The following is a 72089-nucleotide window of genomic DNA, read 5'->3' as shown; positions in this document are numbered from 1 at the left end:
TATTAGGTAATTAAAAAGATGTGAAGAACAGCTAGCAAATCATTTTCAAAGAAATGTCCTCCACAAAAATGCATAAGTAAATATATAATTTATATGTTTTAAGTTTAAAAAATGCTTAATTTATATATGGTATTTAATGATACTCTCTTTTTAGTTTGTCAACCAGATACCTATACTTGCTTTGGATGGGTAGGATTCTGTCATATTACTCTCATTTTAGATGAGAAGCTGAAAGAGAGAGAACAAGCCAGTCATTCAGACTGTTTGAACAACTGAATGCAAAACATGGCTATCAGGCCAAATCATACAATTTAAACCAACAACATAAATGACAAAATTAAAAAGGAGAATTGGAGAGGTCCTTATATGCCATGTTTTCTCAGTTTGTCCATGTGGTACATATTGTGGCTTTAAAAACCATGAAGATGATGGGACAGGACTTGGTTGTGTTTAAGGAACTGGTTCATCCATGAATGAGATAGTTACAAGGATTTCCATTTTATGGCAAATCAAGGCAAATTCAGTATGCAAAACCAGATTCTGACATAGTATCAAAAAATATGCCACTTTGTTGACACAGAAAAGGAAAAAAAGCCAAAGCTATAGAACAGACGGCAACAACCACAAATGACAGGCCTGGTCAGAAATAAATTTAGCTAATGTCCAAGGAAATTCAAAACCAAATCTTTAGGTTCTTGATTATGCTCCAAATGATATGTTATTTTTTTAACTTTTTAAAAAAATTTTAGGTGGACACAATATCTTTATTTTATACTTATGTGGTGCTGAGGCTCAAACCCAGTGCCTCATGCATGCTAGGCGAGTACTCTACACTGAGCCCACAACCCCAGCCCCACAATATGTTATTCCTTCATAATTTACTGTCAGAGACTAATGAGGTGATGTTATCCATGCTGTTTAATCAGTTTCCTGGTTTCAAGGAAGTATGATTGGTACCTGGGAGACATGGTATTGATTTGTTGAATGTGAAAACGACAGGCAGCCTATAGCTGGATTTAAGATCATATTGTCCTGTGATATTAATTAGAACTTTGACAAGGAATACCATTTGGAGTAGTCATCTTTAAAAGACTTGGTATCATTTATAGCATTTGTGTGGGTGACATTGGTCAGGTTATTCTAATAGTTAAGGGTAGGAGAAGTGAGAGTGAAAAAAATACAGATATAACTTAGTAACTAGATGACATCTAGGACATGGTAAGCCTGAAATGAAGTCTGGGTGTGCTTGGCCATGGTTCAAAGTTCTGAGGAGGAAGACATGATTCCCAAATGCTCCCTCAACCCCTACAAAGACGCCTTTGATTACAATAAAATTAAAGATTTCTGTTCAGTCAAGACCGTTATGAAGAAAATTACTAGATGGGAAGTTGGGAGATGTTTGCAATGTTGAAGACCAATAAGAGTTCAATATCTAGAACATACAAGGAATTCCTAAAACCAAGAAGGAAAGAAAAAACTAATTCAAACATAAAAATCAAAAAAGTGTGCAACAGGCAATTGACAGAAAAGGAAGACTTAAACCTAATAAGTATTGACGAAATGATCAATAATTTTAGGAAGCAGAGAAAAGAAATGTAAAACAACTAAGAGATGCCATTCTGTACTCTGTAGGCCGGCATAGAGCAGCTGGATAATGCCCTGAACAGGCAGGGATCCAGGGTTCTCTCCATTTACTGCTGGTGAGAAGACAGCCACTCAGAGCATCTGTTCTTACTCTATGATTCAATAATTTCCCTTCTATGTGTACATTTCTAAGAAATCTTTGTTTTAGTCAGCTTTTTTGTTGTTGTTGTTGCTGTGACCAAAAAGCATGACAAGGACTACACAGGGGAGAAAGTTTATTTTGTTTCACAGTTTCAGAGGTTCAGTCCATGGTTGCCAATTGCGTAGCTCTTGTCTCAAGGTGAGGCCAAATATCATAGCAGAAGGATGTGGCGGAGGAAAGCCACTCAGGACATGACAACAAGGAAGCACATTGAGCTCAGCTCACCAGGGACAAAATATGAACCCCAAAGGCACACCCTCAGTGACCTGCTTCCTCCAGTCATACCCTGCCTGCCTACATTTACCACCCAGTTAATCCATATAAGTGGATTAATTCAACGCTCAGGTTAAATCTCTCATACCCTAATCATTTTACCTCAGAACATTCTTGTATGATCTCACACATGAGCTTTGGGGGACACCTCATATTTAAACCACAACATCTTTATACAATTTAGCAGAGGATATTGGTATAGTATTATGGGTTAGCATGGGTCTTCTTAGAAACAAATGCCAAGATATAAATTAAAGCAATTTAAATGTACAATGATTTTCTTAGTAGAAAGGACCTGTAAGCACAAACAGGGAGAGGGAGGAGACCTTATTCTACAGTGAAAGTCTAACCCCAAGTGAAAGAGAAATGAAAAAAAGATTGATGGATTTATTCTGAAGAAGTTCATTAGGATCCACCAGGAAATCCTCAAGTCAAAATTAACTGTGAGAGGAATCCTCTGTTTCCCAGGAATGGGCCTGTCTTAGTGTTCCTGCTATCTTTAGTCACTGACTGGGAGGAGTCCATGTTAAAGCCTAGCCTCAGGTAAAACCCAGAGATGGATTTCAGAGAAACATATTAGCTGGGGCCTTTAGTCAGTTGCAGTTGGAGGTCTCTGAGGCACGGTTTCATGGATGCCACACATTATCTGAGGTAACAAGGAGAAAGTGGCAATCTGTATATCAATCACAGGACCAGGGATAGGTAATGTAGGACACACCAGTGAACAGTTTGAAGCAAAGAATTAGATGTACACCTAACAGCAAGAATAGGTCTTAAAAGCAAAGTGCAGAGCAAAAACAAAAAAAAAAAAAAAGAAGAAACAGAATAAGATAGCCAATACAAAAATATTCACCAAATTCAAGATGTGTGTGTGTGTGTGTGTGTGTGTGTGTATCAGTAATTCAATATACAAGGGTTCACATGTCTACCAAAACTCTAATTATGCCCATTAGAATGGTTAGTAGTGTTAAATAAAGTAATTTAATTAATTAAAAAAATTAATTAAACAAAGAAAAGGAGTGTAAATATAGCTGGGCGTGGGGGTACACTCCTGTAATCCTAGAGGTTTGGGAGGCTGAGACAGGAGAATTGCGAGTTCAAACCCAGCCTCAGCAATGGGGAAGCTCTAAGCAACTCAGTGAGACCCTGTCTGTAAATAAAATACAAAATAGGATGGGGATGTGGCTCAGTGGCTGAGTATTCCTGAGTTGAATCCCTGGTACCAAGAAAAAAAAAAGAAAGAAAGAAAGAATAAAAGAAAAGAAATATAATTAATTAAAGAAAGAAAAAGCCCTTACCTAAGATCAAAGAAGAGAAGGTGTCTTGAACTGAGTATAAGTAACTCACTTTTCTGATTCTAAAGATCTAAACAACAAATCAATCCAACTCCTGCCTCCTCCTAAATCCTGAACACAGAACCAGCCTCTTTGGAATTCTTTCATAGCAACAACTATAGAAGCATTCTTGCTATAAAAACAGAAGCTGTCTACATAGGAATACACAGAGATACCTACCCAATCCCTGGCCTTTAAATTCTGCTGGGTCTATCTGTGTCTCATTCTGCGGCAAACACAGACCCAGCAACAGCAGCAGCACACAATACCTAGTCTAGGAACTGCTTCAAGCTACCTGCTTGTCTACTCTCTCTCTCTCTCTCAGCTTCTCCTTTCTGGCTAACTTCTGGGTTCTCCATTCCTGCCCTGTCTTTGTTCTTGTAATGGTTTTATTAAAATATAATTATCGGCATCTGATAGAAGAAAAAGTTGGTTATGATCTACATACTGTGGGAGCAGGCTCCAAATTCCTCAATAGGACACCCATAGCGCAAGAGTTAACAACTAGAATCAACAAATGGGACTTACTCAAACTAAAAAGTTTTTTCTCAGCAAAAGAAACAATAAGAGAGATAAACAGGGAGCCTACATCCTGGGAACAAATCTTTACTCCACACACTTCAGATAGAGCCCTAATAACCAGAATATATAAAGAACTCAAAAAATTAGACAATAAGACAACAAGTAACCCAATCAATAAATGGGCAAAGGACCTGAACAGACACTTCTCAGAAGAGGACATACAATCAATCAATAAGTACATGAAAAAATGCTCACCATCGCTAGCAGTCAGAGAAATGCAAATCAAAACTACCCTAAGATACCATCTCACTCCAGTAAGATTGGCAGCCATTAGGAAGTCAAACAACAATAAGTGCTGGAGAGGATGTGGGGAAAAGGGCACTCTTGTTCATTGCTGGTGGGACTGCAAATTGGTGCAGCCAATTTGGAAAGCAGTATGGAGATTTCTTGGAAAGCTGGGAATGGAACCACCATTTGACCCAGCTATTCCCCTTCTCGGTCTATTCCCTAAAGACCTAATAAGAGCATGCTACAGGGACACTGCTACATCGATGTTCATAGCAGCACAATTCACGATAGCAAGATTGTGGAATCAGCCTAGATGCCCTTCAATAGATGAATGGATTAAAAAAATGTGGCATTTATACACAATGGAGTATTACTCTGCATTTAAAAATGACAAAATCATAGAATTTGGAGGGAAATGGATGGCATTAGAGCAGATTATGCTAAGTGAAGCTAGTCAATCTTTAAAAAACAAATACCAAATGACTCCTCTGATATAAGGGGAGGAAACAAGGACAGGGTAGGGACGAAGAGCTTGAGACGAAGATTTTCATTAACAGGGTTGAGAGGTGGGAGGGAAAGGAAACGAGAAGGGGAATCGCATGGAAATGGAAGGCGATCCTCAGGGTTATACAAAATGACATATAAGAGGAAAGGAGGGGTAAGACAAGATAATTCAAATGGAAGAAGTGATTTACAGTAGAAGGGGTAGAGAGAGAAAAGGGGAGGGGAGGGGAGGGGAGGGGGGATAGTAGAGAATAATATAGACAGCAGAATACATCAGACACTAGAAAGGCAATATGTCAATCAATGGAAGGGTAACTGATGTGATGCAGCAATCTGTATACGGGATAAAATTGGGAGTTCATAACTCATTTGAATCAAACTGTGAAATATGATGTATGAGGAACTATGTAATGTTTTGAACGACCAACAATAAAAAAAAAATATATAATTATCATTCTATACAATTCGCTCATTTCAAGTGTATGATTCTATGACTTTACTAAAAAATTATTTAAAGTTGTAGACATGTGCAACATCAGCACTGTTAAATTTTGAATATTTCATTCATCTCAAAAAAGAAACCCTGTGCTCTTTATCTATCGGTGCCCAATCCCTCTATACCTGTCTCACCTCCAGCTCCAGGTAACCACTAACCTACCTGCTGTCTTAATAGGTTTGGCTCCTTTGAACATTTCACATAAGTGGAATTAACAATAAGTGATCCTTTGCGACTGATTTCTTTCATGTAGCATGACGTTTTCCCTATTTATCCATGGTGTAGCATGCATCGGTACTTCATTTTTAAAAATATAATTGAAAAGTGTTTTATATGAATATAACACATTTTCTTTACCCATTCTTTAGTTAGTGGACATTTATGTTGTTTTCACTTTGGGGCAAGTGTGAATAATGCTACTATGACATTTGCTTACAAGCTTTTGTGTAGGCATGCTTTTGTTTCTCTTGGGGGCATACCTAGTAGCGGAATTGCTGAGTCATATCATAAGTCTATATTCAACATTTTCAGGAACTACCAGACTGTTTTACTAAGCAACTGCATTATTTTACATTCCTACTATCATGATAAAAGGGTAACAATTTTTCCACATCCTTGCCAACATTGGTCATCATTTTTTGTTATAGTCCCCTGGTTCTTGCTATATTGGCTCCTTAGCCATTCTGCATCCATTTGTATGCTTCCTTGATTGTAGGGCTTAGCATGGTTAGCATGGGTCTTCTGTGAAAGGCATCCTTCTTAACATTAGCAGAGTTAGCTCTTGGCTTTCTCCATTGCAAAAAAGGGATTACAGTTGATGAGGTTCTCAGATTCTACCCCCAAAATAAAAGAGTAGAAAAAAAGGAAAATCAAATGTTATTGACTGTTATTTTAGACCTGGTGATGGTTAATTTTATATGCCCACTTGACTGGGCTATGGGATGCCTAGGTAACTGGGAAAACATCACTTCTGGATGTGTCTATGCAGGTGTTTCTGAAAGAGATTGGCACCTGAATCAACAGACTGAGGAAAGAAGATTGTTCTTCCCAATGTGGGTGGGCATTACACAATCTGTTGAGAACCTAAAAAAAAAAAAAAAAAAAAAAAAAAAGGTAGAAGAAGGGCAAATTTGCTGTCTCAAACTCCAAATATCTATCTTTTCCTGTCCTCAGACCCTGGAGCTCCTAATTCTCAGATCTTCAGGCTTAGAGTGAATCACACCACTGGTTTTCCTGAATCTCCACTTCTAAAATGCAAATCTCCCTATTAGCCAATTTGCATAACAAATCTTCTATCTACCTATCTCCCTCCTTCCCTCCTCTTGGCTCCATTTTTCTGGAGAATCCTGACTAATAAAACCCTTTTTTTTCTCTTTTGTTCCAGTTATTGGAATGACAGGTTAAAGGGTCCAGGAGGGACTGACCTGGGAACACAGCCATTATGGAATTCTAACATGAGAATGACAAGGATGACAGCATGGCCCAGCACAATTACCAGTTTTCAGGTGGATTCTCACTCATTTAAGTTTTCTAATTTTTCTGCAAATAAAAAGATAAGGAAGAGAATGGTCAGCGTTAGACATGGTAATAATAAATCCCAATTTTTATTGACAATAAAATTAATGACTTCTTATATATATTTTTAGTTGCTGATGGACCTTTATTTTATTCATTTATATGCGGTGCTGAGAATCAAACCCAGGGCCTCACATATGCTAGGCAAGTGCTCTACTACTGAGCCACAATCCCAGCTGGCTTATTCAGAAACAACTATTGGCAATTCTACCATTTCTATGCGTTCCAGACTGCAGAGTCATAGTTTAGGGTGAAACACATTTCACAATTATCACAGTTAAAGGAGAAGTTCTATCAACATAGAGGAAAAAAATCAGAAAAATCATGGACTGCATTTCTGAATAATCCTCCATAATGAGGCTAGGATCATTTAACTAGAGGTTTTTACCTTAAAAAATTGACTTGGGTCTGTATTTCTAAAGTGTTTTTGAATTTCACCCCAGGAAACTGTATTTAGTGAGTACACTCTCCTAAAGTAACTATTCTTTATACAATCCTTTACTTAACAACCATTTTAATTTAGGAATAGATTAAATATTTTTACGAGGTCAGTGTTTTAATTGCTAGCATTAGTTAAAACACAGTTAACCATACTTAAATGTATCTTAGACCTATTGTTGAAGTATTTTTATGAGTAGACATGATCAAGAAATACATTGCCACTCTATTTAGAATTTAAATATAAACTTTTAAACCATAAAACCTCTTTTTTTTTTTTTTTGGTACCAGAGATTGAATCCAGTGGTACCTAACCACTGAGCAACATTTCCAGCCCTATTTATTTATTTATTTTTTATTTTGAGATGGGGTCTCACTAAGTTGATTAAGGCCTTGCTACATTGCTGAGGTTGCCCTTGAATTTGCAATCCTCCTGTCTCAGACTCCCAAGTCACTGGGATTACAGGCATATACCACCATGCCCAGCTTAAAACATGAAACCCCTTGAAGTATCATTCACATACATTTAAGGGTATTTTTGTGTGTGTAGCACTAGGGATTGACCAAGGAGTGCTATACCACTAGTTATATCCACAGCCCTTCTTACTTTTGTATTTTGAGACAGGGTCTTGCTTAGTTGCCAAGGTGGTACAGTACCCCTTGGGTTCAAGTCTTACAACCCTCCAACACACAAAATCAATAAATATAATTCAACATCTAACTATAATGAAAAAACATATAATCATCTCAATTATGTAGAAAACATACATGACAAATTTATACCCATTAATGATAAATACTCTCAGCAAACTTGTAATGAAAGGGAACATCCTCAATACAATAAAGGACATCTATAGGAAACATGATACTTAGTGGCTGTATTGGTTATCTAAGTATTGCTGTGTAACAAAGTATCTCCAAAACTTAGCAACTTAAATAGTAAACATTTATCATCTCACAATTTCTGGGGGTTAGGAATTTGCAAGTAGCTTAACTGGGTATGTCTGGTTGAAGTTTTCTCATGAGAATACAGTGAAAATGTTGGCTAGGGCTACAGTCTTAAGAACATGGTTTGAACATGGCCTTTGGTAATTACACACCATCACTTCCACCAGAATCTATTCATTAGAATTCAGTCCCTAATTACAGCCCACATTCCAGGGGAGAGGAGAGGAATCTGGCTGCTTTTTTTTAGAGAAGAATATCACAGAAATTATGACTACATTTTGAAATGACCACAATGGCAAAAGATAGAATGCTTCCCCCCTAGGAATATCAAGAATAAAGAATAAACACTATGAACACTTTTATTCAGCATTGTCTTAAAGGTCATAGCCATTGCAATAAAGCAAGAAAAAAACGAAGATATATGGATTGGAAAGGCAGAAGTAAAACTGTCTTTATTTATAGATAATATGTTTGTAAATGTAGGAAATTCTAATTATTTTTTTTAAATCCCATTAAAAAAAGAAATAAGTTAAGTTGATCAAAGTTGTAGGATACAAAGTCAATATAAAAAATTTAACTGAACTTCTATTACTAACATCAAGCAATTGTATAATAAATTTTAATGACATTTAAAATACTGTCAAAAATAAGTATAATACTTAGGGATGTTTAACAAAAGATGTGCAAGACCTGTAGATTAAAAACTATAAAATATTAAGTCCAATTCCAAATAAGACTTAAATACATGGAGAAATATGTCATTTTAATGGATTAGAAGACTCACTACTATTCATAGTATAAGTTTTCTCCAACTTGATCTATAGGTTCTCACAATCTCAATCAAAAGATTGGCAGGAATTTTATAGAAACAGACAAGTGATTCCAAAATTCATATGGAATTAACAAAAAACATAGAATAACTAAAATAATTTTGTAGATGAATAAAGGAGAAAGGTTTATACCACCTGATTTCAAGTTTTATTATAGATCTATAGTAATCAAGTCAGTGTAGAATTGTCAAAAAGATAGATATATGAAACAATGAAACATAAAAAGGAAGTCAGAAATAGATGTTTGAGTGATTTTTGAAGAGGCTTTTTTAATATTTATTTTTTAGTTGTAGTTGGACACAATACTTTTATTTTATTTATTGTATGTGGTGCTGAGGATCGAACACAGGGCCTTCACGTGCTAGGTGAGCACTCTACCACTGAGCCACAACCCCAGCCTAAGAGGCTTTTTTTGTATGGAGAGTTTTTTTTTTTTTTTTTCAATAAATGGTGCTGGGATGATTGTATATTCATATGGGGAAAAAATGAACATGACTCTTAACTCACACCATACATAAAAATTGACTCAAAAACAGTCATAGACCTAAATGGCAAAATTGAAAATGAATGAAATAAATAAATAAGTAAATATAAATATATAAATATAAATACATAAAACATATCTTGAAGAAGATTGCATTAGTCAGGGTTCTGCAGAGAAACAGAATTGATAGGCAATAGATGATAGATAGATATAGATAGATAGATAGATAGATAGATAAACAGACCAAGGATTATTATGAGAAGTGGCTTAAAAGATTATGGAAAGTGTTAGGACCCATAATAGCTCACTTCAACCTGGAGAAACAAGGAAACCGGTGGATCAGTCCAATTCCAAAGCCCTTGGAACCTAGGGGCCACTGGTACAAGTCACAGAATCTCAGTACTAGGTAGCCTAGAGTTCTGATGTCCAATGGCAGGAAACGAAGTTCCAGAAGGAAGAATCTTTCTTTCCTTTGCCCTTTTGTTCTACATGGGCCCTCAACTGATTGGGTGATGCAGGTCCTTTCTCACATGGAATTGGGGGTTATCTTACACAGTCCACAGATTCAAAATGCCAATTGCTTAAAACAAACAAAGAAAAAAAGAACGCTCACAATTATACCCAGAAATAATGTTTTGTCAGCTATCTGGGCATCCTATAACCTAGTCAAGTTGACATCTAAAATTTGCCATCACAAAGTTATAAAAGAAAAATCTTTGAAATCTTGGAGTAGTCAGAAATCTTGGAGTAGGCAAAAACTACTTAGGCTACAGAAAGCACACCAACAATAAAAGGAAGAGATATCATCAGAAGAAAAGAGGACTTATCAAAACAAAAACATTTAGATTTGCAATCATAACTTTAACCAATAGAAGAAACGGGATCAAAACTGGAAGGTGTGCACACCAGGCCTTAAGACCCTTGTTGATGAAAGGCAGTGGCCAGGCAGTCAATAAATGACAATAACCACGATTGGAAGTATTATAGTGAATTATAGGATTCTCAAAGGATGGAAAATTTCTGACTTAGTGTCAGGGGAGTGAGTAGATAGATATATCTCATCTCCTGAACTGGGGTCTGTGCAATTTGAAATGAAGGGGTCCTGAGGCTATCAAAGAGAGAAGGCCAATTTTAATTAAGGCAGGTGGTAAAGGAAAATGCCCAAGGAAGGTGGAGACTGTAGACTGTGTATTGATCACAGAGTGTCTTTTTTGGGGGAGGGGATGCAGGGGGGTGCTGATATAAAATTGTTCTCACAACATGAAGACTGGAAAGTCTAAACTCAGGGTATCAGGGGATTCATTGTCCAGTGAGCTTTAAATGCCAACTTGACTGGTTGTAGAAAACCAGGTGAAAGTGGGAAGGAATTTCTTAGAGTCAGTCTCTCTCTCTCTCTCTCTCTCTCTCTCTCTCTCTCTCTCTCTCTCTCCTAGAGATTGAACCCAGGGCATTGCACATGTCAGACAACCTGTATAACACTGAGCTATATTCCCAGCCCTTTTTAAATATTGAAATGGGGTCTCAATAAGTTACCCAGGCTGTCCTTGAATTTACAATCCTCCTGCCTCAGCTTCCTCTGCATAGCTGGGATTATAGGTGTGCACCTGGGATGAATCTCATTCATGAAGTTTCAATCTTCATGATTCTAATGGCTTCCCAAAGAACTCTTACCACTCCAAATATCACCACTTTGAGGATTAAGTTCCTACATGTGCATTTGGGGTGGAACATGCACATTCAGTCTACATCACAGAATGTGATTTCCAAGGGCCTGTTGGAAGGATTTGGGAGGAAAGCAAGTCTTGTTGGCATAAAGCAGCCCTGAGGAGGGAGGACTGGAGAGACATATTTTGAACAAGGGGTTCATGAAAACAGGAATGTGAGGCCAGGAAGCAATGGTCCTCTCAGTCTTCTTAAGCAGTAGTCTTAGAACACTTTTGCTTGATTATTCCTCCAAAAAGGATTTTGAAAAATCCTCTCATTTAAAAAATTGAAATATAACTTAAATATAAGGTATGCAGATCTTAGGTGTAAGGCTCGGTGAGCTTAATGTTTCCTCTTACCCCTCCAAGATCTAGATGTAGAACATTTACAGTACCTTGGTAGGCTCCCTCATACTCTCTTCTTGTTGACACCTGCCCCTTCCTACTCACAGGTAATCACTATTCTGACCTCTATAGCACCTCTCACATTTTTGAGTGAACATGTATAATGTTCTATCATTAATCTAAACAATTTCAAAGTCATATTATATAGTGTCCCTTGGACCACAGGTTTATCCATTTTAGTTTATGGAAATGTCTGCCATATAATCTAATTGGCAAAGTCAGTCCTCATGGTCAAATCAATTACCCAAACTGACTTTTCAATAGGAGAAAGCCTGACTTCATTTATCAATTTCTGTAAGCATGTTCATATGTCTCCCTATGTTCAATGTTTCCTGCTTTTGGACTCTAAGACACATAGGAGGGTAGTAAAGTTCAGAGATTTGCTGGGATTCTGAGGCCTGAGTAAACAACGCTACCCATGTCAATGTTTTTCTAAGGTTCTTATTTATGCTTTGCCTTCAGAGAACTATCTTACAGTTCCTCTTCACACAAGAGAGCCACATATTCTTAACTTGTTCCTTGTTGGGCACCCTGCAGTTTTCATATTTGAAATTTCTATTTAAGGTTTGGAGGAAAGATCATTATGAAAAGGAGATGGGAAAGGAGAATTGGAAGACTATGGTAGACCAAATTTAGGAAAGAGTACAAATGGAAATTAAAGATAGATAAGGAGCTGGAGTCAAAATGTCAATCAACACAGTACTTCCTTTATTGAGAATGCTTTGCTATGAAAACATATCAACTGAAATTAGTGACTTCAATGCATAGTGACATGGTTTATTTGCATTCTGGTTCAAGCTCCTCAACTTGTCCCTGCAGCAGTCCACAATTTGAGTAGCTAGGGTGATAAGCAAAGAGGTCAAGAAATCAATTTTTGGAATTGCAAATCCTCAGTTAAAAAAATCTAAGAGAATAAATATCAGAGTATGAGCAACTTAGAGTAAGTACTGTTTTATGAAACTTTTGCTTTAGTATATACCTACTACATATACATGTACAAACAGCCACCCTATGTGTACTGGGTCACAATGTAGAAAATTATAAATTATATATTTATAATTTTGTCACTCTTTGAATGTGCATTTCTTTAATTTTTAGAAGCCATATGTTTCACATTAGAATACACATATCAATAAAGAATTTTTTATAGTTTTCCAAAATTCTATTATATCAGCCCCAAATTATAAACAAAATATATCAGTATTTTAAAAGTTAAACAAAATCCCTGAAATTACCAATGTGCTAGACTTTTTCCAAAATCAAATGAGCAGAGAGTATGAGTATTTTATGTTAAGTACAGTTTTGTAATATATATATATTTATCCTTTTTAAATTGTCAGTGACCTTTATTTACTAATTTATTTATATGTGGTGTTGAGAATTGAACCCAGTGTCTCACACATGCTAGGCAAGCATTCTACCACTGAGCCACAACCCCAGCCCTAAAATATATATTTTAATGGTGGATATTGTTCAGAAAAGTCTGAAAACAACTGTCCTAGAGAGACTTAAAAATACAGTTGTGCTGATTTAAGGCTGGATCGTGGCCCACTATGATTTCCAGATCTTTTTCAGCTATATGTCAGCAACAGGAACTGCCAATTATCAAGCCACATTCCTCTGTGTACCCTGGAGTCCTCTGCAGATGGCATGAGTATACACCTGGTTCTGTTATCTATCTGACCAAAGTTTTCTCTGGTTGAGACAGTGGGCTCAGCTCTCATGTTGTACTGGCCCAGGAGTTAATGCCAGGAGTTATCTTTGATGGAGATAAAAATTGGTAGCATCCTTGCCCCTTCAAAATACTTTACAATTGTGAAGTATGATACATCATTTCTAAGAGAATCCTTGGTGGGATTGAACCCCCGTTGCCTATAGAAGTAAATTCTCATCAATGTGCCTTTTATTGGCTTACTCCCTTCATGGACTCATTCCTTCCAGTGAGATCATCTTTCAAGTAATCTATTTCATCCAACTCTTTGCTTTTGGAAGGAGCAGACTAAGATAATTGGCTACTGGTCTCTATCTTGTTATTGTAAAAGCCCCCTTTTATTGATCATTTATTAGGTCCCAGGTAATATGTTAAGCCCTTTATGCAAATGAGCTCACATAACTCTTAAAACACAGTTTGGGAAAACTGAAGTTCAGATAAATAACTTATCCAAGGTCACATGGCCCAAATATAGGGAAGTCTTCTCTTTAAACTTGGGTCTTTTAAAATTTTTATTTCAATGCCATTGTGCTATAATTGTGTTATTTTTTTTCTCTAAATGGCCTATAAAATTATGAACCAGCTAGCATTTTCTCAAGGTTTTCTGGACCAGTTCTCAGCCTGTGGCATTAATTCCATTCCATACCTTCCTCTGTAGGAGAGGTGCCAAACCACTGCATTTCCAGTCTCCCAGGTCAGCTAGCTTCTTCCTGGTATGAAACACCAGCAGAAATTTAGGGGAAGAGAGAAGCCAGGATATGTCCCCCTTTCTATCTCCATTTGTATTTCTAGAAGAGTTCCATTTTCAGTTCCAGCAAGTTAGGAATCTTACAGTTCCTTCTTCCCCACTGACTGACCTCTGGGCTCTGCTAATGCCAAGTCCTCCTTTTCTTTCTCTAACTTAGGGGTAGTAACAATTTTCTTCTTTTACAGATATCTGGGTTGCTTCACTGTCCTCTGGCATCTCAGTCCTTTCATGACCCTTGTCACCAATTCATGAATTCGCACATTAAATTCCTTTGTTTTAATTCTTAGAATGTTTCTCTTTTTCTAGTTGGAGCTGACTGATAACGTTTTATAAACTTATATTGCATAAAGCATACTGATCATTCCTCTGAACTCAACCTATATAATGCAGGAGCCCATCATTGGTAAAATGATATTCAGTTCAGAATCAGTCCAAGTCTCCTTGTCGGTGTTTATCTCTAATTATCAGAGTCTCATTTTCCGGTTGGCAACTGTATCAGTATTCTATCCTGAGTTTCCTAGAAAACAGGGCCTGAGGCAAAGATTAAGTGATGATGTTGAATTTGGGCGTTCTGGGGTGACCCAAAGCCATGCAGGGAATGTAAGGGGAAAAGAAATGTTCTACAGGGGGAGATGGGAAGCCATGCAAGGCGATGCATAACCATTTTGGTCACTGCTTTGTGACAAAGCCACAGGTGACAGCAGGTCACTCAGCAGGTACGTCTGCTCCACTGTGCTGGACATCTCAGGATGGGCTTATGGTAAAACAGTGTCAGGGGCACCCATCCAAGAAATTAAACTGCATGCACCCCCAGCCTTCTAATATACATATATATATATATTTTTTTTCAGTTGTAGATGAACACCATATCTTTATTTGTTTATTTTTATGTGGTGCTGAGGATGCGAGGTAAGTGCTCTACCACTGAGCTGCAACCCTAGTCCAAGAGCCACAACCCCTGAGCCTTCTATTTTCCCATTCATCAGTGTTTGCCTCATGCAGAGTTTACATCTCTACATTTCTGGCTTACACCAGCCAAGCCCCTCCAGTGATCACTCAAGCAGCTGGGTACCATGCTCTGCAGGCTGGTGAATTGTCTGAGCAGAGAAGATGTAGAAGAAGTCACACTCCAGCAAGCAGCTGTGGGCACAGAACTGGTCATCCACAGTGGAGGGTACATGTCAGGGAGATGTTTGGATGGGAGAAATCTGAGGGGCTACGTGTTACCAGGTGAACTGTGACCTCCACCCCCATTTTGCTATGTTGAAGCCCTCTCCTTCAGTACCTCAGCATGTGACCACATTTGGAGACTGGGTCTTTGAAGATATGATGAAGTTAAAATCAGACCATTGGGATGGGTCTGTATCCAATCTGACTGGTATTCTTTTTCTTTCTTGCTTGCTTGCTTGCTTTTTCTACTCTCTAACACTTTCTCCCTCCCTCCTCTCCCAGTGTTAGCTTCTAAGAAGAGGAAATTTGGACACAAAGAGACACCAGAGCTGCACAGGCACAGAGAAAACCACCATGTGAAGAAGCAGTAAGAGGTACCCATCTGACAGAGGCTTCAGAGGAAACCAAACCTGCAGGCAACCTAATATTGGACTTCTAGCAACCATACTGTAAGAAAATAAATATCTGTTGTGTATGCTAACACAGTCTGTAGAACTTTGTTATGGCAACCCTAGCAGACTTATACAGTACATAAAATATTTCTGATACAACTAGTTCCTAAAATTCTTTCTTTCTATGTAGAGAGTTATCCCAAAAGGTAGGCTGGTTCTTATTTTAACTTGGACATTGTAATTATGAAGAGAAATCCATTGAGGGGCAAGATGGATTTATTTCTGTATAAATAAATACTTTGGAGTTTAATTACTTCAGAAGATGTCATAGAAGTTGGTGAGTGAGGAGAGCTGCCTTGCCGTGTACACTTGGAATGTCTCCACTTACAGATCCTAGTACAGTCACCTCAACTGTTCCTTCCTCTTCCAGATGGGAAGGTCAGGTAGAGCTGATGTGGCCAGTGTAGGGCTTGGATGGACCAGGCAAAATCTGCAGCTGTGGGTGAGTGGAGATGTCAGAATATGAGATGTCTCAGAGAGAATGCGAAGGGTGAAAGCAAAGAACCATGTCCCAGTGAGCCAAATAAGGGGTCCTGAGGAATACTGTTCTGTAAATGACTTTACAAGAAGCTAAGTTTCTGAGGCAGGGGAAGATAAAAGAACTATAGCAGATCACAGCAGACCAGAACAAGTGAGCAGCAGTAAGGCTTCCTGACTGTATAGTGAAGTCAGAGAGGGCTATTGTCTGTGTCTGGTACATGGTACACGTACTGCATTGGCAGGCCTAATCCAACCAAAGGTCAGGGATGGAAGTTATTAATAAATGGACTAATAACTAAACTGTTGCTCCTATATAACACATTGCCTATCATTAACATTATTATACAGTTTGGGTCATTTTTCTCTAAAGAAATGACTGCAGTTGACCTATATCCTGATTAGTTTATTCAACAAATATTTGCCAATTATTTATGCTGGGTCAAGTGTATGTAAAGAGGGACTGAAATAGACATACTCTCCTCTCTTTCAGCTTACTATCTTTTAAGTACTGGTATCAGTCAATTTTTGTAGCTATAACAAAACAATTGAAACAGAAAACCTTATAAAGAAAAGAGTTATTTAGCTCACAGTTTTGGAAGCTGAAAGTCCATGATTCAGTGACTCCAATCTGTTTGACTTCTTATGGGAACTTCCTTGGTTGGATCACAATGTGGCAGAAAAGCAGAAAGGAAAATGGACACGTGCAGAAGAGGTCAAGCATGTAGGGTGGCTTCCTGTTAGAACAACCCATCATCTTAAGAACTCACTCTGTGAGTCTAGCATTAATTAATCTCTTCTGAGATTAATGACCTAATGACATTTGTGGTCCCCATTCCTTGAAGTTTCCACAACCTTTCAACATTGCCACACTGGAAACCAAGCTTCCAACCTATGAACCATTGAAGACACCTTGAAATTGTGTCCTAACTATAGGAGTAATGTGTAATTGATCATTTTACCTAAATGCATTATTGCAATATTAAAATTGATCTGACACATATTTTTCTTTTATCCAGATTATTCCAAAACTTAGTTCTCCTAGTTTGGCATGTTTTTGCCTCAAGTGAGATTACTTAGTCTCATTCATAATGATCAAGATTTCACTTAAATGTTATCTTTCTGTAAGTGGTTCTTGGTTCAAGCATTAATGCCTTAATATGAAGAAAAGTGTCCAGGCTTTCAATTCAAGCAGAATTAGACTCAAATTTATCTCTATAACTTATAAGCTATCCAGGTTTTAATTTCTCTAATTTTTCTTATCTGTAAACTGGAGATAACAATCACCTCACAAAGGTAGTTGGGAGATAAAGAAGTAGTGCTTATAACTGCACTCATATTATATTTACATTTAGTTTGAACAAACTACAGGGAAAAAAAAAAAAGAAAAGAAAAAAAGCCTAAATAGCATAGTTTGGGTGGCTGGAGGTACAGCTTTGTGGTAGAGCACTTACCTATCATTCATGAGACCTTGGGTTTAATCTCCAGCATAACAACAATGAGGGATGAACATAGGGTAGAGAGAAACTGCAAACTTTTTTTATATTCCTGAACTATTTCATAAAAATAATAATTTTAAAAGAAATTAAACTTTTAAAAAAGCATTATGAAAGTGCCACATTGAGCATAGATATACAGTTTCCAAAAAAACCCCAATGCAGCCAATTTTCCTTCAATATTGGGTTTTTCTTTAGTTGAATACCAGATGAAGGACTTGGCTTGAATTTATAGACCATGCGGTATCAAAAGAAAAAAAAAAGTGTTTCTTTAAACACCAGAATTACACTCAATGCAGCAAGATGTTCACACTATGAGAAGCCAACCAACACTATGGAAGATTCCCATCTCCCATCTCAGGCTAAACCTGGAGTATGTTCATTGAATGGAATGGAAAATTCCGTAAGTTGTGCCTTCTTTCTGCAATATAATTTTTTCAGCCATTCAATAGGACTATTTCTGCTAATACTTGCATTGGGAGTGCTAGGGGCCCTTAATCAAGAGAAGCTCCTGTTTTTCCTTGTCCTTTGCAAGCCCAGTCCTTAAAACTGGTTGCCCCAAGTTCCTTTGTGTTAAATTTAAGCATTTTCAAGACCCTCTCTAGCTTCCATTCTCATACAGTACAACATAGAACTACAAAGCAGTTACTTATGGTTGGTTTGCTCAACCTTTTTAATCAATCTCAGAGAAATGAATCTTTTTTTCTTTTTTAAAAATCCGAGGTTGGGGCTGGGGATGTGGCTCAAGCGGTAGTGCGCTCGCCTGTCATGCATGCGGCCCGGGTTCGATCCTCAGCACCACATACAAACAAAGATGTTGTGCCCGCCGAAAACTAAAATAATAAATATTAAAAAAAATATGAGATAATAAGATATAAGAAGAAATCTTCACAGTATATATTTCAAAATGCATATTGAAATTAATAATATATAATAAGCTTTTAAGACCCTATTTACTATATGCTAAATTTTAACAGTTAAAGGTTAAGAATGGTGTGAGGAATGGAGTATTTTGTTCCTTCTTGGGAATTTCTGATATCAGATATATTATAATACATAATAAAGAGAGTGGAAGGGACAAATCTTTTCATTGAATGACTTCTCTCTCTTGACTACTGTCAGAGAATGCATTTCACCTGGAAGAAGGTGTGGAAAGAGCAAAGTAAAGAATCCAGCATTGGTAGAAAAATATATTTTATTGGAATTTAAGTATTTTCAATTATTCTCAATACTCATCTGTAGGTCACAATTTTTAGAAGAAATAGAAATGTTTTCAGAGTCTTCCACATTTTTTTTTATAAATAATGTTGTGGATTTTATTTATTTTTGTTTTTTGTTTTGAGAGAGAGAGAGAGAGAGAGAGAGAGAGAGAGAGAGAGAGAGAGAGAATTTTTTATTTTTTAGTTCTCGGCGGACACAACATCTTTGTTGGTATGTGGTGCTGAGGATCGAACCCGGGCCGCACGCATGCCAGGCGAGCACGCTACCGCTTGAGCCACATCCCCAGCCCAGAGTCTTCCACATTTTTATGAACATAAGTAATAATTCATATACAATTTCATTTGTAATATTTTTCTATTTTCTATTAAAAATAAAATGATAGGGTATCTCCTGGATTGATTGTCCTTAACAACAAATACCTCTCATTATTATCAAATATATAAGAAAAAAATTGAATATAAGAAATTAATGCAGAATTTCTGAATTTTACTTATAATTATCTTTTGTTCCAAAAGTATATATTAGAGTTTAATGAATACATGTTATATTGCCATAACAAAAGATCACAGACTAGATTATTTAAACAACACCGATTTACTTTCTCACAGTTCTAGAGGCCAGACATCCATGATCAAGTTATTGCAGGTTCAGTTTCTGGTAAGGATTTTTTTCTTTGTTTAAAGATGATTGCCTTCTCTATGTGTTCTCATAGGCCTTTCCTTGGTGCATGCACACAGGGAAAGAAGAAGGGGTAGAAGAGTGAGAAAACAGAGAGTGGGGTGAGTTTCTCTTCTTATAAGGACACTTGGTTTCTCTTCTTAGAAGGACACTGTAATCATTGGATCAGGTCCCCACACTTGTGAACACATTTAATACTTAAATACTTCCTTAGTGGCCCCATCTCCAAATAGTTGTTGCTTAATAATGGGGACATATTTTGAGACATGTGTCATTAGGCAATTTCACTGTTTGTCCAAACATCCTAGCATCACAGTGTGTACTTACACAAACCTCAACAGTATACCCTGCTGCACACATAGGCTAACTAAATGGTGTATACCATTATATATCCTGTTTGTTGTTGACCAAAATGTCATAATTAGGTGCACAGCTATGCTGCCACACTTCAGGTTAGGGCTTCCACCTATGAATTTTGGGAGAACACAAACATTCAGTCCATAACGCATGATTACCAAAACAAACAAAAAACCCAACTGTGCCTTTTCTTACTCTTTGCAAATGAATAACATCACTTTTAGCTACACATTACATTACATTACAACGAACTAAGTAACAAGGAACTGTATGTTGATTACTCTTGTTTTTATGATTTATTATAAAATGAACAGATTAATTCTATTAGATCTTACATTCTCTTAATTTTGAATTGCGTGCTTTTATCGATCTATCTTGTAATGTATGATTTATTTATTTATTCTAATCAGTTACACATGATAATAGAAAGCTCTTTGATTTGTTGTACACAAATAGACTAGAATTTTTCATTTCCCTGGTTGTGCATGAAGTAGAGTCACACCATTCATGCAATCATACACTTAGCTAGGGTAATGATGTCCAGTAATATATGTTCTGTAATTTATGTCTCATTAATTTTAAACATGCCTCAAATAAAATTAACATGCTTATTAGAATTGAAAAGTGAAATCAGACTTTTGCAAAAGAATGCAAGTCTGACTTGGCAGTTTGGTTTGATAAAGGAGACAGACTTTGCTAGTAAAGTTATGTGGCAGACATCTTCTATAAACTGAAAGGGTTTAATCTGCAGCTCCAAGGTTTTAACAAAAATATATTTTAAATGTGTCGTAAGATATAAGCATTTTACTTAAAGAAATATATTGGCAAGAGAGTACTGAGAGTAAGAAGATTTCCTCTTTCCTTCCATTTTACAAGTGTGTTGAGTTAAACAGGGGTCTCTAAGTGAAAACAAAAAACAAGTTAATTAATAATTATTTGATTAATCTGGGCAAAGTCTTCTCTAGTAATAGCAAAACAATAATTATTTGATTAATCTGGGCAAAGTCTTCTCTAGTAATAGCAAAATTGAAGTTGATTATAGTGAAAAAGTAAAGGACTCAACTATAATTTCTTTTGTAAGTCAGTTAGCTTTTAATTCCTTACTTTCAACAAAATTGAAAGAAGACATATAAAACATCAGTGTATGGAACTAATGTTGATAGAAGATACAACATGGTAGATTATGAAGGATGTCAATGAATTGAGTGGTTTAATAACATTTCCATTTCTACTTTATGAATATAGTTTCTTAAAGCTTACTTCTGTATAAATAATACTAATAGAATTGATATTAGACTGTCATTCTAGCATTATGTATTATTCATCCATAGGTACATAAATTTGCATCCTCTTCATCTTATTGAGAGATTGATTTTTGTTCAATAAACTGTAATTAACAATTTTAATATATGTACATTATTTTGGCTAATTGTGAATTAATAATAATTTTACTGATAACCCAATCAGGAGAAAAATTATTAATCTTGACTGTCAATTTTTAGATATTTGGTTGCAGGGAAAGTAAGTTATCTATAAAAGGCTTCAAAGCATAAAGCATATTATGTTTTTTTTTGAGGAAACAGAATGGGAATATGAATTCAAGGAGAAAATTTCCTACTGTTAAAGAAGAAACATGTTTTGTATTTTATTTTATTTTTTTTAAGCATCATGTGGGGTATCAAATTGCTCTGCATTTAGATTCCATTATGGCCTTTTTTTTTTTTTTTTTTTTTTTAATAGGGGATGGAACTCAGGGACACTTAACCACTGAGCTATATTCCCAGCTCCTTTTTGCATTTTATTTAGAGACAAGTCTAGTCTCTAAATTAGTTGCTTAGGGCCTCGCTAAGTTGCTGAGGCTGGCTCTGAATTCACTATCCTCCTGCCTCAGCCTCCCAAACTGCTGGGATTATAGAGAGGTGCTGCTGGGCCTGGCTGACTAATGGCCTTATTTTTAAACACTATCATTAAAACATTTTAGAAAATATTTATACTTTACAACAATTTAAACATATAATTTAAAAAAGTAGATGTCAACTTGAAAATGTGGGAAAGGGTACAGTTATTAAAAATTCTTTTGAGGATATACCCTAAATGTAGAGTCACTGAGTTGGAAGATTTAATTGAATTCATTTACAAGGATATGTAGACTGAGGCATCTATCTTATTTTAAGGATAGCCCTGACCCCACTGACCAGGTTCCTTTCTTCTTCGGAATGAATTGAAGAGACCTTGTTTGATCTGTGTGAACCTTTCCTTTCCCTTCTTTCTTTTCATTACTGTGCAGAACATTTCATTTTGGTTAGCAATCTTTGTCTAGGCAAACCTTATTATTACTAATTAGTTTTTTAAGCAAGTGGCTATTGGTTTCAATTTAAAAAATTTGAGTATCACATGGGAGAAATGGACATAATTAGAAAATGCAAGTAGTTTGCCTTAATACTGGGCCAAATTGTTGGCATTAAAATCTTATCCAAAGCCATGTTAAAGAGGTAATTTTTTTTCTTTTTATTTTATTTTCTTTATTTTTTAAAAAAACTTTGGTACAGGGTATTGAACTTAGTACTAGACAAGTAATCTGCAACTGAAATATACCTCCAGCAACAGGTAATATTAATAGGTTGTTCTGGGTCAGAGTTTGCAAATGGGAATCTCGTGGGCTGACCATGATTTACTTAATGGGATTTATTTGACCTACACTGTACTTATTTTTTAAAACTAGCTGACCAGTTTTAAAAATCAGGAGATTTCCATCTTCTCTTGGAAAACTGGAGTGTTTAGAAGTGCTGGGCCACATATTCACTGGGCAAGAGCATACACTGCCCCATTTAAGCAGAACATAAGTCTCTAAGTTTGCTATTACACTGGTTTTGTCTACACTAGTCTGTTTTACTCATTCATGATGTCTGCCTGACTTCTACAGGTATTTGAGATTGAAACATTAACTGTAGATAACTAATTGTTTTCCCTTGGGTTAAGAAGGAATCTGCAGAAACCTAAATATTCATACTGTATTATCGTGACCCTATTAAAAACTGCATTCAATAGGTCGTACATTCATACTGTGCCTTTGACTTTCATGGATTGTCACTGAAAGAAAGTGTTGTACATGCTTGTGCTTTTGGGGACCTGGCATATTTCTACATTACTGTTACCATGCAGCTCAGGCAAGACATTTCTCTTGGAATCTGATGAAAACCTTTGTTTCTATTGACAAATTTGTAAATATCTTCTCAAAGACAATGAAAATCAAGGAACTTAATTTATGGCTTAACTCTCATATTTCATATAATACATTGTAACCTACATATTTTGGTTCTTTTTCTTTAGTTTTGACCTCTTGGTCTTATTAGTTTCACTGGTCCTCATTTTTTACATGCACATTTTCCTTATTATATGTATTTAACTGAAGCTTTCTCAAATCACACATTTATTGATCCTTTCTTCATTTTTAAAGATGATTAGAGAACCTATTACATTTTGGTTCTACTTATGGGGTTATGTGATTTTGAATTTTCTGTGCTCTTGTTCTGGTCTATCATGAATAGATTGTAATTTTGGGGGGACAAGGACTTTTATGGTGGTCCTACAGTGTCTGGCATTCAGTGTAGGACTTCCTCTCTATGTAATGCTACCTGTTGTATCGTGTTTTGTTTTGCGTAGTACAGGATGATGATAACAGCAGAAAAAAATACTATTTTTATTTCAACTCTCTGGAGGAAAAGGATTTTTATCCACACTCTTGGAAAGCTTGTCAAAAACAATAACAACAAACACACACAAAACCCAAAAGATCTATGTGTTAGGTAACTGGGTAGTCAACATTTTCTCTAGTGATCAGGAGGGAGAAAGTAGCTCTGCTGCTTTAAACCTCTAATTAATTTAGTTTCATTTATCTGTCTATGAATTATTAATACCATGGACACAGGCTTCCTAAACTATGTAGTATGAGGGAGACCACATAAACTGTCAAAATGACTAATGCCTCTACAAAATCTTTACAAAGGAGAATCTGTAAAAACTCTGCCTAAGTTCATGCAGGTGCACAAGTCTGTGTACTTCTTAGACGTGGCAAAATGTAATCTAAGTCCACATTTATTGTTTGAATTCGCCAAGTTTTCTATGAAGAAAATGTTTTTTTTTTTTTTTTTTGGTGTAAAGGTACAAAGCAAGCTGTTGGACACACTTTCTTGACAACTCAGATCCCTGGCTCAGGGTACTGTTTAATGGCTCTGTCCACAGGGCATGCTCACTGCCTCATTTCTAAGGTTAATCACTTGCACTTAATTTCAAGTCATTTTTTTCACTTTGAAAATTCTGAATGCCTCATTGAGGACGGTAAGTACAATGTGTACCAAGCCTCTGGTTTCAAAGTTCAGCTGTCTTTGAGTTATTTGACTAGACAAAAGGTCGAAAGATATCTTTCACAGCAGGGAAAGTGTAATTTTCCATGTCTTTTTGAAATAATTGAAGTGACTTTTCCCCAAAATTTCCATAAATAAATAAATTTTACCAGTGGGACAACTTAATTTTGAGATGCCTCGGCAAAAATTTCAAAAGTAACCCTTTCCCCCTCCTCTGTAATCTAGTCTCCAGCCTCACTCTTAGTATGTACCCAACACTTGAAGGACCAGGAGGGGATCCCAGGTTAAAATCAAATATTTCACATTTAGATTAATGATATGAAAAGTTTTAGCCTCTAAAAAGTCTCTAAATTTGTGAGATTACAACACATACCTCACTTCTGTTATTTAATATTAAGTTGTTTCAGCAAACACTGGGAGAAGAGCTCTGGTGTCTGAGGCCATGCTTTTCAAATCTCTGTAGGGCCCTGCCATAATTTCCTGATTGTATTTCATATCATTTATCCATGTACCTTCCAGCAGATTCTCCTTGTGATGCACATGATTTCTGGGCTCCCACGTGAGGACAACTGTTTATCCTCCAAATCTACCAGGCGATTCTGCACACTGACTTAAACTTCTTGCAAAATCTACCTAGTCAGTTATATTTATAGTTTAGTGTTATTGTATATTTTTGTGTACTTTACTCAAAGTTGTTCAGTGTAGATATGAACCTACCAGAGGTTAGACTTAGCTCCCCCAATGGCAAATAGCAATAAAGCACGTGTGGGAGCGTATTATACACCTAAGTCTTGTCCTCCCCTTCCTGCCCATTCACTTGCCCACAGGACTACCTTCTTTTTATGACCTTCAACAAATGGCAGGGTTTTTTTTTTTTAGGGTGGGAGGCAGAGGTTTTAAGATTCTATTTAAGGTCTTTGATGCACTATTCCTATTCTTTTAACAGGTCTATCCAGTATGTACCTCTGGCTCATCTCCTAGACTATTTGTGATTAACAATCACTAGGAGTGGTCTAATTTTTTTTCATAATTGCTTAATATTTTTATGAGACTCTTCTTTGAACTATGCAAGTATGTTCATGATCATTTCCCTGCCTTGTTGCCTTTTGTTTTACTATCCCTACCTTCCAGAGCCTGTTTGGCAAAAGCCTATTTCCATAGCCTACTCCATGAACCAGTCTGTATACCCAATTCCTACAGGTCCCTGGGAAACCTTAAAGTGCTTGGTTGCTGATCCCTCCTTCTATACTGCAACCCATCAGCCACCTCTCATTTCCCAAGGCTTCCATCTGTCCAACAATTCCTTCTCTAGTCCATCCATCGCCTCCTCTTCTCCCTTGGGCAAGTGTGTCGAGTTGTCCCTCCAAGACTCTAAGTCTCTAGTCACGCCAAAGTATCTTGCCAGCCTCACTCACGCCCTAGAGCGAAGGAAGTATCTGTGGATGGTTCCCGGTAGAACCCCTACTCTTGGGCCTCGACTGCGGGACGTGGGTCTGTCCTGCGTCCGTCAGTCCCTAGCTTGCCTCTAATTCGGCAGGAACTTTACTCCGGAGGGGAGGAGAGGAACCGCAGAGTGGGTGCGGTCCAGAACAGAGACTGGCGGGCGCGGGCCCCCGAGGGGTCGCCAGGCGGAGTGGGCGTGCTATCGGGCCGGGGGCGTAGCGGGCCGCCCTGCCCTATAAGGGGCCGAGCCGCCTCTGCCGCCGGGCGGGTGCCGGGCGGACCGCGGCGGCGGCGGCGGCGGCGGCGGCGGCGGCTGCTGCGATTGGCTCAGGCGCCCCATCCGGGGACTGGGCTCAGCGCTGCTCGTTCGCCCTAAAGGTACCAATATGGCGGAGGTGAGCAGGGAAACCGGGCAGGAGCGGCCGGGCTGGAGCTGGCACCCGGCGGCCCCTTTTGACTCCCGAGGCAGCCTGGGGGACCCAGGGCTCCTCCCGTGGCCCTACGGGGGGCGGCACGGCGACGCGGGGGTCGCGGGGCGGCAACGGGCCGCGGCCGGGCCGGCTGGGGGGCGGGAGCGGGCGCGGGAGCGGTCTCCCTCCGGGACTAGGCCGCGGCGGCTCCGGCCCTGGCCCGGCCGGGCGATGGGGCCGGACCGAGGCGTCGGTCGTCGGCAACGAGCCCCGATCCGGGCTCGGTGCTTTGCCGTGTCCCGGGTCGCTGACGCCGCCGCCGGCCCCTCCGCGCCTCCTTTCGGAGCCGGGGTGGGTGGAAACCGGCCGACCGCCCCCCCTCCGCGGCCGGATTGCAAAGCGGGGAGCGGGCTGCGCCACTGCCGTGCGGGAGGAGTGCGTTATGCCCCCAGCCCACAGACCCGGGCTGCGGCGCGAAGGAGCCGCTCGCTCCACTTTGCTCCTGGTGCGGAGAGGAGCGGGATGCGCGGCCGCCGGGCTTCACGGGCGAAGAGCGGGACTCCCCGCCCCGCAGCCCGGGAGGTGCGAGCGCCCCAGGGGTGAAGGGGGCAGACCTGGACCCTTGACGCCCTCCCCAGGAGAGCGGCTAGATAGTCCCTTTTTCTGGGTAGAGGGGGAATGCTGGGCAATCGAAACTGCCTGGGCTATCTCCCCCGGGACTAGTGAGCTGGGGGGAGGGGGCGGCGGCGATAGGAGCCCCTCTGCAGGAGCTGGCTGGGCCGAGGGGCGAGCTGGCGGGCCCTGAGAGAGACTGAACACCCTGGAAGGAACCAGTATCCCCCGGACTGAGAGGCCGCGTCTCAGGATTCGGAAGAGGATGGGGAGCTCCTGCTTTGGTTTGGGGACGAGTGTCCGGTTCGAGCCGGCCTATGCTCCCGGCAAAGGACAGCCCCCGAGTTGGGGCTCCCGGGCCCTCAGGGGCAGACACACTCTTAGAAGGCGAGTCCCTTCCAGGAAAGGGTTGCGTTTCGAGGAGTTGCCTGGGGCCGTGGAGAGCTGGGTGGGAATTGGGGGACTCCCAAGTTGCCAGGGATGGGGGACTGATGCCGTGAGCCCACTCTCTGGGTTTTGCTTCTTCGTTCTGAAACTTGCTGAGCTTTAGAAAGCCGCTTTCAGTTGCCTGTTAGATTCTGGGTTTCGTCCCGGGTCTGCGAGTTTGTACACTGGGGACTCGAGGAGGAAGGCGAGGCAGCCAAGAGGGGGCCCGAAAGGGGCCGGGAGCGATCGGAGCGAAGCTACGTCTTGCACTTTTTGGCAGCTGCGGAGGAGCGCTCGGCTCCGCCCCCTCTGCGCCCTGTTGCGGGAGCTGCCTCTTTTCCTGGCTATGCTATCTAACCTCGCGTTTTCTTCTCTTTCTCTCCTAGGCTTCTTTTGGAAGTTCGAGCCCAGGTTTGTCCTATTTTTTACCTCTTCAGTGGGTCCCAGAGGTTAATGGGGTCTTGAAGGCATGTTGGTAAAGAATTCTGCTTGGAAAATTATACTGTAGTTTTTCATCGTTAAGAATTTCAATGTGCATTTGATAATTAAATTAAGGATTTCAGTGTGCATTTGGTAATTAAATTGTTGGAGAAAGGAACAGTTATACTCTTTTTTCCCCCTTGCATGTTGAAAAATACACCTTGTTACAAAGCTGCTGATAGACAAGTGAGCTTTTAAATAGTGTCTTTAATTTTCACATATATGTTTTCCTCCAAGTCCAAAACAGTGAGTACCAAATCAACTTTTCACCAACTTTTGCAGTTTGGATTTTAGTTTCTGTTTGTTCGAGAAATTGATCTCTACTTTTTCTGAATTTGGTGGCTGCTTAGGTTGATTGGTAACTGGAACTCCCCATCTCCTCTTAAGTCTCCTTTTCATAATTGAGAAATGTCTATAGTTTGTGTGAAAACTAAGAGTTAAAGCTATCTTTAAAACACACATATATTCCAAATTTGGCACAGAAGAGGGATGATAGAAGATTTTTGAGCTGAGACAACATTAGAGCTTCTGGAAGTGTTTCTTGATCTTTTTGAGGTTAGAAGTTCTTGTTAGGATTTGATAAAAATAAGGGACTCTCCCTGAATGCTCTAGATAGGCATAGTTATACACAGAGTGGGGGCTTGTGGGATCCCTGAAGCTGATCCATGTCAGCTTTCCTCCTGTGCTAAGATGTAAGGTTTCAACTTCTCATCCTCTTTCCAGTTCCCCTCTTAACTGCCACTTTCTCCTGTCATAGGGTCCAGGGAAAGCACCTCTGGATCTGTCCACTTCCCTTAGTTCACCTAGAGACTTTTAAATCATGCTGCTAAAGAATCATAACTTAGTGGAGTGTGTATGAGCCCCCAAGTTTTTCATTGCATATTGCCATAGAATGAACAATTCATTGTTTTTGCAATATTACTTTTTGTATTAAGTCAAAGGTCTTACTTGGGTATTATAATTAACACTAAATTGAAGGAATTTATGATTACTTTAAAAATAGCTATCTATACATTAAAAATTGTTTTCAAAAGTTTTGCTAATTTTGAGACAAACATTTCTTTGTTATGACTGATTTCAGGGAAAGAATATTTATGTACATGATGCCAAACATCTGGATGATAATGGAAATTTTCCATTTTGCATCACTGTTTGTTAGAAGTTGTGATCTAAATAAAAAGGCAAAACACAGTGTGCTGTTGATGTCTAAACAGACACTTATAACCTGTTTTTAATCAGTTCTGCCAATTTTTAAAGAGAAATTTGGAACTAAAAGAAATTCTTAATTCAGCCAACCTTATGTGTTTTACAAATGAAAAGCTTGAGCTACACCCAGTAAATTTAAATAGGTGCCTGAAAGCCAAGGACAAAGCCAGGAATAGGTCCTCAGGCCCTTCTGTTTTATGCAGGACACTTTGACAAAGCAATAGTAATTTGTAGGAATTCCTTAGAAAAGAAAATCTGTAATGGGTGCATGTTCTGTTATTGAGCTAGTTAATAAATGCTCATCTTTGTCTTTAAAATTAAGTTAAGCCACACCTACTTCATCATGTTTTTCAGATGAGCAGATAATATTTTCAACTGCAAAGAAATAGCATCATAATGTAAGCTTTCTAAAGAATTAAGTACCATAGAAATTGTTTCTTAGGACTAATAGAGTTTTCTAAACTCAGAATCAGAAATATTGAATTCTATCTGTAGTTTTTCCATAGTGAAAAAATTTTAGCCTATTTCACTGTTTTGGTAATGCTCTCACATTGTGTTTAAATGTTTGAAATTTTAAAATATTAGTTTGGCTCAAAGTAGATTAACTTTTTCTTCTCCAAATTCTGATATTACTTTCCCTCCATATTCTTGAAAGTTGCTAGTCTAATTGAATTAGATGTTATGCTATTTTTTATAAATCATATTTCATTCTCTTGGGATTGTGGATTTTATTCATTTCTTTTTGTTTTTGGAATATTCAATTGACTTCCTATTTGCTATTAAAAATTATTATAATTTTATAAATAAGTATGAATTGGCCAAAACAACTGGCAATGGGTTATGTCTTCTAAAACTTTCAGATAATGATTTTCTGTGGTCTCTTTGTATAATCCTAACAACTGTATTAGTAATCTAAAGTAAAGCATAGATTTGTAGTTTTATACTTGACTGACTGATGCTGGGGAGCTTGAAATACTGTTATACATATGTAAATGATACAGTGCTTTTAAAAACTAAATTTCTGAATAGCTGTTTCACAGAAATTTGATTTTTGTCCTATAAGCAAAATTTCTGTTGAGTTTTGTGTCTTTATTTGAGGGTTAAAATTTGGTAAAATTTACATTCTCTTCTGAAGTGTTAGACTTCATGGATAGTGGATTCTTGAGAAGTTTTCCATTCCTGGAAATTTAATTCTTCTGACATTTGCCTTTGTTTTTAAACAAATGTCTTAAATTAATTATTAAGCAAGTTTCATTGCTTTTCTGTTGGAATATTTATTTAAGACCACACCATTTAAATCACTTTACTGGTATTGTAAGTTGGACCCCTTGTAAAAGTGTTTGTAAATTATTCTGCCTTGTTTTTTTCCTGATTTTAGTATCTTTTCAGAATCACATGGTCTTACTTTGTAACCTATAAAATATATAGTAAATTTATAGGAACACATTTTTACTTTTTAAATAACCTTGTGAATATGTTAAGTGATTCAGTTTGTTTCATTCCAGTTGGGTCTTTGTCTTCTGAGGATCATGATTTTGACCCCACTGCTGAGATGTTGGTCCATGACTATGATGATGAAAGAACTCTTGAAGAAGAAGAGATGATGGATGAGGGTAAAAACTTCAGTTCTGAAATTGAAGACTTAGAAAAGGTAAAGGTTTTACTTTAGTATTTTAACACAAACTTTTGGTAAAAATTTTGAAATACTCTTGTAAATTATTTTGCAATTTACCTGAAATAAAAGTAGCATGTGCATATTTCTTTTTTTAACCTCACTTTTTAGAATGTCAGTGGTTTTCTCATTTTGAGAGTATCATAATAAATATTTTTTAATTTTTCAAAGTTAATTTATATCTGTCAAACTAATTTTTTAGCTTATCAGCACAGTGAAATAGGTATACGCAGTCCTCTAACACAAGAGAAAAGTGAAATATAAGAAATCTAGACCCTAAACTCAATTTTGAATCCCATCCAGCCTTCTTTTCATTATATCCATACCATTCTGTTGAGGGTAAAACTAAGTAGTATAGTAGATACAGGAAGAAGTCTTTTTCTTCATAAAACTTTAAAGACACTGGAAAAGTTTTACTGTATTTTTAAATGTAGATCAGTGATATGCCATCCCCTATCCTCTAATCATCTTTTAAAAAGTTGTTAGGATTGAATATATATATAACTTATTTATTTATTTATTCAGTACCAGGGATTAAATCCAGGGGTACTTAACTTAACCACTGAGCCATATCCTCAGCACTTTCTATTTTAATTTTTAAATTTTGAGACAGGGTCTCGTTAAGTTGCTAAGGGCCTAGCTAAGTTGCTAAGGCTGGCTTTGAACTTGTGATCTTCCTCCCGAGCCGCTGGGAGTATAGGCATGTACCACTGTGCCTGGCTTGGTTTATAACTCTTTAAACCCAAAATCAATACAAAGAAATGAGCTGTACTTTAAATCTACATTTATACTAGGACGATAGAGAAAGGCCTTCATAGTAGTCAGCTTGAAAACTCTAGGATTATACTTACCTATAAATTAACCTTACTGAAAATTTCTAATTAGCTCAGAAAAAAAAAATTATTATTCAGGAATAATATTGAATAATACTATCCTCTAAGTTCTTTTTTTTTTTTTTTTTTTTCCGGGGATTGAACCCAGGGGCATTTAAACCACCGAGTCACATCCTCAGCCCCTTTTTGTGTTTTATTTAGACACAGGTCTCACTGAGTTGCTTAGGGCCTCACTGTGTTGCTAAGGCTGGCTTTGAACCTGGTATCCTCCTTCCTCAGCCTCTTGGGCTTCTGGAATTTCAGGTGTGCACCACTGTGCCTGGCTCTTCTAAGTTCTTATATCTCTCTTTTTTATGGAAGGTAAAGCACCCTCTTATATAATCTCCTCTACTTAGTATCTTTGTGAGTCAGGGGTGGGGTGTTACTTCATTTCTTTTTTCATGTTAATGCACAGAGAAACAGAAGGCAGATTCTTCAGGGCCTGACATTTTCTAAACACATTCAGTCATTTGGTTAGTTATTCAACATGATCTCAGATTTAGACTTATTCGCTTAATAGTATATCCTATAAAAGCCAAATTTATGAGTATTAAACTAAAAATACCATGAAATACTTGGTTGAAAAAGAAGTCTTTTGCCTGCTTCTCCTTTCACTGTGGTGATAAAATGTTACCTGTTGATGACAAAAGATGCCAAAGAGTCTCAAACTGTACCTTGCCTTTATTCAGGCAATTCCTTCTTACTTCTTATGAATGGGCAGTCTAGAATAACTAAGAATTAACAATCTAGCTGATGTTGTCACTAAGTCAGGGTCTGTGGTACATCCTGGAATTAGAAAAGTGAACAGTTTGACAATGTTCCTGAACTCTAGGAGCTTACAATCTAATATAGGGTGGTAGTGGGAACAAGGTTTTTAACATGATATCCTTGTGACAACTATGGAAGAAGGAAGCAATGAGAGGTATGGGAGGAAGGATGTATAGATTGTATAAAATATGTTTAGCCTTGTATGGAAGTTCAGGGAAGCATAGATAATATTTCTCTCCTATGTTGTAAGTTAGAATTGCTGCTGTGGGCATGTTTTATGGGGATGGGGCAGAAGTCTCAAGTGGTCTCATGATAATGTGTTTGTTGTTAAAAGCATACAGATAGCAATCTATTTCAACATCATGTAAGAAATGTTTGATAGAAATACAGTTGGTCACAGTGGTTCACAACTGGTTCTAGTTACTTGGGAAACTGAGGCAGGAGGATTCCAAGTTTGAGGCCAGACCTAGCAACTTGGTGAGATACTGTCTCAAAAAATAAAAAAGGGCTAGAGATGTAACTCAGTGATAGAACACCTGGTTTCAATACCCAGTACCAGAAAAAAAAGACATCAGACTACATTTTAGTATGCAAATAAATAGCTGTTTGTCAATAAAATAGAACTGTGTTACATTTATTATGTTAAATTACTTACTACTCAAGCATGGATAATCTGGTGGTGATGTTTATAGGATGGCAAGATTATTTATTTATTTGTTTGTTTATATTTATGTGGTGCTAGGGATTGAACTCAGGGCCTTATACATGTAAGGTAAGACAAGTACTCTACCAGCTGAGTTATACCCCTACACAAGATTTTATTTTTCAGATTTTAAGTTTTATTCTTTGAGAGGCTGTAATAATATATGCCTTGGTCTGTGTTGAGTGAGTTTCAAAAGGGAATTGCGTGCATGCCTGTCCTCCCACTACTTGAGAGGCAAAGGTAGGAAGATCACTTGAGACCAGTCTGGGCAACATAGCAAGAACCTGTCTCAAAAAAAAGAATAGGTAAACACAAAAAGTAAAATAGAAGATAGATTGAAATAATCAACAGTAAATTTACTAGCTTAGCTATTCACAGAACAACCTTATCCCTCCTCCTGTGGTTTTTTATTTTGTTTAGTAAATATTGATAATTAAATTTTTTGTAATGTCACTAAGTTTATATATTCAGAAAAATCCTATGTCCTTAAAGTGTTTTAGCTTCTCAGTATGTACTTGGATAGTAGCTTCTTGGCAAAATACAGATGACCTTTAAATAAATCCTAGAAAGACCCAAGAGCTGTGTCTTTATTCAGACAGCTGATCCTTCTCATGGAGCAGTGAATAAGAAGAGCTATTTCTAAGAGTGACTTTCTACTTACTTCCTCTGATTTACCCTTCTTATCTGTAGTAAAGATAACAGTAATCTCTATTCTTTATTGGTTTGTAATGAAAATGAACATGAATGAAAGACAAATATTGAGAGGAGTATTAAATTTTTAGAAGAAATTATTTATTTTGATTATATATCGTAATTTATTACTAGAACAATGATTTAGGTGTTGTTGCATGTCAACAGTCTTGGGGCATGATGTGAATATTTAAATAAATTATAAATAAGTTTTTATGTCATGGTAAATAAATTTGATTGTCAGCTGTAAGTACGGCTTTTATTTTAGTGCTTGTAAATTTTGGGCTCTTGTGGAAATTTTTCCATATCATGTGGTACAGAAAATAAGAGGTACAAAATCAGTTTTCTTATAGTAGCTCTTTGGTAAGTATGTGACTAGATTATGTAACTAGATTGTAATTTTTAAAAATACTAAAGGGTTTATCATAATTTTATATATTTTAATTTTTTCATATTATTGCTTTCTGAATGCTTTTAATTTAATAGTTCTAGGTAAGATCTCGAACTTCTATTTACTTATTTTTTTGCCACTGGGAATTGGACCCAGGGGCACTTTACCACTGAGTTCTACTCCCAAGTTCTTTTAATTTTTAATTTTGTGACAAGGTCTCACTAAAATGTTGATGCTGGCTTCGAACTTATGATCTTTTTGCCTCAACCTCCTGAGTCCCTGATGTGAGCTAAAACTCCCAGTGGATCTAGAACTTTTAAAATTGTTCTTAACCATTCCAGCTTTAATAAAAATATAGATTTCCCCCTGATGTTTAAAAATTCCTCCCAAATTCAGAAAAGTATAAATAAATGAGAAAGTTTAAAAAATATATCATTAATGCCACTTAAACTTTTTAGCATAGATGCTTTAAAAAAATTGAAAATTAAGTATTGTTTCACAAGGTATTAAACAGATGTTACATTAGTTACTAAAATTGATCTGCACCTCACAGTCATGTTTGACCTATCCAGCAACGCCATCAGATGTATCAGATGAGTATTGGCAGTATTTCCTTGGCTCAGAGGCCTTATTGAGTGTAAGATGTACCATTTTTTTTAGAAATAGTGTAGATGGGTTCAAGGAAGAATACAATTTGTTGATAATGAGTTGCATCCTACTTTCTGAAATTTGAGGCTGTGCTTCATAGAATGAAGGAAATAATGGTATTTTCCTTTTTACAGATAAGGAAATGGAGGTGAAAGGGATTAGGTGATTGCTCAGGGTAATTGTTAGCAATTATTGTGTCCTCTGTCTCTAAATTTTACACTTTTCTAATATAGACTTTCAACTTATAAAGAAGTTTGTTGACAATTGTGATTAGACTAACTGTGTCACTTAGAATTAAGTAGGTTCAATAAAATGTCCCCCAAAATAAGGCAGGAGAGAAAAATCTCTCTACCTGGGATGAGGTGCTAGATAAAACTTCTAAGTGAATCTCACCACTACAGATACTTAAAGACCTTTAAATATATTAATTCAGTTTTGAAAAAATTGTTTTTATTCTTCAGAGGACTGAGTACATTATGGATAGACTGCGATAGAAAGTTCATATATATTAAGTGCTTCAGAGACAGGATTCACCTTTTCCAGTTTTAACAGTTTTATAATAGATAATTTGTATTTTAAAACCAGTCCCCTCTAGAGAATCTACAGAGTGGCATTCCTTGAACTTAGTAAGGAGGTTACCACTAAGGTGGTTATCATCTCCTTCAACGGATCATCATGCTTGTGTCTTTGCAGAGAAAGAAGGGTTTTTCAGGAGTGACGACCAAGAATCTCCTCTTTCTTCCACACAAACTTTTATTCTTTTCCCTCCTGTCCCAGATCACATCCGACCTGCCCTTAGTTTATTATAGTTTAATTTTTTTTTTATTTAAACATAGAACCTTACCAATGTGCTTTCCACATTTGGAAGATGTTATCTCTGACCCCATTTTGCCCTCAGTCATTCTCCAGTTTCAGAGATGTATATGTACTCTCTCTCCTCCCATTCTAGTCCTAGCTTGACTTCTTCCACCTCACTCTAAAGTCACTGATTGCCAAATACTAAGAATTCTTGTCTATTTATCTCATTTGATTTCTCTTTGGTATTTGACCCAAGTGACCATCCCTGGTTTCTCCACGCTTGCATATTCATAAAATCCTGCTTTCTCCTAGTTCTGCTTCTACTCTCAGATGTTTCCCTTTCTCATTTATGGACTTGTCTGTCTTTGCCCACGTAGTAGTTGATGACATTCTCCCAACCCTTAGCTTTTTGCCCTTTCTGGGTGATCCCATTCAAGCCTACAGCTTCAGCTTTTGCCTTAAACTCATTACCATGTTAAACCCTTGAGTTTGTGTTTCTATCTTATAATGGTGCTACAGGTCTCTAACTTCCTGTGCCAGAAATCTTGCAGTTCTTTTATACTCCTATGTTGCTTTCATTTCCTCTGTCAATTAAGTCAAGAAATCAATTCTTTTTTCTAAATTTAGAAAATAATTATCTTCCTTAGTTCAGATTCTTATTCTTCTACTTCCCTAGAATGTTTTTTTCCAAAATGCAAATCATGCTCAAGATTTTTTAGACATATATCCTGTTGCCTATAGAGTAGTAGGTTTGAAAGTTCTTCTAGTAAAGCATAGATCCCCTCTTTTCTCTCTGCCCTCTCTGTGGGTGAGCTCATCAACTCCTGTGGCTTTAAATATCATCTAGATGCTAATGAATGCCAGATTTATATCTTTAGCCCAGCCTGATTCTCTAAGCTCCAGGCTCATGGCCAACTTGACTTTTCTACTTGGATGTCTCAGTTCTCTCAAACTTAACTTGTGTCTTCTGCAGAACTCTTTTTTTTTTTTTTTCCTTCAAAAACCTTTTCTTCCTTTAGTCTTTTCTGTCTCACTTATTATCTAGAGGTTACTACCCTCTGGAGACTTGCTCAAATAGAAATCTGCAGATTTGTCTTTCCCTCTCCCTTCACTCCCACATCTAGTAACCTGTTTGATTCCACTCCAAGATATATCTCATCTATTCATTTCTGTTTGTGTCTATATCATTACCTTAAATCAGCATGAAGCTCCTTAAGTGATCTTTGTATCTCTCCATTCTCCACCCTGCTGACTTTTCTTCATGTAGCTGCCCAGTATTTTAAAAAAGAAATAATGTTATATCTCTCCAGTTTTTTAATTCTCCAGGGGTTTCTCATTGCTCTGTGAATAAAGTCCAACTTCCTTTCCCTGGCCACAGGTCTCCCTCTGATCTGTCCCAACCTCTTTTGCCATTCTTTTCTCGAGTCCCTCTTCATTCTACTCACTGAGTTTTGGCCACTCAGTTTAGTGGCAGTTATCTTCAGGCTTCACAGGTCTTTTCCTTGGCTTGAAATGCTCTTTAGGATATTGGCCGTATCTCAGACTTTAGCCTCATCTGAAGATCTTTTCCTGTCTTTCTCTGTTACTCTATAAATGGACCCCTAATGTTACTCTGTATCTCAGGGTTTGTTGTGTTTCCTTTTTAGTGATCATAATTGGCAGTTCTTTATGCATATATATTATTAGTACCCTCTAGACTATAAGCTGTAACAGGACAAGCAAGGCCTGTGTTTCATACCAGCATCTGACATGATGGCCTTCTGGCATACACTCAGTGCTCAGTGATCATGGACACACCTCCCTTGGACACGTCCCTTATCTGTCAAAAGACTCTTCTTTTTTTAAGAGTTAACTCATTGCTTTCCCTCTCTGTGTATATCTCTACTTTGATATCATTTTTCCTGGGGTGTAGGTTTCCCTTCTTTGTATTTACAAACTCATAGCTCTAATTCTAGAATTGGGTATTGCAGCCATTACATTGTATTATAATTGTTGACTTGACAGTTTCTCTCACCAGCACTGAATTATTTTAGTGTAAGAATTTCACTATGAATTTCTATATCCATAGACGGTAACCCTCAGCAAAGTACCTAGAAGTCAATACATGATGAGAAGGTGGACCATCAGTGCTAATAAGTGAAAATTGCTATTTTCCCACCATGTCATAAGAGACTCTAAATTGGATTCTGGTCACCTTTGAGGGTTCTTTGGTTTGAGAAAAGAATAATTCATTGGAGGTTTCCACAGTGGGTGAATTTATGTCTGCCCTGACCATCCAGTTCGATTTGTGCTGACTTTAGGCTCCCAAAGCAGGGTTTTGTTTGTTTGTTTAAGTTGATTTCAATCCCAAGCTGAAAGGATTTCATGAGTCACATGATTTTATAGTCATTAGAAAGGCATATGTCTGAGTTGGGGTTGTAGCTCAGTAATAGAACTCTTGCCCAGTGTGTTCAAGGCCCTGGGTTCCATCCCTAGCACTATGGGTGGAGTGGGGGGAGATAATTGCAAAGAAGGTGTATGTCTCCTGCAAATTTATGAATTCATATTCTATCATGTCCCGTATTCTAAGTTCATTTAGAATGATTCAGTCCCAGTCAAGCACAGTGGTATGAAAGTTTCATACTTGAAATAGTGAAGGCCATATTTTGGGGATCTTCAGAGCCTTTATTCCTTTTGGGCCCTGGTGAGTAACCAGCATCTGTCTAGGAGTTATCACTGCTACTATCAGCTCACTTTGTGATCACATGTGGGCATGTTTTATACATTTGGTTTTAGCATTTTCATTGTCTATGCTTCATGACTTAGGTGTTTTGTCTAAAAGAAAAAACTAAACCAATAAGCAACTATAGAAATAAGTCTCTTAAATTCATGGACAAAGACATCTTTTAAAATGTTTAATGCATTAATTAGTTCATGAGTATATAGTTTTGAAGTTACTTATTTGATAATTATAAAGAGTTTTTTTAATACTTTAGTTTTTAAACTAAAATCTATTTAAAAGGGAAATATAACACTTATATTCAGATGAATTAGTTGAGGGGGAAACAGTGACTGGGTGTCATTCTGAGTGATGGCATAGGTAGTTATAACATGGGTAGCACTGGAGCCAGAATATGTGATTTTATTAAAGCTATTAGTAAGACAACTTGCAGGACTGGGATTCAAACCCAGAGTTAAGCTTCAGTTTTCTCACCTGTGAGAGAGATTAATACAATCTTCATTGGATGTTTGTGAAGAAGTTAGACAGACTGGTATGAAATATCAGTTGTAGTAAGAATGCTAAAGGATGCTAACATAAATTTTGCAAGTGTTAGTGTTCAGTTAAAGATTTATTATCAGTGTCTTCTAATTAATAGGAAGAATAAAACAAGTAATCACATTATTTAATTGCAAGGAAACAAGCAACAAATTACATGAAGTAAGTGAATGAAAATATTTTCAATGCATCTTTATAATAATGTAAAAGATCTTCACCAAAGCAGATTCTTTTAGAATTTTTAAAGAATGAAATGATGTTAGGAAATAAAAACTGAGTTTTGTTATTAATTAATTAGAGCTCTAGGAGTTTTGTCTTGTTTTCTGACAAAAAGAAAAACTAAAACTTGGTTTTGATTGATAACTGCTATTTTGATAATGTGCTTTATGAACTTAAGAGCATTGCGACATCTTCTAAGTTGTGCTATAATTGTGACATCTGCTAAGTTCATGTTTGTGTCCTGGCTTGAATAGGAAGGAAACATGCCTCTAGAAGATTTACTGGCATTCTATGGCTATGAACCTACAATTCCAGCAGTTACTAATTCCAGTGCAAATAGCTCTCCAAGTGAACTTGCTGATGAATTACCAGATATGACACTGGACAAAGTAAGTACAAGCATTTAAAAGAAAAATTCAGAGGGCTGGGATTGTGGCTCAGTGGTAGAGACAAGGGTCTAGCATGGGCAAGGCACTGGGTTTGATCCTCAGTACCACATAAAAATGAAAGCATTATGTCCACCTACAACTAAAAAAACAAATAAATAAAAATTCAGGATCCATTTCTATTGACTGTTTTATTAGAATTCCCTTTGTTTAAAGCATTTTATAATGTTGGCATATAAACTTTATATTGACCCATAGCTCTTATCATTTTGATTTAAACTTTGTTTAATAGTTTTAATCACACTATTTTTAATAATATAATAATACTACCTACTATTTTAAGAGTGGGAAATAGGAATTTATTGCATACCTAACTATTCTCTAGTATTTTTTTCATTTTTCTTTTGTAGATAGATATATTTAAGTAGATTTTGCTTTAACTTCTTTCAGTCTACAAACATAAGAATGTGTTGGTTAATTAAACCCCCAGAAGCCTTCAAACCCAGCTTGCTTAGGCATAGAGTAGTTGAAGAAAAGTTCTGTTTTCTGGGCTTTCAGAGTGACAGCAGCCATAGTAGCCAAGGATGTGGTGACCTTGGTGATTCTGCCTCACTCTCCCATGTAGTTGGGACTATAGGTACACAACACAATACCTGGTTGTGGTGAGGCTCACTACCTGCAGAGGAGAATCCACATAGCCTATGCTTTGCTAACATAACAGTTCCCTGGAAAGCTTTCCTTGGCTTTCAAGTCTTAGGCAGGGAGAGGAATATACATTTTGGAACCTGTCCTAAGAGTTATGTTTTTCCCATTTTGAGTTAAATGTGATATTAAATGTACCACAAACCTTAGTTTCCATTATCACTTAGTATTGAGTGATGCTGCGTACTAGTCATAAGGATAACTGTACACTTATATAAAAATTAATTCAAACTTGCTTTTAAAATTATATCATTAGTTGGACTTTTAAAATTGTTAAAAGTGGAATTTGAAAACATTTTTAAATTTTTATTTTATTGTTGATGAAAAGTAAATATAATTGTTAACCACTTAGAAATCAGATTATTTTTGTGTATATTTTTTTTTTTTATCTTTTTTGGAACTGGGGGTCGAACCCAGGGCTTTGAGAAAGCAAGGCAGACGCTTTGCCACTGAGCTATATGCCAGCCCTAGTTTTTTTGTTTGTTTGTTTGTTTATTTTGAGATGAGGTTTTGTTAGATTGCTCAGGCTGGCCACAAAACTTCTGGGCACACAAGTGATTCTGCCTCATCCTCCCATGTAGTTGGGACTGCAAGTACACACCACCATACCTGGCTAGAAGTCAGATTATTTTTGTTGAAAATTAGCTGTAACTCTATTTAAGTTCTCCCCACATTTCACAAATTAGGCAAATTATTTGTCTTAAGTGTGTAATTGCATTTGTATTATTCTTATTAATAGTATATTATTAAGTGTATAATTAAATATCAAATGTCCAAATATTTATATGAAGTAAATTATAGGAGATTTCAAAATTACTTTGCAAAACTAATAAGACATCAACTGGTTACTAATTGTATTATTTTATTAAAAATAAGAAGATATTTTTCTTAATTGACAAAATATAATCCTTTCTAACTAGTACTGCCTTCCTAATCTTTCAGGAAGAAATAGCAAAAGACCTCTTGTCAGGTGATGATGAGGAAACTCAGTCTTCTGCAGATGATCTGACACCCTCGGTGACGTCTCATGAAACTTCTGATTTTTTCCCTAGACCTTTAAGATGTAAGAAACCCAGACATTACTGTTTGAGGTTTTTTTTTTTTTTTTTTTTTTTGTGTGTGTGTGTGTGTGTGCATGCATGCACAGTGCTGAGAATTAAACTCCAGAACCCAGGGCTTCATGCATGCTAGACATGCATGTACTATATCCTTAGCTAATTGTAGCAGTGGTAGTGTGAGTACATTTTATTACTCAGTAATTTATGTTTAATTGTTTATTCTAGAATGATGTGTTTTACATAGTTTAATAAAATATTATTATAATTGGAACAATATTATCACCTTTTTGTTGGGATAGAGGTAGTAAACTAAAGGCTGTTTAAAAATAGAAACATTGACTTAGTTTTACAAGGCTGCATTCTTTCCCAAGGCTCACCTATTTCTATCTTAGTTCAACCATGAAGTTTTAAGAGACGAATTTTCGGTTTCTGTTAAAAGGCTCTTGCTCTCCTGATTTTGAAAACTTATCAGTGCTAAAAAGTGTTTTTATTTTTAGTGGTTCATTCTTTTTTTCCTGTTAGTTCTCGGTGTTATCCCTCAATGTTTATCAGTAACATTAAAAAGGTTTTAGACTAAAATAAGTATTTTTTAATGCAGTCTATTTGTTTTAGGTATATTTGTGGTAGAAAAACTACTCGATTGATAAGTTCAAATGCACATTTATGAGTGTGCACACAGAAACCATTTTGATAGACTCAATCTAGCTCTTTGTATATATTTACTAATTAATGTAACAGAATTCTAGTGCTATACTGTCTTTTTAAGTTGATCACAATAGTTTCTTTTTTATCTCCCAATCTATTTATTGGTATGCTACAATAATTGTAAGGATATTATATATACTTTATATTTAGAGTTTTCATAATCCTATTTTGACTAATGTCCATTGTGAAAATAGTGGAAGTTTATTAGATTTCTGCTGACAAAGTATTCAACCAATTTTTATAAAATACAGCATAACAGGTATTCTCCAAGCTACTACAAAAGTTAGCAATGAAAATCATGAAATTTTTTTTCTTTTAAAGCAAATACTACATGTGATGGTGATAAGGAATCAGAGGTAGAAGATGTTGAAACAGACAGTGGTAACTCACCTGAAGATTTGAGGAAGGTAAATTGAATTACCATTATAATCTATTAGACCATTTTGGACTAAATTGCCTTTTGAAAACATTCGTGAAGTGATTTATGGTCATTTTGTTGTTTCAAGAGAAAGTTTCTTGGGACCTGTAGAAACCAAATTAGTGGTTTAAGACTTTTCCCCCCCAAGTGTTTATAATACATTGTTTTTCTGAATTTTCCTGTAGGAAATAATGATCGGTTTACAATATCAGGCAGAGATTCCCCCTTATCTTGGAGAGTATGATGGTAATGAAAAAGGTAAGAAAATCTTTTGATTTTAATAGTGTTTGGTAGGCTGAACTACTACTTAATGTGTTTACTTAAATATCTGATTATATACTGGCCTGGACAAAAATAGATAGATTTAAGATTGGAGGAACTTCTAGAGTGAAGATATTTAGGCATCACTTAGGGAAAATATATCAAAAGTAACCAACTATGAGTCTCAAAGCCCTTCCTACGTATAGGGGCTTCTTAGCCAGTGACTCAATGCTTGTTCAAACAGTGGAAAATCTTTTGAAGGTTAGCACCTTAACCTGTATCTTGCTTTAGTAGATGTTGGTAGAATCTCATCATCTGAGGTAGTGAGAATGTTATAGATGCAGTCTGTGGAGTGAAAACTCTTGAAGATAAAAAGAGATTAGAAGAAATTCTTTTGCTTCAGCTGAAAGAGCAGGAGGTGGAATGGAAGGATTCTGCTGTTTTGCTTTTGCAGTCAGTCTTTCTTCACATTTTTGGTAGATTTCAACTGTAGTTGGTTCTAAAAGTATGGAGAGGAGAGGTAGTAGGAAATAAAAATACAGGTATCCTTCCCTAGTTGATCTTGGAAACCAAGTAGATTTGAAAAATTTCCCTGGGCATTTGGTCCTTTCCCAATTGAGTCGATTCTTTGCTGTGAAGTCACAAGGGCAAAAGCTACATAGTCAACACAAAGCCTTCCAGGTTCTTCTTTCTTCCTTTCCATTATGCCAGATCATCCACCATTTAAAGGAGGCTACCCTGGGGTCCTTAGCCTTGGCTGCTATCTAGCAACACCATTTTCCTACACTGTTTTTAAACTGATGGAAGACAGTTGTCCATTGGGGAACATATAATAGCTGATGATCTTACTGTACCAGCCTCTTGCCTTCCACCCAAGCCACACATAACCTGGGAACCAAGTATCTGTTCAGCAGCCATAGGTTCTTAGATCAAACATAATGGAGAAAATAGTCTCTGTTTTGCAAATTGAGGAGGGAAGGTGTACCTTCTCTGTTAAGAGATTTAATCTTAACTATTTTACATATTTCAGTTGTGACCAAAGAGGAAAGAAACTTGTTCAGGAAACTTCTCTAAAAAGTCAGTCTTCATGCACAGGCACACTTTGTTTTTAAGTTTTCTGCTAACTAGGAATGAGTACCTTCTTAGGCAGTTGTGAATGTAAAATATTTGCCATAGTTCAAGTATATAATTAGCTATCGACAAATTACTTTTATTAGTTATGTTTATAAAATATTATTCACTTGAAGAATGAATTGCACTTGAAGCACTGAGATAAATACATATGCCATCTATAAAGTAGAAGCTTTGAGTAGATAGAGTGGTAGAATGCATTAATAAGATATAAAACTTGTTTTAGTGACATTTTGTTTATTAATGTTTCAGTCACTAAAATAGTATAGAACATTTAGTTCTCTGACTATTGTTTGCCCTTCTTTCCAAAAATAGGAAGATTTAAGTATCCTTGATTCCTCCTTTAAATAAAATTTATTTTGGGGGGAAGAAATCAATAAAGGAAAAATGTGACTTTTTTTATCGTTTCATTATCTGATTTTTTTTCCCCTTAAATTTGTTTGTTTGCAGTTCTTCCCTTAGGAGATTTCATAATACAGTCATATAGAAAATTCAAGAGAAAATTCCAGTGAGGTTATTAGAGAATTTAACAGGTCATTTTTACCTCTTTATAAGAAAAGTATAAGATACCAATGTGGAGTTTTTAACATTAGACTTTACTAGGCATGGGAAACCTTTTGATTGGTCAGTAAATCTAACCACAAAAATAGTTTCTTGCTCTGGCCCCAGAACCCAGATAAGAAAGTTAAAGTTTTGTTTTATTTTGTTTTGTTTTTTGTACCAGCAAAAAGTTCTTATCTCACAGTCAAATTACTGGAGTCCTCAAAGTTACTAGTCCCTGCGTTTAGCCTATAAAGACAGAACAGTTTGTGTGCATTTTTTAATGTGTTCACTATTTTTAATGTGTTAATGGGATTTTCTTTATCAGTGTATGAAAATGAAGACCAGTTACTTTGGCGTCCTGATGTGGTTTTGGAGAGCAAAGTTAAGGAGTATCTTGTTGAGACCTCATTAAGAACTGGAAATGAAAAAATAATGGATAGGATTTCTGTGGGAACACACCCAAGGGACAATGAACAGGTATAATTCACATTCTGTTCAAAACAACAGCTAACTTCTTGATTTCTTATATTTGATTGCAAAATACTTGTTTTAAAAAAAATTCCTTTTTATTTTAAGAGGTAAATATATAATAGTTTTATGTCTTCTGTTTTTGTCTATACTTGTACTCATATCTTACTTTATATACCATTTTATATCCTTTTAATCCCTTACACTTGTATTTTCCTTTGCCATTGAGAATTCTTTAATACCTCATTCTTGATGAATGTATTCCATCTTGTATTTTTAATATCTTATTTAAGTATTTTCTATGGTTGGACTTTAAGATTTCATGATAAACGTATTGAGTTATTTTTGAATTTTACTCAGGAGGTGACTAAAAGGTAATGTCTATTAAGACTGTGTGGGGGCTGGGGTTGTGGCTCAGTGGTAGAGCGCTTGCTTAGCATATGTGAAGCACTGGGTTCTAGTCTCAGCACCATATACAAAAATAAATAAAAGTTATTTATGTCCAACTACAACTAAAAATAATTAAAAAATTTTTAAAGCTGTATAAATTGAAAATTGAAATTATTTTGATTGCATCATAATTGCATACATTTGTGGGTGGTTTTCTAGTTTTAAAGTTATTATTAAATTATACTTTTGTTCCTTCCTTGCCAGTATTTTATTTCTTTTTTTTCCTGTTACATGTCTTCGTGCATTAGTAGTAACTCTCAGAGACATTTAGTAGTAATAGTGATTTGGGGCCTGCTTTTCAAGGAAGTAATGTATCTAAAATTTTCTCATTAAGAATAATATTGGTTCAGTATATAGCAAGAAAATATCCATCTATTTTTAACTAATACTTTTGTCTTTTTTAATATTAGAAATGGGTGTTGACCTAGGTGCTTTTGGGAAGCTATTGAAGTGATTATTTTTTAATACAATCTATTGATGTATTAAAAAAAATTTTTTCTTATTATTGAGCCATCCTTACCTTTCTTGAAACATACTTGGAAAGGTTATTATTAAACTTTCAATTGAATCGTCTTCTACTTGTTATATTCATAATTCCAACAAATAGAAATTCTAATTGGAATAAATGGTACCTTTCATATTAGATGAAAATAACCGAGCCCATTATAAACCCCAGTCACTGAAGTATCACTTCTATTCCAGGCCTGCTCCTGTTCCCCTTTATTAAAACTAAAAGGCAGAGAATGACATCAAGACATAGACCATAATTCTAATTTTTCTCAACTAGAAAAACTCATCTAAATTAGGGGAACTTCCCAGCTCAAAAGGCCCAGAAATTAAACAAACAAAAAAAAAAGTCAAGAATGATATTGATAGATGACTTTTGAGAGGCAGAGGAAGGCTGAATAAATGCAAAAGGTACCAGAATCAAATTGCAGGATAGTTACATATCTTCAAATGTCATATGAAATTAGAAAGCATTGCGGCCAGAGTTTGTTAAGACTTTTACAATATACCTGTTTCTTAAAATGCTGTTAGAGGTGAACTATCACTGATTTTTGTTTATCCCTCCTTCTCTCCTAGGCATTGTATGAACTTCTCAAATGTAACCACAATATAAAAGAAGCAATTGAAAGGTACTGCTGCAATGGAAAGGCATCTCATGGTAAGAAACGTTTTGATTCAAGAAAGGGAAATGGAAATGAGGCTATGCTCATTGGGGATTAAAATAAGTAAAGTATTATAAAGGGCAGAGCAGTTTTATAACACTTTTGTAAAATCTATGTTCATCTTCATAGCAGATAATTTTTTCCTTTTCTTGCTATTTTTAGACACTCTAGAGATTTTCATGTACAGATTATTTACCCCCTATCACTTACACTTTCTTGAAGAAATAGTTACAGAACAAAGCAGACACCAAAGATGACAGTATACCCAAAGTAATTGAAATGAATGATTTTATGATTTCACTGAAAGGAAAAGTTGGGCTTTTTCTTTTCTTTTTCTTTATTTTTTAAATCTAGGCAGCAAATGAAAAGGAGATTGAGGATTTATTAAAAAAGGAAAGATATATATAGTTCCTTGAATTTATTGCAAGAAATATATTTTTAGTAAATAATGTAATCTCATTTTTATAGTGCTTAGGTTTTGTATCATGTTTCAAGAAAAATGGTTAACTTATAAAATTTTCAGAATTTTTTAGTTTTTTTAATGGATAAGCATTACCATATCTTTCACTAAGTATATGTAGAGTGAAAGTAATACTAAGTAATATTATATAAACAGGTTGGAAAAAATAGAAAAACTGAAAATAGTACATTTAAATTTATAGATTGAGATAGCTATTGAAATATTTCCCTTGTAAAAGTTGCTTCTTGGGGCTGGGGATGTGGCTCAAGTGGTAGCACGCTCGCCTGACATGCGTGCGGCCTGGGTTCGATCCTCAGCACCACATACCAACAAAGATGTTGTGTCTGCCGAGAACTAAAAAATAAATATTAAAAAAAAAAAAGTTGCTTCTTTAAAAGTAATTATTTTAAGCTGTTAAACCCCTCAAAATCTAAATACTGTTTTTTTCCTTAGTTCAAATTATTTTTTATCTTTACTATAAGATTACTGTTTATGGCTTTGGGGAACTGGTCCCTAGTACCATTCATTAAGTAAGATTTTTCAGAAATAAAAGGGAATAATAAACTAATTCTTAGGCAGAGGCTGTGACCCTGTGAAGATCTGCCAGGTCTCTTGCCCAACTACATTTTTAATTCATCATCATTAACATCTGCTGGGAAATTTAATGGGATTTAGTGTTTTGAGAGCGTGGACTGTTTCTTATTCCCTTTATATTTCTAAGCATACCCCTCACATACTGACTTTAAATAAATAAATATGTGTTGATTGTACTTTATATATGGTCTCTAAAAAACATGGTTTTGACTAAGACCAGAATGAGGCCTTTTTATGTTCCATAAAGAAAATAACACCTTTTTTTCATAAGAACATTATATGTTCATTTTTTTTTAACTAGAAAAGCATAAAATTATGTTTTAAAATCCATTAAATTCTTATTACATGGTACAGTGGGAAAAAAGCATTTATAATCTTACATGAAATTTCCTACATACAGAATTTGTGTTCAGAAGTGAGTGAGAAGAGTGAGCTTATGGCCTGTTTACAGGAAAAATGTACTGAAAATATATCATTGATTCACATAAAAGAGTTTTGAGACCAGTGAATTTCATTTAAAAATTTTTTTAGAAGGAATGACTGCATGGACAGAAGAAGAATGCCGAAGTTTTGAACATGCACTCATGCTTTATGGAAAAGATTTTCATCTTATACAGAAGAATAAGGTAAGTTAGAGAAATTAAAGAATTTACTCAGTAATTAGAATGAATATAAGCAGCTAACTTATGTCATTTGTATAGGAAAATAAAACAACAATTTTGTTAATTTTCCCTGATAGTAACATTTCTCATATTACTCTAAATATGGTTGAAATTTGCTCATAAGTACCACAGCTGCTCATAGGATAGTATAGTCACATCTTTTGATATAAACAGTTAAAATAATATTGTACTCACAGAAAATGAATTCACTGTATTTTCCAGAAAGACTCACTGTTCCACATTTTTCCTTATTACTTTCTTCCAAGCTTTTTGGAGGTTTGTGGCCTCAAAAATGTTTCTGTTTGGCAGTGAGAACTGCAGTTGCTGAAGAAATAAATATTGTTATTAAAAGCGACTAAATATATATTCTGACCAAAACACCAATTGCTGAGGAGAATGTAGAATAACAGGAACTCTTATTCATTGCTGATGAGAATACAAAATGCTGTATCCACTTTGGAAGACAATTTGATAGTTTTTAATAAAACTTACTAAAGTCTTACTAAATTATTTAGCAATCTTGCTTCTTGGTATGTACCATATGGATTGAAGATTTTTATCTACACAAAAACCTGCACGCAAACGTTTAGAGTAGCTTTAATTATAATTGCCCCAAACTAGAAGGAGCAGATATTTCCTTTGAGGTGAATGGTTAAACTGTGGCACAACCAGATAGTGGAATGTTATTCAGCACTAACAAAGAATGAGCTCTAAGCTGCAAGAAGTCATGAAGAATCGCAAATACCTATTATTAGATGAATGAAGCTAATCTGAAAAGGCTACATACTGCACAATTCCAATTGTATGACATTCTGGGAAAGGCAAAACTATAGTGTAGTAAATAGATTGTGGGTTACCAGAGGTTAAGCAGAAAGGAGGTTTGAATAGATATCATACAAAAGATTTTAAAGAAAGTGACACTATTCAGTATAATACAGTAATGGTCACATGTGTTGTCAAAACCCATAGTGTATACAGTGTCAAGTGTGAATCCTAATGTAAACTATAGACTTTGGGTGGCAATTATTAATTGATGTTTTAACAAATATACCATTCTGGTGTGAGATAGCTGGGGGAAAACTATGATAAAAGGGAACCTATGCATGTATCTAAGCAGGAAGATATGGGAATTCTACTTTCTTGCTCAATTTCAGCATAAGTTTAATGCTTCTCTCTACAGACTGTGTCTAGATTCTTTTTTGTTTGTTTTTTCTTTTCTTTTTTTGCATGTGTTTGTCCAGTTCTAGCACCGTTTTGTAGAAAAGACTATCCTTCCTCCCTTGAAGCGCCTTTACTCCTTGGTCAAAAATCAGTTGCCTAAATTTTATGGGTATAATTCTAGGTTTTTTCTTCTATTAATGTATTTGTCCATTTTTTCTCCAATACCACACTGTCTTGATTACTGTAGCTTTATAATAAATCCTGACACTAGGTAGTGTCAGTTCTTTAAGTTTTCCTTCAATATTGTGTTGGCTATTCTGGGTCTTTGGATTTTCCATATAGAATTAGTACGTCATTCACAAAATAACTTGCTGGGATTTTTATTGAGATTGCACCGAATCAGTACATCAAGTTGGGAAGAACTGACATCTTTAACTGTGATCAGTCTTCCTATCCATTAATGTAGAATATGTACTTTGATTTCTTTAATCTGAGTTTGGTACTTTTCCTCATGTAGATCTTAACATATATTTTGTTAGAGTTATACTCAAGTATTTACTTGTGGGGGTTACTAATGTAAAGTTGTATTGTATTTTTTATTATTATTGGTTCTGGGGATTGAAATCAGGGGCATTCGACCACTGAGCCACATCCCAGCCCCCTATTTTGTATTTTATTTAAAGACAGGGTCTCACTGAATTGCTTAGCACCTTGCTGTTGCTGAGGCTGGCTTTGGACTCAGAATACTCCTGCCTCAGCCTCCCAAGCTGCTGGGATTATAGGCATGCGCCGCTGTCCCCAGCTATGTTGTATTTTTAAAATTTTGATTGTTTATTATTATTATGTAGGAAAGTAATTGATTTGTATTAACTTGAATCCCTCAACTTTATTATTATTGCTTATTAGCTCCAGTTTTTCATTGATTCTTTAGGATCTTCTATATAGATAATTATGTCATTGGAAACAGTTTTTTTTTTTTTGCACCTTCCCAATCTGTACACCTTTTATTTCTTTTTCTTGTTTTTTTTTTTTTTTTTTTTTGCATTAGCTACACCTCTCTTTGTGAGTTGAAAATTTCATGCTTTTTATATAGAAGAAAGTCTAATTTTTCTCAAAGATGAGATGAAATCTTTAATATAGTGGATAAGTAAATGTTTTTACAGAATTCTGGGTTGTCCTTTTAAGTCAAATAAAATCATCAATTTTGCAATGATTTGTGAAATTTATTCTGTCCATTCATTTCATAAACAATTATGTCCTTCCACTTACCAGATATTGTTTTAGGCACTAGAGATACATCAGTGAATAAGACAGAAGAGGTCTGTGGCTCCAAGAAGCCTACATTCTCTTTGAAGACTTATAGTTAATGATGTATATTGAAAGGTATACAGTATCTTGTTTAAAAAGCTTGTCCCTATTTTAGTTATCTTAAAATCACAATTCACTCAGGAGTCAGGATAGAGAATCTTAAAGTTCTTTAATTGAGTACTTTAAATTTCTTCTTCAGGGAAAAAACAAATGTATACTGGATAAGCATAATGAATTTTGATAATATATCTAATTCATTGCCTGTAGCTATATCTAACAGAGGAAACCTAGTTTGGATATGGAGCCAAGTTTGCAAGGCTTAAAAGTTATTACCACTCGGTGCAGTGGCACATGCCTGTAATGCCCTCAGCTCAGGAGACTGAGGCAGGAGGATTGAAAGTTCAAAGCCAGCCTTAGCAACAGCGAGATGCTAGGCAACTCAGTGAGACCCTGTCTCTAAATCAAATACAAAATAGGCTGGGCTGTGGCTCAGCGGTCGAATGCACCTGAGTTCATTCCCTGGTGTACATACGTGCGCACACACACACACACAAAAAGTTATTACCAAATCTGTTGGAGCTAAGAGCCAAAAACATGTTGGAGGGGGAAAGCACATCCTTTAGCTAGGAAATCATCTTAAATTCCAGATGCTATATGTTGCTTATCCCTTTGCCAAAGGTTCTTTTGGATAACAGAATCCTTTGATAATCGAATGAGGCTGTGTTCCTTCTCCCCAGCAAAGTACACCTACATATGATTTTGGGAATTAGTAGATGCAAGTGAAAACCATTCATGGGACCCTTGGGGATTGATTAATGCTAAAATTAAGAATTCCTGCTGTAGTCAGAATTATAGAATTCAGTAAAGAAAGGTAAAGGATTACACTATTTTAGGATTTTCATTAAATGTGGGAGATAATTTCTTGATGCACACTTGTTTTATAAAATACTACATTTTTTAAAAAATAGCCTTGGGCTTTGAAAACTTTTCACATGTAAAGACATTTCACTAATAAAAGTGTTCAGAATTTCATAATTGGGAGGAAGCATAATAAAATCCATGAATGGAAGTTTCATTATTGTGGGGGAGAAAGTTGCTTTTAAAAAAGGAGTTGGCTGTATTGGCTTATTTAAAAATTTACCTTTTTTCATTAGGTGAGAACTAGAACAGTTGCTGAATGTGTAGCATTCTATTATATGTGGAAGAAATCTGAACGGTATGATTACTTTGCTCAACAGACAAGATTTGGCAAGAAACGATATAACCATCACCCTGGAGTTACGTAAGTATCATGGGCTTGACTTCAATGATTTTGTTGTTTTTAACTGTGATAAGCAATCATAAAATTATTGGCCTGTATTTTTCAGGGACTATATGGATCGTTTGGTAGATGAAACAGAAGCTCTTGGTGGGACAGTAAATTCTTCAGCCTTAACGTCTAACCGGCCTGAGCCTATTCCTGATCAACAGCTGAACATTCTCAACTCCTTCACTGCCAGCGACTTGACAGGTAAAGTGAAGGTCTTTTTGTGTACTTTAGGATAGCATGATGCAAAATTATATGCGGTTTGTTTCACATCAAAGGATCACTTACCTAAACCTTTTCCATTTCTTTTTAGCTTTGACCAACAGTGTAGCAACGGTCTGCAACCCTACGGATGTGAATTGTTTGGATGATAGCTTTCCTCCACTGGGCAACACACCCCGTGGACAAGTAAATCATGTGCCTGTTGTAACGGAAGAGTTACTCACCCTGCCTAGCAATGGGGAAAGTGATTGTTTTAATTTATTTGAGACTGGATTTTATCACTCGGAGCTAAACCCTATGAACATGTGCAGTGAAGAATCAGAAAGGCCAGCAAAGAGATTGAAAATGGGCATTGCTGTCCCTGAATCCTTTATGAATGAGGTTTCTGTAAATAATTTGGGTGTGGACTTTGAAAATCACACACATCACATCACCAGTGCCAAAATGGCAGTCTCTGTGGCTGACTTTGGCAGTCTGTCTGCCAACGAGACCAATGGTTTCATCAGTGCCCACACTCTGCATCAGCACGCTGCTCTTCACTCCGAGTGACACAAGGAGCCCAGAGACAGTGGGTGTGCAGTACCAGTAAACTTGAGGGGAGCTATCAGGTTTGCATAGTCTTTCACTGGAAGTTTGAACCTTTTTCACTATGACATCAGTGATGTCAGTATGTATAGAACTATATCTTGATTTATCAAGAGTATTTTCATTTTTCAATCCATAAATGTGGAAATGAACTATGATCAGCAGAGTTGGGAACTAAGATTGAACTCTGTGGTGCAGCTTTAAGCTCTGCTTCTCTCTTCCTCATCCCCTAGTACCTCTTCCCCTCTCCCTTATTTTTTCTATTCTTTTCTGTTCCCCACTGCCCCCACACCCAATTTTAAAACCTGTAGACAAGAGGCCACCAGCTCAAAACCAGCACAGATGTTCTGAACTGAATGGTTGGGCTTCTTTTCGTGTAAATTCCTTTTGCCGTAATGGATGCAGTGGAATAACAATGTTTACAGGTACCAATCCCAGTCCCTGCTCAATGTAGCATTTTTTTGGTTTTTGTTTTCTTTATTAATAAAAGCAGGGGTAGGTTTCTTTAAACTGCACAAACATGCAAGGATTTTTTAAAAATGGAAACTTCTCTCATGTTATTCAACTAGAGCACTTCAGTTTACAAAACAGCAAATACATCTTTATGGAAGCCAGCACGAATGAGGAACCGCGTGCAAATTATGAAGACTCTTGCTTGGATCCTGTTTAAAAATTCTAGACCAGGGCTACCTTACACAGAGTTGGTTATTTTACTGCCGGGAGATTTCTGTGTAATTTCATTTACTGGCTAAAAATTTGGCATTCAAAGATGTGGTATTCATATGGGGTTTTGTCCACCGTTGTAAAGATTGTAATCTTAAACCATACCGGTCACTGATAATTTATTTTATCCTGAGGCAGTTGACTTGCAGAGGCACAGTCTACAAAGCCTAGGATGTTGCCACTCAATGGTTTACATTTTGGGACACCTCTTAAGTTTGTAGCACTGCAGTTCAAAGTGTTAATATTTAGAGGGACTTCTAGATTTTATGCATAATGCAGTAGAACCTTGAAGTATATTTTAAGCTATTTGGTTTAGATTAAGCAGTTGGCAAGAAAAATGTGAGTGCCTACCTGAAATAGAATGGTACGTTACCACTTTTAAGTTTTAAAAAGTGATAGACGTTCAGATGCATCTCAAACTTGGTTTTATTTTTATTCCAAACGTTGTGAATGAGAAGCCATTGTCAAAAACATTGGCCATTTTTGCTCTATGGATATGCATCTTTAAGTTATAAGGTAAATCAGACAATATGTAATACAGTATTAGGATATAATAAGCTTTGCTTTTATAGTACAGTTAAAACAATTACCTTTTATTTGCACCGTCTTAACTAATATTTTTGATTTTTACTAGTCGTGTCGCTTTGCAAAAAAATTGTTTGGCTGCATTGCTAATATTTGTAAGTGTAAATCGCTTCAAGGTTGTGCTGATGAGTAGATAGGATGTAGTGGTCTTAGAAATTGAAAGGGAGGGTATTTATTATACAAACTGTGAACTGCAATGACATCCTTAGTTTTGGATGATGTGTATTCTTGTTTTTTCTTTGCAGCATTTTAATGAAGATTGCTTTGAAGTGTTTACGCAGTAGCACATTTACTATAAAATTTAGTTTAGCACAGTGGACAAAAGTAGTTAAATTAATAACTTAAAATCAGTCTCTAATTTATACATCTAAAGTCTAGCATTCCTGTAGCACACAGTAAATAATGGGTAGCCTGGGCTCTGTGTTGCTTTCTCATATTTGTATCCAAGTTATCAGCTTCTTATTGCTGTGTTGTTGTGCTAAACTTTGAACCTTATTTCTTTTGTTAAAAAATCAATACTTTCTATTATTTAGTAAGATACTGGCCATAATCTTCCATTGTTATAATTTTAATTTTCACTCTGGGTTTACAGTGGCTGGTCTGTATAAATAATTTACACAAAGATGACTGAATGCTAATACCAGTTGCACTTAAATGAACATGCCCATTCTCATTAGCTGATGCAGTAATATATTCAGTTTATCTATGCATTGCTGGGATCTTGATATAAGATGGAAACAGTGTTTCTTATCTAAAGTTTCGATTATCAGCAAGTTGAATGGACACTTTAGTTATTTAAATATTTTTGACCAAAATCCAGAAAATGATATGAGAGAAAAATAAATTCCAGCTAGTTTAATAGATTTTTAAATGCCAATCTGTTTTTAGCCTCTTAGAGAGTGCTAGCTAGCTGGTAACGTTTACTTTTAATTCCTTGTTAAAATGAGGCAATAATTTGCAAGATTTTTGTATATATGTGTAAATCCTTCATATCTTTTTAGATCTAACTCAATATTTTCTGACTACTTCTGTCATGTATAATACCATTTTGTGCATGCTTGATGTGACATTCATAATTGTACCACTATGACTTTATTCATGTAAAATAGCTATTTATTGAACTTTCTTTTAAAAGCTGGGTTTACTGGTTTTTTTTCCTCTCCGTTTAAGCATCTTAACAGAGAATTTGTTACTGTTTATTAAAAGAATTGCGTTTCAAAGCATGAAAATATCTGATTTACGATCATATGAAGAAATAACACCTTTATTATCAAGTGTTAAAAGCACAATTCTTATAACAAACTGTGATAAATTCTTTTTTTTTTTTCCTTTTGGCGCATTATTTTCATATGAACAAACCAAAAATTCATGGTGAGCAGTTGCAGTGTTGGCTGATGTATCTTTTATGTACAGGGAATTTGAAGAGGACAGTGGATTCATTTAGAAGTGTAATTGGTGCTGTGATTATAGCAATACTTTTGTTAGTCATATTTCATCTTTTCCATGCTAGCTTTTTAAATGTTTAGTTTTCCTCTTGTCATGGTCAACTGCTGAATTACTTGAAAGATGTAGAATACTGTTTTAAAAATACTAAAGTCTGTACAATTAGGTCAAAGAATTGTGCAATCGTTTCCTTTTTAATTTTTAAAATTGAGGGTCATAAATATTTGAGAACGTCAGATCTAATAGAGCGTAGTGATACTATTTAATTTAACCAAAGTCTCTAGTAAATACTTCAACTTTGAATGTAAACTAACAAATAAACCTGACCACCAAGGAGATTGTTTGCCCAGAGTTTCAAAGCACATTGTCTGCAAATGGAAATTGAAATAATTTATAAAAAATATTGACATTACTATGTTTTTTAAAAAGTTCCTAATTTTTTCACTAAAAGGAGGAAACTATTAGTTTTATTGTTAAATATGGTAGATATTAATATTCCTCTTAGATGACCAGTGGCTTCAGTTGTCCCAGTTTGAAATAAGTACCCTGTGAGTATGAGATAAATTAGTGACAATCAGAACAAGTTTTAGTATCCGATGTTCAAGAGGAAGTTGCTATTGTTGCATTGATTTTAATATTTGTACATAAACACTGATTTTTTTGAGCATTATTTTGTATTTGTTGTACTTTAATACCTGGTGTACAGTTCCAGAAATAAAAATCTGGAAATCTTTTTTTTCTTGGTTCGTGTGAATGAATATTTGCCAAATTTTTTTTTTTTAACAAATCCTAAGCTACACCAAAATAGGTAGATTATACCAGTTTTAAACTGATTTTAGATGCAGTAAATAAGTATTTGATAGGTAAGTAATAAAATCAGTAGATAAATTTTTCTTAAATTCCCTGTAATAGTTTTCCATCTATAATAAAATTCTAATTATCCCAAAGCAAGGATTTTAGTTAAATTCAGAAAACATTTGTTGAATGTCTCATGTTTCAAACACTGTTCTAGGCAAATGTGCCTTTTTGTAAAACATAGTATCTGAGATTTGATCAGATATGATAGGCAGACTATTATTTATGATTGACTACTCTCCCTTATCTAAACTATTCAGTTTCATCAACTCAAATCTTTCCTAAGCCTTCATATTTTCAAGCCATAGATCTCATTTAGCCTAATTTCTTATGTATGTCCCTGTATTTCATTTGCTCTGACTAGAGCTTTCTCTAGCTCCCATTCTTTTTTTTTTTTTTTTTTTTTTAGTATTAGGGATTGAACTCGGGGGCACTCAACCACTGAGCCACACTGAGTTGCTTAGTGCCTCCCCATTGCAGAGGCTGGCTTTGAACCCGAGATCCTCCTGTCTCAGCCTCCCGAGCCAATGGTGATTACAGGCATGTGCCATAGTTCCTTCTTAAAATGCCCTTACCTACCAGCTGGGCACAGTGGTACAATGCAGTTATGAGATTGCACATAACAGATTTTGTATGAAGGCAAACACCTCTACTATGCCATGGTTACTTGTCTAGAACTACATTCTTTCATTCTTAGACACCAAAGGGCTTTCCTGTGAGAGATTTGTGGTCCATGCATGCACAGAGCACCACAAGTTTTTAGAACACAGCCAAAAGTGCTGTCAAGTGCTATAAGACAGCTACATGGGATTTCAGGAGAAGCCCTGTGAAAGCAGAATAATCTTCAGTAACTTCTAGGGACATCTAGATATTCCTAACTGGCTTCCCTGTTTCCACTTCTGGAATTTCCTAATTGTGTCTCTACTGTAATATGAGCTTTCTGGTCATAAGTGCTATTCAAAAAAATGGGGAAGTGGAATGGGGAATGCTGGATGGGAGTAGGGTGTTGTGAATTTCAATAAGGTGGTTAGATAAGCCTCACTGAGAATGTGACAGAAAGGGAGAGAAAGAACTACAAGACTATCTGGGGGAAGGTCTCTGTAGGCACAGTACAATTTCCCTGAGAAAGGTGCAAGGAGTAGCTAGGAGGCAGGTGTGGCTGGGATGGAATGAGTAGGGAAGAACAGATGAAATTTGAGATAATAAGCAGCTAGATCATGTATGTGAAGGACTTCAGCATTTACTCTTATATTAGATGAGTTTTGAACAGGAGTGTGTCAAAAACCTGACTTTGATTTAAAATAATCACTCTTGGAGATTTCTGTGAGAGGCAGGAGTGGAAAAAGGGAAACCAATTAGGAAGCCACTGAAATTGCAATAAACTAGTGAGTAAAGCTGGTAAGCACAGCAGTGAAGGTGGTCAGAATCTGATTATACAGTTTCCATGAGGATTTGCGGGGATCAATAAATATCCTCTTTCCTACCCAAGTTTGGAATTGATAGTTTGAACAGGAGTTAGGTGGATGAAGATCAAAGTAACATTACTAATAAAAATCAGGCAGGTGGCCTCAGAGCTGCAACTGTACAGACTTACATTTGTTCTCTACAAAGAAAGAGCTGGAGAAGTGGGCTATGGGTGCCTAGTTCTCCAGAAGACACTCAGAAAACTGGTCTTCTCTAATGAGTGGAAAGAAGCTAGAAGCATTACTAAAGGAAGCCCTACACAGAACTATCCATGCAGAAGAGAGAGATTCCTAACAACTATCCTTTACTTGTATTCTCAGGCTAAAATATCTTTCTTGCACACTGCCAGAAATTTGTGTGTGTGTGTGTGTGTGTGTGTGTGTGTGTGTGGAATTTTTCAATAAGGAAATAAATAATGACCTTACATTTCCCCTTACTCAGCTGAAACGACCTTTAAAATTACACATGTACACACCAATTTACTTATAGCAACCAAAGGTATGTTTTACTTTATCCTATAAAAATAAATGTTTTTACAAAAGTTTGTAAACATTAACAGTACTACAAGAATTGCTGATGCCTGGCTAAATTTTATAAACCATCACAGAGGTATACAAAATAAATACAAGAAAAATTGAAACTACAAGTCCAAGTAGTTTTAATAAGTTATTGTGTATTTAGGTGAAAATCAATTAGAACTCAAATTGCATTACAAGTTTGAAATTGTAATGAAGCAAATAACTTTTTACCATTGAAAATGGAACGTAAATATATACTAATAGAAACATACTCCATTAGATTTCAAAATATTTGTTCTACAGGTAGAACTCAGAGAAGTGATTAACAAAAATACACTTAGATTTAATAGCTAAGTAAAAAACCTAATTTCTAATTCGCCAAGTTAGCTGACAATTGTGTAGTAGTTTGAAAAAAGCTCTTCTCCTTGATCAATATCCCTAAGTGCAATAAGAACAACACATCGAAGTGGGCTGAAAAGAGAAAAATAAGCAAAAAAATAAAGTATTAATAAGTATGTTCACATTTTTATTATAACTTTCTCTCAGATTCCTTACATTTTAGTTTATATATTCAATTTGCCTGAGGAAATAGTGCTTTTCCTGATGCAGGTATTCTAAAATAGAGTATGTCTGTTCTATAACATTTAGGACCACAAATCAGTAAGTTTATACAACCAACCAACTCTTCTGAAATTGTTTCTATGGGTCTCTAAAACTGGTATCACATAAAGGATTTTAATCCTTTTTAAAAGATTATAGTTAGCCATTCTTTTATTAATTTGTATCTCATATTCTCAAAAAAAAAAAACATAACTGGAAACTTTTAAAATACTTTCTTTCTGAAACAACAAGATGCTTATATGCCTTCAAACCTCCTGGAGTATAAGGCTAAGAAAACCTAATTATTAAACACTAATATACACATGTAAAGACATAAAGTTATTAAATTTTAAGTATAGTGAACAGTCCAAGTTTTCAACATCATTCATTGTGAAAGGACAATTTAATAGGTCTCATATAGTTGGATGTGATGACACATGCCTGGAATCTCAACTGTTCTCCTGTAATCCCAGCTACTCACCTGCGATCCCAGCTATTCTGATAGATGAGGCAAGAGGATAAAAGAAAGTTCAAGACCAGCCTGAGCAATTTAGTGAGACCCTGCCTCAAAATAAAATTCTAAAAAAAGAGATGGGGATGTAGTTCAGTGGTAGAGAACTTGTGCATGAGGCCCTGGGTTCAAGTCTCCCGTAACACACACACACACACACACACACACACACAGAGGTCTCATATAAAATAAAGGTTGTTAGCAACTCAGTGAAGTGACAAAGAATATATCTTTCGGGCTGGGGCTGTAGCTCAGTGGCAGAGTACCTGCCAAGCACGTGTCAAGTACTGGGTTCGATCCTTAGCACCACAAATAAATAAATAAATAAATAGAATAAACACACGCTGACCATCTACAACTATAAAAAAAAAAGAACTCTCAGCTCTCCAGATTATTTATATTTAAAATTGTTAAACTTGAGTATTCCCACTTAATAGAAAATAAATGTTACTCTAAAAATATGTCTTCTAGATATAGCCTTTTTTTCACAATTAGATTTAATTGTGAAATGAAGAAAGGAAACAATAGTGTAATTTGGCCCTTTTCTTCAGGTAGTAACTTTTTTCTATGGTAGAGCAAATGATGCTTAAAAAGATTAAAGTAAAAATATATTTGAAGGGCTGGGGATGTGGCTCAAGCGGGTTCGATCCTCAGCACCACATACAAATAAAATAAAGATGTTGTGTCCACCCAAAACTAAAGAGTAAATATTTAAAAATTCTCTTTCTTTCTCTAAAAAAGTAATATATATAATATATATATATATATGTATATATATATATATATATATATACATATATATATATATATATTTGAAGATTTTGTGGGTAGGAAAATAACAAAATCACTTGAAAATAACAAAATACCTCTAGGGATAAGACCTGTAAAGTACTGCATAATCACTCTTATGATTATGAATAAAATGGGTAATAAAAAACAGAATGAGGGGCTGGGGTTGTGGCTCAGCAGTGGAACGCTCACCTAGCACGCATGAGACGCTGGGTTGGATCCTCAGCACAACATAAAAATAAATAAATAAAATAAAGGAATTGTGTCCAACTACAACTAAAAAAAAAAGGAGAATGAACTAAGTTAAACAAAAGTTTTTACTTTTATATAAGCCTACATTAACACACTAAGGTGTCGTGAACATAAAAATATCAATTACATATATGTGTGTGTGTGGGGCAATGGGGAGTATTGGGATTGAACTCAGGGGCACTCAACCACTGAACCACATTCCCAGCCCTATTTTGCATTTTGAGACAGGGTCTTACTGAGTTGCTTAGCTGAGGCTGGCTTTGATCCTCCTGTCTCAGCCTTCCAAACTGCTGGGATTATAGGCATGTGTCACTGCGCCCAGCATCTGCATATATTTTTGATATAGATAATTTATGTATAATGTATATGTGTGTGTATATTTATAATATATATATATATATATATATATATATATATGCACACATATATATGTATATATATTTTGGGGGGGTTAGTGGTGGTAGGGATCAAATCCAGAGCCTCACACATGCTAGGCAAATGCTCTACTACTAAGCTACATCTCCAGTCCTTTACTTTTCACTAAAATATTCTACCCCAAATTCTTTATAGCTTTTTCTTATAAATTATATTTAAGTACAGTAAAAGAAAGAAAATAGAAAATGCTCTTAGAATACTAACCTTTGTTTTTCATAACTGTAGGCAATGTTTGGAAGATACTGCTTCAGTTCTACAGGGAAAACTGCAGGCACATCAAATTCCTGATAACAGACATTAGCTGCTCTGTCTAGGAACAGGAACATATTTTTGAGAAACAGCCATCCATGCATGATACAAGCTCAGGGAAAACTGTATTGATTAATGATATCCAATGTATGGTTTTCAAAATTATTGGAACATGCTCAAAATAATAATTACTATTATGTTTCAGGCACTGTTAGATTTTACATGTATATCTAGTATATATGAACAAATAATATATAAAATATATATTGAAAAAGGAGTGAATAAATAATATAATGAAAATAAAATAAAATTTTAAAAGTAAAGCATATATATTTATATCTTATATGTAAACCTATATAATATTTATGTGTTTTACTGTTTACTTTTAAAATATCATGAAATAAACACTCAAAATAGTTAATGGTTAAACACAGAAGTCAGGCTCTGAGTTCATGTCTCCCATACACCAAAGTCTACATGCTAGTTGTAGCCAGAAAATTAAGTCTTAAAAAAAGTGACTCATAAATTTAGCAACAAAAGGGGGATATAGGTCTAGTGATAAGGCTATATCAACAGTGATAAAATAATCTCTAAATTAACTATTCAAAAAATGCTAAAATAATAATGATCAAAAGGTTACAGTCAATTGTCTATGTTCACTGAAAAATCAGAACAAAAATCATAAATTAAAGATTTCCAAATAATGTATATCATTATTTCCCCAAATTCTCTCTGTGATATCTTCTCTTAAAACCAGTTATATTTGGGGCTCAGTGGTAGAGCGCTTGCCTAGCATGTGTGAGACACTGGGTTCCTTCCCTGGCACCACATAAAAACAAATAGTAAAAGGGTATTGTGTCCATCTACAGTTAAAAAAATATATTTAAAAAAGAAAAGTTATATTTGCTTAAGGACTTTGAATAGCTGTAATGCCACAAATGCCTTTGGCACTCATCATCTGGCAAAGAATTAGCCATTGCTGTACCTTGTCTCATAGCCCCATAATGTGAAATTACCATTTGAACAATTGTTGACATACTGTCCGATGGCCAGTGGATTATGAATTTCTGATGTTAGCCATGTACTATCACTCATTTTTAAAGGTCCAAGTCGATCTCTTCCATTACAAGATCTGAAACAGGTGAAAGCATCAGCTAAGGAACTCTTGTATCTTCAAATAAAATACCAAATTAATACAACAACTAAACAAGTGGAATTTCTCTGTTAAAAATGCTTGTCAAGACACCTGAGTAGCTACATAGTACGTCACCTAAACAGATTTTCATTTAAAGTACAAATGCTGTAGGTTATAATTATGCCAGTAATTGTGGTTCTTTATCCTATAATTACATTTGAATATGGGCATCACCTACCTGTACACAACCTTTGATATCCCTTTGTCATTTCCATCAATGAGTACCCCATCCAGGCATCTAAAAATGAATGGATTTCCAATGGACTGGAAAAAGATTGGCTCATACTTTTGATATACTGTACCTATTATACAATAAAATAAAGACATATTATAGAAACATGTAAAAATCATAAAAATCCTGAGCAGGATTTCCTTTCTCTGGAACATGAACATAAGACAGAAAAATCTGTTTTAATTTCTCCATCACATTCTCTTTGGTTATTTTCCCTCTTTAAAGAGACTGCACTCAATGACAGGCGGAGCACAGAACCAACAGTCCACACCTCAGAACAAAAATATAACTATCTTGCTTAATTAGAAATATGAACTGTTACATATTAGATTCAGTTTTACAAAGTCCTATATAAATATATATTTTAAAGTAGAATGGGACTTGATATCTACTAAAGGGTATTTTAAGAAATACAGTTTGCTAATAAATAAGGTAGACATATACAGGAATAAAAGAATCTGACATTCAGGCTTTTTCTCCTCTTACTGGCAAAAGAGGAAAGGAGGCTGGGGGTGTTGGCACATGCCTATAGTCCCAGTGGCTCAGGAGGCTGAGGCAGAAGGATGATGAATTCAAATCCAGCCTCGGCAACTTAGCAAGGTCCTAAGCAACTCAGGGAGACCCTGTCTCTAATAAAGTATTTTAAAAAAAAAAAGGGCTGGGGATGTGGCTCAGTGGTTAAGTACCCCCGAGTTCAATCCCCGGTAAACCCCACTGCAAAAAAAAGAGTAAAGGAGAAAATTAATATTTACTGAATGTTTCCTATGTGCCAGTCACATTAATCTATTAAATTTATTTTACTATTAATTTGTTGACCTATTCTGTTGAATCTTTACAGCTGGGTTAGTTGTACAGGAGGAAACTGAGACTTGTGTGTTTAGGGATATAAAGTAAGAAAATAATAGAATGACTTTTTAAAAACATAAGTCTAACTCAAATATTCACACACACATTTTCACTATATATACCAAATAAGAGAAAGTTAGTTTAACAAATATTCTACTGATCATTTTAATCAATAATGTTTTGCAAAGAAGCTGCTTTATTTGTATACTTCACAGGTATAAACAGTAGGAAAGTCTTTATTCAGTGATTTGTGAGTTTGAATTCTTTTGTTTTAACTTATATAGTTACCAACTAAGTCAAACTGTGTTATTCTCTAATGCTTTCTAAGTAACTTATCAAAGTGGGCCATACTGTGTTTTAAATTTAAACACTGATTAGAAAGATTTCATTAAGGGGCTGGGGATGTGGCTCAAGTGGTAGCCTGATCGCCTAGCATGCGTGAGGCACTGGGTTCGATTCTCAGCACTATATAAAATAAAATAAAGATATTGTGTCCACCTAAAACTAAAAATAAATATTAAAAAAAGATTTCCTTAAAATAAAAATAATTTATCTTAACAGATACTCCAGGATACTTTCTAAAACATACAACATAATTTATGAATAGTTAACTACCAAATTAGAATTTTAAAAATAAATGGAAATCTTTCCAGTTCAACCCCCTACTCTAAGTATTACAGGGCTAGATATTTGCTGAACTTTTATGCATTGATCTGAAAGAAACTCTTGGCAGTACTAGTTGAGCTGTTACCAGGATACATAGATACAACTGCGCCTTTTGGTACCAATCCTTTAGTAACGAAGACACCTCTTCCCGCAGAAATCAGTGAGCTAGTTGCTCGAGCAACACTGAAACCCAATGTCTTATAAAGAATGTCTTCTGGTTTAAAGATATTTTGCTGTTGATGTTTGTTTTCAAGTAGATTCACCCTTTGATACTGAACTGCCAGCAGGTCTTGATATTTTGACTTAACGGGTTCTGGAAGGATAGTCAAGATATCTGATTGTTTATGGAAATCATTTAAGAATAGAGCCTGGAAAACTTTCAGTAATGTTCCTAGGACATCTTCATCTGAGATAATTTTGTCTTTGGATTCCTCTGGAACATATCGAAGAGTCCTGAAAATGGGAAAAGTTTCATTCACTACCCTTCAACTGACAGAAGCCAGACTGACTTTATTTCTAAATTACTGTCCTTAATGAACTACAAGCTTATTCTCATGTGTGTAAAGAGCATGCAATTGAAGTCAAAAAGAATTGTTTGGGGGCGGGGGTAGCTCTAGTTACCTAACTCCAATAAAAGTAGTCAATATTTATGACAGGCCCATTCTGTGTCACAGGCTTTTGGGTCCTTATTCCATCTTTACAGTCAAAGAAACTGAAGCTTGGAGATGTTAGGGAACTTTCCCAACATCCTACCGAGTTTGCAGAGTCAGAAACAGAAATGTAGCTCAGCTTTTTTTCCTCATTATACCCAATAGCCATTTGGATATTATAAGAATCGTTGCATTGCAACTGCTTTTTACTCAGGCTTGTAGTTTCAAAAACAAACTTTCTATCATTTGTCCTACAACGCAGCTGACTGTAAGGGTAACCAGCTTGGAGTAGCTAACGCATCAACAAATGCACGAAGCAGCCGAAGACACGACGAAGTGTTTTATGATAAGGGGTCAGTCTTCATGGGGTCAGTGTGGTGGCTGGTATTAAGATCGTCCTGGTGAGCTGCAAGAAGCAAGCACCGCGCTCACCCAAATAGGCAGACTGGTAACCCAAGGCCAGTTTCTGAAAAACTGGCGAACGGAGGAGCTTTCCCAAAGATTCATACTACAGAAGCATGAATTCAGGTGCATCATTCCTATAGAATGGTGAGACCAGATTTGATACATTTTTCTTCAGAAGTAAAAGTACAATTAGTACAAGAAACAATACAGTTGTGGAAATAAAAGTGATGTCATTAAAGCGTGTACTCCCAAATACAGCATTCCAGCAAGCTCGCACCAGAAAAGAATACGCGCCACCACAGTCGCGGACCACGCCAAACTTGCAGACCTCGCAGGCCTAGGAACGCGGCGCCTACCGGGAAAGAGGTGACATGCCCCGCCCTCCTAAGGCCAGCGCCCGCTTCAGACCTCCAGCCCGCCAAGGACTCCAATTAGCCTCAGCCTCGCTCGCAGCAGGCCCCGCCCTCTCAGGCCCCGCCCACTTAGACCCCGCCCTTCTCAATCCTATACGGGTGACCTCAACTCCGCCCTCCTCGGCCTGCCTGCCTTCTGCTTCGCACCCGGCCTCAGGCTCGGCACCGCTGGCCAGCCAGCCCTAGGCCCTTCGGTTGCCTCGGCTTCTTCAGGCTCAGGCTCCTCCCGCTTCAGGCCCGGCGGCCCTAGCGGCGCCGCGGGCGGAAGGAAGACGTCTGGTCCGGCCGCCCCGCTCTCTCACCTCGGGTTGTGGCTTAAGTTCAGCGCGATCCAGGGAACGAAGCGGTACTTGTAACGGCGCCATCGCTGCCACAGGCCCCGCAGCAGGCGGCCCGTCATGGCTACCCGCTGGCGCCGTGACGGGGACCGCGCGGGAGAGGCGGGTCGAGGTCTCGGGTCCGCCCGGCCTGGGGAGGAGCGGGGTGCGCTGTCCCGCCCTCCAGGTCTCCGTCCTCGGCGTCCCTGGCACCGCCTGGTTCCTCTCGCCCGCTCGGTTCGGCCCATTGACTGACCCAGCTCACTGAATCAATCTCCTGGAGCTGGAGGGGGACCTGTTCCCCTTTCCTTTTTCCAACCATTGTGTTTTTTCGTTCGTAAACACGCACACTAGACCTGATTGTGCGCCCGCAAGCTCCTGTCCACTCTGCTCTTATTCTCTCCTCTCTCCGTTGCCTCTTAGCAGTAGCCTGAGTCTCCCTGAACCAGTTTCCGTGGTACCGCAGACCTCAGGTCCTTCCATCCCAGCCAACTCGTTACCACAAAGTGATCAATGTGGGAATTTCGCGAGTATATGAACTTAACTAATGGGACAAAATGTGATGATGCCTGTTTTCACTCTAGTTTTTCTCTTCATCCTCCCCAAAACCCGAAGGCAAATCTACATAGACAAATTGTTTTTTAAAAGCAGCTTTAGTTGGCATTCGAATAACTGCACATGTTTAAAAGGATCAGTTTGATAAATTTTTGACACATACATCTGTGAAATTATCACCACAATCAAGATAATATCCATCATACCCAAAAGATCCCCCAGGACCTTCTGTAAGCCCTTCTTCCAGTCCCTCTTTCCAAACTCCAAGCAACCATTGATCTGTTTTGTGTCACTAGATTAGTTTGATAATGATGCTTTATCCTTTTAATATGTCCTTGGGTTCATTTGGTAAAATTTTGTTTAGAAGTTTTGATTTGTTGTTGTTGTTGTTTTTGGCTTGCACATTCAATTTATTTTTTATTCATTTATTTAATTTTTATTTAACAAATACTTATTTTTTGCATTTTTATTTTTTAAATACACGACAGCAGTGGAAAGCATTACAATTTTTATTACACATATAAGGCACAATTTTTCATATCTCTATATAAAGTATGTTTACAGCAATTTATGCCTTTATACATGTACTTTTTTTTGCATTACAATTCTTAATACACATATATACCACAATTTTTTTTGTAATGCCTTTTTTCAGGTTTGGTATTTAGAATAATACTTACCAAATAATGGGATGAATTATTCCCTCTACAGGTGATATTAGAAAAGACTTTTACAACTCCTCTCCATAACACACAAACACACACACACACACACACACACACACACACACACACAAATACCAGATTTGGACAGAGCAATTACAATGGGGACAAACTACAAGTATCCCTTAACCATTTTCAAATCAACACATTTATTAGGAAATAAATGTGATGGTGCCATTTCCTTGGCTTCCATAGTATGCCTGAGAGTGAGAGTAAATCCCAACCTAAAGTTGAAATTGAACATCTCAGATATAGTGAAAATCCAGGCAGATGCCAGTGGCCTCAGGGATATTTTGTTGTATTCTAAAAGAAATAATGGGAAATAAAGTATTTGCCAACATCTCTCTTTATTTCAATCCTAATATCATGTAGGATGTTGGCAAAGTCTAAGGGCTTTTCCCTTGGACTCTTTGCTTGGTAACTTGGCATTCTTCATATTTACCTGATTTGCTAAATGGAGTCAGTTGAGCTCCAGACAAAGAAAGAGTCTTTAAGGTGTCCAGATCTAAAAAGAACCAAAAAGAATTGGTTGAATTTTTTCCTATAGTAATGTACTTGTCTTTAAAAAGAACACTTTTTAAATTTAATTTCCCATGCTTACTAGATTTATGGTATTAAAATTAATTTTTTAAAAATATTTATTTTTCAGTTTTTCGGCGGACACAACATCTTTGTATGTGGTGCTAAGGATCAAACCCGGGCCGCAGGCATGCCAGGCGCCAGGCGAGCGCGCTACCACTTGAGCCACATCCCTAGCCCTTAAAATTAATTTTAGTTAACTAAGAAGTTCATGAAAACATTTTTAGAACAAATAGAAACATGATGGATAAAGCTAAAGTTTCCTTTAATTAAAACTTACACTTAGAAATTCCACTGATCCCTCAGCAGTTATCAGATTTATACATTTTGTCTTATTTCTATGTTATTATGTCACTCTACATTTTTTTGAAATGATTTTAAAATTTCAGATTGAATTTGCTAGTGAAGCCATCTGGATTCTTGATTAATTTCTTTTAAAGATATTGATCTATTAAAAATTTTTGTTCATCTTGATTTGAATCAAGTTTAGTAATTTTTATTTTTCATGAAATTTGTTTATTTTGTGCAGTTCAACTTTATTGTCATGAAGTTGTTCATAAATACTCTTTAATTTCTATATTATCTATGGTGATAACCCCTCTCTTTCCTGATTTTGGTGATTTGTATTCTCTTTCATCATCAGTGTCATTGGGGGGTTTTCAAAGAAACTTTTGACTTTATTAATTTTTTTCCATATTAGTTTTTTCTATTTGTTGATTTTTTGTTCTTAATATTTCATATTTTCCACTTATCATAGATTTATTTTGCTCTTTTTCCAGTTTCTCAAAGTAGAATATTAGGTCACTGATTTTGTCCTTTCTTCTTTTTAACATAAGCATCTAAAGTTATAAATTTTCTTTTAAGCATTCTTCAGATGAATTCCAGAAATCATTTTTTTAAATTTGTTTTAGTTAAAATTTTTTTTTAGTCAATAGATCTTTTATTATTTATTTATTTATTTATATGCAATGCTGAGAAATGAGCCAAGGTCCTCACATGTGCTGGGCAAGTGCTCTACCACTGAGCCACAACCCTAGCTCATGAATTCCAGGAATCTTGATGTGTTACATTTTCATTATCATTCAGTACCTTCTTTTTGTGGTTTCCCATTATACATTTTTTCTCACATTGTCATAATTTTTGTGTGTCATCTGTTTACTGTTGGACCCAACTCTGTTTAGATGGGTCAGCTGAGGTGGAAATACGGTGGTATAGGGTGATGATATGGATAGGGTGATGATAAGAATGACTGAGATCTAAATGACAAGAAGTCACCAAATTTGGAAAGATTTCGGTGGATAGGAACCACAAAGGCACTAAGGTAGAGGAGTTTGACATGTCCAAACAAGAGAAAGAAGGCTAGTGTGACAGGAACGTACTAAGTAAAGAAAAGGGGAAACATGAAGTCAAGGTAAAAAGAAAGGAGGCCAGATCCTGTATATTCTAGTGAGGAGTTAAAAGTATAATGTTTTGGCATTGGAGAAGATAATGCTAAGTGAAGTTAGCCAATCCCAAGAAAACAAATGCTGAATGTTTTCTCTGATATAAGGAGGCTGACTCATAGTGGGGTAGGGAGGAGGAACATGGGAGGAATAGATGAATTCTAGATAGGGAAGAGGGGTGGGAGGGAAAGAGAGGGGGCAGGGGGACTAGCAAGGATGGTGGAATGTGATAGACATCATTATCCAAAGTACATGTATGAAGACACGAATTGGTGTCAACATACTTTATATACAACCAGAGACATGAAAAATTGTGCTGTATATGTGTAATAAGAATTGTAATGCATTCCGCTGTCATTTATTTTTTTTAAAAATCAATTTTAAAAAAGTATAATGTTGTTAGTGTAATGTGAAGCCACCGGAGGATTTTAAGCATGGGGGTTATACAATCTGATTCATAGTTTTAAAAGATTGGAGAATCAGGTGGAGAATAGGTGGACAATCACACTATACCAGGAAGTCCAGGTAGGAGGTTAATACAGTAGTTCAGTTAAGAGATGATGGCAGCTTGTACTCAGGTGGAAACTGTGGAGGTGAAGAAAGTTGATGGATTAGGATATAGCTTGCAAGGGGACTGATAGGACTTGCTGATGGATTGGATGTTGGTGGTGGGGGGTGAAGTTTTGAAATGCCATCAAGAAATGTCAAATAACTAATTGAATATTCACATCTGGAGCTCCAAAGCTATAGTTAGTTTAGCCACAGGAAGGGAGATATCATCAAGGAATAAAAGGGAGATGGCAAAGAACGTAGTGAAAACAGTACAAACTTAGTGGTTATGGATTCTTTTCATTTCTGCTTCTCATGGAAAGTTTTTATTTCATCTTAAATTCTGAAAGACAATTTTGCTGGTTATAGCAATCTTGGTTGGCACCTGTTCTCTTTCAGGGCTTGATGTTATTTCAAAACCTCCTGGCTTTTAAGGTATGGGTTGAAAAATTAGCTAAAATCCTAACTAGCTTATTCCTAAGTGTGACCTGCTTATTTTTCTCTTGTGACATTTTTTTAAATTTATTTTTATGTGGTGCTGAAGATCAAACCCAGTGCCCCATACATGCTAGGCAGTGATAAAAAAAAAAGATATCACCACAGACACTTCTGAAATCCAGAGGCTCATTAGAAACTATTTTGAAAATTTATACTCAAACTACAAAATCTAGAAGTTATTGACAATTTCTAGACACATAATGACCTACATAAATTGAATTGTGAGGATTAGAAAATGTGAACAGACCAAGCTATGAAATTGATGCAGCAATTAAAAGAAAAGCTAACAAAGAAAAGCCCAGGACCAAATCAATTCTCAGCCAAGTTCTACCAGACCTTTAAAGAAGAACTAATGCGATCCTCAAATTATTCCATGAACTAGAAAAAGAGGTAACACTGCCACATTTATCTATGAAGCCAGTATCAAAACCCAGTTAGACATATGAAGGAAAGAAAACTTCAGACCAATATCCCTGATTAACATAGATGCAAAAAATCCTTAATAAAATATTGGCAAACCACATTCAAAAACACATTAAGAAGATAGGACACCTGATCAAGTAGGTTTCATCCCAAGGATACAATATATGCAAATTAATAAATATAAATCACCACATAAATAGAGTTAAGAACAAGAATCACATGATCCATTCAATAGATGCAGAAAGACTAGTCAACAAAATCCAGCACTCATTCATGTTAAAAACACTGGAAAAAACAGTGATAGAATAAATTTAACACAACATTGTAAGGACTGTATGTAACAAACCCAAGGCCAACATCATACTGAATGAAGAAAAATTGAAAGCATTTCCTTTAAAATAAGGTACAAGACAAGGATATTTACTCCCATCACTCCTATTCAACATAGTTCTTGACATTGTAGCCAGAACAATCAGGCAAGAGAAGGAAATTAAAGGGATACAAATAGGAAAAGTAGTAAAATTATCCCTTTACTGATGATGTGATCCTATCTATATTTAGACCCCCCCCCCCAAAAAAAAACTCTGCCAGAAGACTTCTAGAGTTGATAAATTTAGCAGAGTAGCAGGATACAAAACTAGCATACATAATACAATCACTTATCTATACTCCATTAACAAATTTGCTAAGAAATAAATCAGGAGAATGATCCCATTCATAATTATCTCAACAAACAAAAAACTTGGGAATAAATATAACCAAGGAAGTGAGAGAGCTATACAATGAAAATTACAAAACATTCAAGAAAGAAAGTGAAGAATACCTTAGAAGATGGAAAGACCTCCCATGTTGTTGAATAGGCAGAATAATATTTTCAAAATGGTCAAACTGCCAAAAGTATTACACAGATTCAATTCAAACACCATCAAAATACCAATGACATTTTATATATATATATATATATATATATATATATATATATATATATATATATTCCCAATGGTCATTTGGAAGAATTAGAGACCCCCCCCCCAAATAGCCAAAGCATTCCTGACTTCCTGAGAAAGAAGAGCAATTCTACCAGCATCACAATACACATTGCTTGTTGTTTAATTAATCAGAAGGGGGGAGATGCTGAGAGCCATAGCCAAGTAGGAATGACGCATGGCAATTTCCTTGTCAGCCTACCCAATGTTGCTTAGAGGGAGGACTCTCCATTGTGGAAATGGGCTTGCCTTGGACCCAGGTCATTTGCAGTGACATTGCATGAAAGGTGACCTTGCTCAGGGATTAGGGCGGATCCAGGTTTAGGGTGGATCCTGCTGGGATCCTGCTGCCTCAGGTGCCCGCTCCTTGAGTTCCCATTGAGTTCTTGAGGGACTCAGAGTATTTTGGGATGCAGAGCCCGGTGGAGGTGTGGGTTTTCCCCAGAACGTGCATGTAGAGTGCCGGTGAGAGTTCAAGAATAAAGAGTTGCTGTTTGAATCTACAAGGCTTGTGTGGTGGCTTGGTTATTTTGTGCCCAGACAGACTGTGGCATTTGGCGGCCCATATGGGGAATGTCTAAAGCTTAGAGGTAAGTGAAATTGCTCACCCCTGAGGGAAGGCGAGAGAATGGGTGACCATTTCAAAAAACAATGTGTTCTTGTTTTGATTTATTTTGTTTTTGTTTCAAGCTGCCTATCCCTAGAAATTTCTTAGGCAAACTGGGAAAAATGGTTGGCTCAAGG

The 72089-nt window shown here is 36.3% G+C and overlaps 2 protein-coding genes and 1 pseudogene across 3 annotated transcripts; 2 read left to right on the top strand and 1 right to left on the bottom strand.

The window, feature by feature from the left end:
- The first annotated feature begins 285 nt into the window (after nt 1–285).
- LOC113180804 (U2 small nuclear ribonucleoprotein B'' pseudogene) lies at nt 286–1048 on the top strand (annotated as a pseudogene).
- A 25008-nt stretch (nt 1049–26056) lies between these two features.
- Mier3 (MIER family member 3) lies at nt 26057–55369 on the top strand. The gene is made up of 13 exons (XM_026385923.2): nt 26057–26098; nt 27538–27562; nt 30343–30488; nt 39109–39243; nt 40885–41005; nt 42027–42112; nt 42309–42381; nt 44384–44535; nt 46060–46141; nt 47731–47825; nt 51485–51612; nt 51698–51840; nt 51950–55369. The coding sequence occupies exons 1-13, from the start codon at nt 26090–26092 to the stop codon at nt 52405–52407; spliced, it is 1653 nt and encodes a 550-aa protein (XP_026241708.1). The 5' UTR covers nt 26057–26089; the 3' UTR covers nt 52408–55369.
- On the bottom strand, nt 46788–65708 carry Setd9 (SET domain containing 9). Of its 2 annotated transcripts, XR_013343786.1 has the most exons (7): nt 65577–65708; nt 63892–64259; nt 62241–62364; nt 61884–61999; nt 60823–60928; nt 48057–48185; nt 46788–46959 (listed from the first exon to the last, which is right to left on the bottom strand). XR_013343786.1 is itself a non-coding variant. In XM_026385924.2 (6 exons), exons 1-6 carry the CDS (start codon nt 65672–65674, stop codon nt 58415–58417), a joined length of 900 nt encoding a protein of 299 aa, XP_026241709.2. In that variant the 5' UTR covers nt 65675–65708; the 3' UTR covers nt 58170–58414. The 2 variants fall into 2 exon arrangements, 1 of the variants encoding a protein (XP_026241709.2); XM_026385924.2 differs by lacking the exons at nt 46788–46959; nt 48057–48185 and adding an exon at nt 58170–58502.
- Nucleotides 65709–72089: the final 6381 nt, after the last annotated feature.

Source organism: Urocitellus parryii, chromosome 1 (genome assembly GCF_045843805.1).
Source record: "Urocitellus parryii isolate mUroPar1 chromosome 1, mUroPar1.hap1, whole genome shotgun sequence".
Classification (NCBI taxonomy): Eukaryota; Metazoa; Chordata; class Mammalia; order Rodentia; family Sciuridae; genus Urocitellus; species Urocitellus parryii.
Note: the sequence above shows the minus strand (reverse complement) of the source record. Positions and strands in the feature narration are given on the sequence as shown.

Coding starts and splice junctions, on each gene's coding strand:
- Setd9 (XM_026385924.2), bottom strand. CDS start 65,674: ATGACGGGCCGCCTGCTGCGGGGCCTGTGGCAGCGATGGCGCCGTTAC. Junction 64,260..65,576: donor AACTTAAGCCACAACCCGAG/GTGAGAGAGCGG, acceptor TCCCATTTTCAG/GACTCTTCGATATGTTCCAG. Junction 62,000..62,240: donor ATATCAAAGGTTGTGTACAG/GTAGGTGATGCC, acceptor CACCTGTTTCAG/ATCTTGTAATGGAAGAGATC.
- Mier3 (XM_026385923.2), top strand. Junction 30,489..39,108: donor AAATTGAAGACTTAGAAAAG/GTAAAGGTTTTA, acceptor TGGCTTGAATAG/GAAGGAAACATGCCTCTAGA. Junction 51,613..51,697: donor AACCATCACCCTGGAGTTAC/GTAAGTATCATG, acceptor TGTATTTTTCAG/GGACTATATGGATCGTTTGG.